Genomic DNA, 60948 nt, shown 5'->3' on the forward strand with positions numbered 1-60948 from the left:
GAGCTTCAGAATTTAGATCAGCTAGATCAGGTACAGACAGTGTCACGACACTTTGTTTTGGGGTTAAATCCCAAATCTGCTTATTGTGATGATGCCATATCACATCTGGTGTCACTGAAATGGCATACAACTAAGATCCCTTCTGAGCTTGGTTAATGGCAGGAATCTACTCATGGTTACCTCTGTAATCTCAAGCAAGAACACGTCCCATCTGTAACTCTCTAACTGAAGAGTTCCCAGGGTCCTTTTCTTGAGCGGTCTGCTTGTTAACTACCTCCCTTTGCGGATCAGATTTTAACAAATCCAGGCAAGACTGGAGGTTGTGTCCTAGGAACAAATTTTCAAGTGACTGGTTTGTTGCCACATGCACGGCGTTCTGATATCCCAGCAAGAACCACGGCCAGTGGGAGCCGCGATCGGCCAAACCTGTGGACGTGGCAGTTAAACAAACCGGCCCAGCCCACCAGGGGGCTTACCTTGGTGGGCCACATGCCAAACGTTGCCGATCCCTGATCTAGCCAATGTCTTCATCTTTACTACACCAAGGTGCCCTGTATGCAGCTCCTCCAGGACATAGGAATGATGGCACAAATTTCATCAGGCAACCTTGAATAACTGTGATTTCATTTCTCTGGGGGAAGAATGGCTTCAAGTTCTCCACTGGTTCTGTTTTCCAGCCTTTTAAGGTAGCTTCATATACCTCTGATCAGGTAATGTCTGCTCATTTATTTTTTCAGTATCGCCTGAGTAATAAGAAGTATGCCAATTTGTGCCACACTGAATGTTTCAACAGCTGCAAGTTGGTCTTCTTGTTGCATGGAACTTGTATCCAACAGTGGTAGTCATGATGACCTGTCAGCATGGCAATGTTTAGCTGTTCCATTAAATTTGACATCACAGTTGTGGGCCCCAAGTATAAAGCCCATCTCTGAACATGAGCAGCAGCCATTTCCAGAATGCCCCTTTTGGAGTTAAAAATGGACAATAAGGGTTTATGATCTGTCATGAGTGTAAACTTCCTACCATACAGATAATGTCCCAATTTCTTAACTCCCCAGATCAGACTCGAGGCTTCACTGTCTATCTGGGCATAGATGCATTCTGATGGACTTGGGGATCTGGAAGCAAAAGCAATAGGTTATTCCTAACCATCCGGCATCACATGGGAGATCATTGCTCCAGTTCCACAGGGTGATACGTCACATGTCAAGGATATTGATGGTTTCGGGTTGTAGTGAGTTAACACTCGCTCAGATCTAACTAACTGCTTGGCCTTTGTGTTGCTTCGTCCATTTCCAGCATTTGCCTTTCTGAAACAACTGATTCAGTGGATACAACATTGTTGCCAGGCTAGGCAAGAATGTCTCATAATAGTTAACAAACCCAATGAATGAATGACTCTGTGACATTTTTTCAGAGTGAGGTGCCCTCATTACAGCTTTACCTTTCTCTGGTGATATCATCTAAATAAAACCTACAGCTTGGTATTCCTTGGAGTATTTTGTCCATTGCCCTCTGCCAAGCTACAGGGGTTGATGCCACTCCAAAGACCAGCCAGATGTACTGAAGCAAGTCTTTTTCCGTGTTGATGGTGAAAAATACCCTCAACCCTTCCTCCATTTCCATTTGCAGGTAAGCCTGAGCTAAGCCCAGTTTGATGAATTTCTTCCTTCTGGCCAACAATAAGAAAATATCCTCCATGTGAGATAAGAGTTATTGCTCTGTGTGGCACACAGGATTAATGGTTACCTTAAAGTGACCACAAACCCTTACTGCACCATTGTTCTTCATGACAGAAACAATGGAAGTCACCCATTCACTCCAGTCAACTCTGGTTAGTATTCCCACACCTTCCAAACATTCCAGCTCCTTGTCAATGGCATCTCTGACAGCAAGTGATACTTGCCAAGCCTTAAAGAACTGAGAGTTCACCCCTTCTGTCAGAATGACATTGGCTTTAATGCCTTTCCAGTGCCCAGTGTTGTTGAAACACCGGCGCAGCTCTAGATAAAATTTCTTCCAGCTGCTGTTGTGAGCTAGCACTCTGTTGGACTTGAAGAACCTTAATGAATTGCCGGTCCAAGCACATGCTCTTCAGCCAACTTCATCCAAACAATGCTGGTCCTCCTGTTTTTATGATGTAGCGATCCAACTCAGACCACTGTATTGTACATTTACTGTGTACTCCTAACAGGATGATTTTTTCTCATGTGTAAGTCTTCAAAATAATGTTGGTCCTTTCCAACTTGCTGTTGTTGAAGGTTTCCAGGAATACCTTGTGTCGAATCAGAGAAAGAGCTGAACCTGTGTCCAGCTACATCTTAAGGGGTTTCCCATATACCACAGGTGTTACCCAGCTGGCTTACTTGCCTTTGTCTTCCATACAAGCCACTTCCAGGCACTCTGATAGATCTAGTTATGCACCACCCTGGAACATCAATTCAGATATGCCTTACCCTTCTGGGCCAAATGGTATCATGTACTTACATGACACCATTCACAGACTACACCTTCTTGGCCTTCAAGCTTGGCTCTGAACAGCATATATACCGAGCAAGCACAGCATGAATACCATAGTGGGCATTTGTATCTCCCTGATAAGGATCAGTCCTGATAACAAGGGAGACTCTGGGAGGTTGAAGATATACAGAGTGGTATAAATCACTGCAACTTTGCAGGTTGCCTCTTGTCACTTCATCAAACCAGAGTAGGTGTAGAGGGCAATCCCTTATGGGGCTGTGATGGTATTACCAGTGAATGAATCTCTGACCTCACAGTTGGGACAGTAACAGCTATTCCCAGTCCTTCATACTCCATTATTTCATTTTAGGTGGCACCACCATTGGTGTCAATATGGAGGCTGCTACCAAAGAAGCCTTGCTCCCATGAGTCTTTTGAATATGCCCATGTGCCATAGGGGGGCCTAAGTCCTTGTGGCCTGGTTGTGAAGGCTCACCTGACTTAGACAGGGTCAGGAAGGGACGTCTCCTCTTAGAGAGTCTAGAAGGGGATCTGCTTTTATGTTTGTGAGAGTGCCACTTACTCTCACGAGAGGGCCAAGCCAAAGGTTCCTTCCCTGTACACTTCTCCACTCTAGAGTCAGACTAGTACTAGGGGGTGGCCTCCTTGCTGACTTTGTCCAATATAAAAAAGGTGTCTCCCCAGTCTGGGACTGAATGGGATCTCATTGCCTGCTCCATAATGTGCTTCCGAAGCCAAAGTCCTCACACCTGCTTCATTCAGTTGGGAAAAGAGTGGTAGATACTACACTTAGTGGAGATATGAACTTCCCTGAGGCAGCACTGGTGGTCATCAGTGACTGAAAAGGAGTGGGGGCATGACATGCAGTTTTTAAAGCCTGGTATTCTTGGCATAATCTAAGTCCCATGCCAGGAGACCAGGAGGGTTCCCCTGCGTGCAGATTCTAACAGTAACTAACTGGGGAACTATACAGCGCTAACAATAAAAAACTGAGAATAAGATCACTTGAATATTTACAGGGGAAGAGAAGGGTCAGCTTTGAACACTGGAGGATTCCTTCTCAGGTCATGTAGCAGTAAGGAGGAACTGGATAGGCAGTCAATGTGCTCAGTCCCCTATGCTCTCAGTGCAGAACACTAGGAGTGCAGGTCTGCAGGCACAGACCAACAAACACTGCTTGCAAGAATGCTCTAGCCTCAGGTACTTGGAGTGCCTGGGTACTCCCATAGTGGAATACACATAGGGACCAGAACTCAAGAAAGAATGTGTGGTGTTATCTCCACTCTGACCCTGAGCATCTAAGCACTTTGCATTCTTCAAAGAGATGTATAACTATTAACTAATTCTTACAATGGTAAGAAGCACTATACCCATTTTACAGATGGTGAAACTCGCAGAGGTTAAACTACTTAAGCCACAAAATAAGTCAGTATCAGGGCCCGGATTAGAATTTGGGAGTTCCTGGCTCCTAGTTCCAAAGTCAGTCCAATAGACCACAGACAACCTGTAATATACAATAAGCATAAATACATGTAGAATTTTTGTTTCCAGTGGAACAGGTGTTGGAGGCAGCTTATATCCCCATTAAGGTGGATTTTGCACAATGTGTTAATCAAGAAGTCTTTTTGCAATTTGGACTTTTAACAAGGGATCACTAAAAGCTATGTGGCAACATCATGTGCTTGAATATTGCTAAAAAGGTCCTGGTCTGATTTTATCAAAGGCAGACCAAACTAAGGTGGAAAACTATGGCATTATAGGGAAAGTCACCTAGTTGTGTGTATCTGCAGTACAAGTTCCAAAGGAGTACAGAATTTTAAATAAGCAATAAAAAATTTTATTTTAAAAAGCTAAGCAAAACAATGATACTGCAAATCTTCAGGCGACATCAATCCAAAACTAGCAGGATCAAAAGAGGTTTCTACACTTCCCATTACTAGTTGGTTATGGAAGTGTTAAGCTGCCAACAGTCATCAAAAAAATGTTGCTTTAATATACTTTCAGAATTACACATGCCCCCAAAATATTGCAAAGAGAAATGACAGAACCATTCTGAGCAGCAGGCAGAGTTGTAAGATAGATATCTGAGTGGAATTCTAGTATTGCCTCATTCATGGAAGGGCAAGATAAGGTCTTAAATATTGTACTGAAATCACTGAACCCTCTGGGCTGGAGCTGAAGCAAAAGAAGTGACAAGTGAGTCATGCAAATGAATCGCGTGCATCTTTTCAGGTCATGTTGTAGATAACAATGTGGAAGACCCAGTCTTGATCATCAACATTTAAAATGTTCCGTCTTTCACTTAGTGAATGATATGGATGGTCACTCACCTTGATGACTACCTAAAGGGTATCATTACCAACAAACACCTCCTAAATGAGTCTTTCCATTGACTTCAGTGGGCCTGAATCAGGCCCTGAGGTACTAAAGTCTAATTTAATTCAAGACAGATATGTGAGTCCTTGAACAAAGCTTTAAAGAAATGCTTTCCGAGATTTAACTCCCCCATCTCTTTTTATTCAATCACAACAACGTTTGGTAGTATCGTGTCACATTATTTTTGACAGCAAAATGCTTTGGGGAAGGGCTTCTCCAGAAACAGCCCCTAAACCCATGTACGGTTAGGATTCATAATCTATTGAAAAAATCATCTTTCTCTTTGTCTCTCTCAATCTCTCATCCTTCAACTCATTTCACTCTGAAACTGCTGCAATTTAGCTCACCTTGAGAGACCAGTTTATAGTATTTGTACTCCTCACACATGTTTTACCTCCTGGATAGGGTTTTTTGATACCGGAGCATATTTTCTTAAGGCTGTTATCTCTGCTGACATTCTCTCATCCTTGGAGCATTCTCGGAGCATTCTCTCAGCAGCTGGTACTCAGTAAAAGTGACCCCCTTTGCCAGATTTAAGAGATAATAGCTGTGCAGCCAGGTATATTCTCTGTCCGTGGCCTGGAAGGGCAGACAGAGATTGCCAGAAAACTCTGGAATTCCAAGCCTTTTTTTTCTTTTTGTGCAGATGGGGAGGAAACCAGCAGGGCCAGGAAACAACTGAAGCTCTTTAGAAGCCCCACACAGAACCCTGCCCAGGTTTTCTGACATGGTCACTGTCCTACTCCTCTCAGAACCTTGATGGATAGTACTTGCCATCAGGGCCAGCTTTATGACCCGCAGGGCCTGATTGGAATACTTGGTGGCACTCCAGGGCTTCGGCAGCATTTTGGCAGCAGGGAGTCCACTCTGTGTCTTCCGCAGCACTGAAGGACCCTCCGCTGCTGAAATGCCACTGAAGACCCCCAGAGCGGACTCCCCTCCACCCAGGGCCACCCAAGGTGGAGGCAAGAGGGGCAATTTGCCCCAGGCCCTGGGCCCCGCAGGGGCCCCCACGAGAGTTTTTCGGGGCCCCTGGAGCAGGGTCCTTCACTCTCTCCGGGGCCCCCGGAAAACTCTTGCGGGGCCCGGGACCCAGGAGCTTCCTCTGCTCCCGGTCTTCGCTGGCGGGGGGGTCCTTCCGCTCCAGGGTGGAAGGACTCCCCGCCGGCGAATTACCGCTGAAGTGGGACCCGCCGCCAAGTCTTCGGTGGTAATTCGGTGGCGGGGGGCCCTTCCATTCAGGGACCCGCCACCGAAGTGCCCCGGAGACCCTCGGCGGGGATTCCCCTCCTCCCAATTACCACCAAAGACCTGGCTGCACTTCTGCCACCGAAGACCCCAGGCCCCCAAAATCCTCTGGGCGGCCCTGCCTCCACCCCCGCCAAAATGCCGCCAAAGACCCCTGGAGCAGGGCCCCCTTAGGCAAGGGCACGGGGCCCTATTCAGCGTGGGGCCCTATCACAGGGAATCAGTAGAATCACCATAAAGCCATCCCTGCTTGCCATGGAAGCAGAACATGAACAGTCTCCAAGGGAAGCTCATCCTCTTATCAAAAGTTTCTTTCCTGGATGAGACCCAATGGTCATTTTCTTGCTTGTCCTTGCTCTAACCAGGACAGGCAGTTGTTAATGTTCACAGTATCCCAGCTCTGTGCTCATTTACACACATACATTGAAATGAATGGGGAGGGGAGTCCAGAGTTAGAGCAGAATTTGATTCAAGCTGTGAACAGTATATAAGCTAACATGGCATGTGTGGAATAAAATGGTGTGTGTGTTCATAATGATGTGTGTGCGTAATTGTAATTTTTAAAATGTTGCTACTTTTGGTTGTAATTGACATCATCCTGCTGTGGGACTACTTTTCATTCCTCAGTCTCACCATCTTCAGGAGGAATTATAATTAACATGTGGTGTTTAGTGAATAACTGGAAGCCCTCTTCTCTTTAGGCCATATTCTTCAACAAAACAACAGATTTTTCCAGTTTTTCTTTGTCAACTTCTTTTTAAAATTTTTAATTAAGGTATCTTTGTTTCTCTGCTCCTTTTCTGAACTATAGTATCCAAACCAATAAAACTGTGTTCCATATCTGGCATATAGCCATAAGAATCTTGCTGGTTGGAACATGTACTTTCTCATTTCTGCTGTCCGATACCTAGTGTCATCTCACCTGGTTGGAACTTGAGAAGGAGATATATTTGATCAACAGTTCAGGCAGCACACTAGCCAGATATTTCTTGTGGCTTCAAAGGACTCTATATTTGTCACTTGTTTAACCTATCAGGACATTTAGGGAGATTTAGTTTGGACATTAGGAAAAAGTTCCTAACTGTCAGGGTAGTTAAACACTAGAATAAATTGCCTAGGGAGGTTGTGGAATCTCCATCTCTGGAGATATTTAAGAGTAGGTTAGATAAATGTCTATCAGGGATGGTCTAGACAGTATTTGGTCCTGCCATGAGGACAGGGGACTGGACTCGATGACCTCTTGAGGTCCCTTCCAGTCCTAGAGTCTATGAATCTATGACATGGGATCCTGATCCAACACCCACTGAAGTCAATGGAAAGACTCCCTTTGACTTTAATAGATCAGGCCTCAGATGAAGACCTAAAGCAGGTGAAGACCAAGATCCGAGGGGAGTTGTTGTTCTGATTAATGAAGGACTTCAGTCTTCAGGTCTGTCAATTCAGTGCCTCTCATCTGTTTAAAATTCACTTTTAATTAAAAAAGTTTGAGAGTGAGCTCAGTTATGTGACACAACATGGCTTATCACAATAATAAATCAGAGAGTTCTTAATCTAGATCACAGGATATTGTCTCATGCTACCTGCAAGAAATAATATAATTCAGATACCCTATTTTGCAACCAACATCTCTCTAGTGGCTTAGTAGCTTTCTAATGAATATCAGCTTAAAATAAGCTGCTCCCCTTAGAGATCTGCCTCTGCAAAGGCAATAGTCTCAAAGCAAACCAGATACTGGTAAGTAACTATTGTGTAATATTTATATGACAATAGTCTCTTTGCCTAAGAAATAGCCAAAATTTATATATTTCTTAGTAAAAAAAAAGCCCACACTTTTTTCTGGTAGCTTTTATAGAAATATCTCTTGATTTTTTAAATGTAGAACTGATACTCGTTCCTGATTGATTAAGTAAATGGCATAAGAGATGACAGTGAAAGTGACATCCTATAGGACAGAATTCTAAGAAGAGTAGAAAGAAGAGAGAGAGATACTTAAACTAATATTTGTGAAAAATCATAAAGGCAACTTTAAAAAAATCTATTGAAATGATACAAGGCTTTCAAAATGTGTGTTAAAATGAGTGAATAATGTGTGTATATGTGTGTGTGTGTGTGTGTGTATTTTTGGTATATGAGCATTATGTACTATATTAGAGAATCATGTTTGTTTTAAGATCCATTTGTATTATATCCGGTGGGAACTGTTAAAAACTTTCTTGCTACTACTTGATACAGTAACTGATGCTAAATCAAGCAGATGAAATGAAAATCCATTATTCTACTATACCTTTCTGACAGCTGTGCTCCAGTAATGGGAAACTTTTCCGACAACCTGCCTATATCTAGTATAATTACAATTTTTAAGCTTTAGTTTTGATATATTTGTTACTTACCTCATTATTTCCCATAAACCTAGATCATTGCATTTTATGGTATTTTAAATATTCCCCATCTGTGTTGAAAAGTTTCAAACAACACATTTTCTCATGCTCTTTCAGTACCTCTGGATTCTGTTGTTTGATTAGTGGATGCCCTGTCCTCGTTTAAATATGCTAAAATACTCACCTCTTCTGATTAGCACAGTCTGCCATGCAAAACCTTTGTGTTGTACTTTCTACTGCTTTGTACTGTATTACACTTAGATCCAAGTATGTGTCTGCTCTTTTCTATTGAACTCATTTATCTTTGGCGGTCAGCTTCACATGTACAGTCAGTGTCAAGTGCTGGAGAAAGAAGCAGGCACAGAAATGCTTCTTTTCCTTACTCTTAATTTTTGCACTGAAGAGATTGTGGATTCAATGCCTGACAATTGCCTTTCAAGTCAGGAGCAGAACCACAGATAATTAGCAGAGTTTGGATTTGAAAACACTGTGCCAGACAAAGAGTTCTTGAGAAGGCAGACTCTGGAGAACAAGAAAACCTAGAAGGAAGAAAAGTAGCATGGCCTTGTACAATGAGCTATTATTGTATACAACCAGCTCCTAGGTCAACTTCCCACAATAATGTCAAAGTATCACTGTCACCAGTGGGTGTCCAGACCAGAGGGAGTACTGAGTGGGTACTCATTGGCTTGCTCTACCAGCACATCTAGGGTGGGACAGCCGCTTCTACAAAATTTGAGTTTCCAAAAAGTTAAGGATTGGATTCTCCTCTTTTATATGTGTAACTATCAACTGAAACTGAGTTTCTCAGGTAAGTGAAAGACACAGGCTCTAGTCACCAGATACTGGTCCCCACTCCAGCTGGGCAAAGCAGCCTAAACTTGGCTTAATGAGCTGAGAATGATTCCCTGGCAAGGTGGAATCCTCCAGTGGCTGAGCACTGATGTAGCACTTCCAGCAAGGGGCTGTTCCCTGTGGAAAGGGATACAGAGTGTCTCTGTGCCCTGACAGTCCTTTGTTGATAAAATAACCCTTTGAACTTGTCATAAACAAATAAGTAAGGGTTAATAGAACAGGAGTACTTCATGTCTCTTTTGCCTGTAAAGGGTTAACAAGTCCAGTGAGCCTGGCTGTCACCTGACCAGAGGACCAATAAGGGGACAGGATACTTTCAAATCTTGAGGGAGGGATGTTTTTGTGTGTGCTGTTACTTTTTGGTGGTTGTTCTCTCTGGGGGCTCAGAGGGACCAGACATGCAACCGGGTTTCTCTCCAATCTTTCTGACACAGGCTCTTATAAGTTCAGAATAGTGAGTACTAGGTAGATAAAGCGAGTTAGGCTTATGCTTGTTTTCTTTATTTGCAAATGTGTATTTGGCTGGGAGGAGTTCAAATGTGTATTTGGCTAGAAGGAGTTCAAATTTATGTTTTGCTGAAAGGATTTAATTTGTACTTGAATACTTTGGCTGGGAGAGTATTCCCAGTGCCTATAGCTGAAAGACCTTGTACCTATTCCATTTTAAATTTACAAAGTTAATTTTTACTGTTTTTTCTTTCTTTAATTAAAAGTTTCTTGTTTAAGAACCTGATTATTTTTTTATTTTGGTGTGAGACCCCAGGGGACGGGGTCTGGATTCACCAGGGAATTGGTGGGGAGAAAGGAGGGAAGGGGGAGAGAGAGGCTAATTTCTCTCTGTGTTAGGATTACTGTCTCTCTCAGGGAGAGTCTGGGAGGGGAAGAGAGAAGGAGTTTGAATCACAGTGATCTTCCAGGGTAACCCAGGGAGGGGAAGCCTGGGAGAGGCAACGGTGACGGAAAGGGTTTACTTTCCTTGTGTTAAGATCCAGAGGGACTGGGTCTTGGGGGTCCCCGGGCAAGGTTTTGGGGGGACCAGAGTGTACCAGGCACTGGAATTTCTGGTTGGTGGCAGCGCTACAGGTTCTAAGCTGGTAATTGAGCTTAGAGGAATTCATGCTGGTACCCTATCTTTTGGACGCTAAGGTTCAGAGTGGGGAATTATACCATGACAGAACTACAGACAGCAGGTGTAAAGTGGCAGCTCTACATTGTCCCAGGAACCCAGTCACAGAAGTGTGAAGATGATAAAAATGTTTTGTCGAGCAATGCTGGGCCCAGAAAGGCTAGATCCAAGATTCTGAGCCCACATCTGTAGCCCTTTTGGGTGTGATGAAAATCCTCTGAATGTGACCTAAACTGTCAGCAGGTGAGCTGAAACAATAGGTCAGAAGACACTGAGGTGTTGTCTCTGATATGTTAAAGACAATTTAAATATCGACACTGTTAACTGTTTAGATGGAGATCATTTTTGCAAAACCAGCCAGTTACTCTGAGTTGGTGGGTGGAATTTAAGTATAATACTGCCACTTCTCCTCCTAGCAATCTGGCTTTGGCTTGGATGGGCACCATCAGAAAGGGCCCAAACAGGGTAGATCATCCTCTGAGTAGGCACATGTGTTGTATCTAGTTGTGAGCTCACTTTCATTGATATAAATCAGAAGTCCCACTGCTGAATTCAGAGGAGTGACACTATTGCAAGTGAGAGCAGAACTGGGCATTCAGGCTGAAAAAGCAGTATTAAAGTGTACCCATGTTCTGGATCTAAATGACCCCAGGCAAGTGTGTGTGTGTTTGGGGGCTTGCAATGCTTGAATCAGAGTTCATATCCATTAAAATATGGCTCAATCTCTTCAATCCCCAGGCCTCACCTCAGAAGTTCCTATGGTTGAAGGCCAAGAAACAGTGTCTCTGTGGGCTTAATGGGGAATCTAGGCTGTGTGCCTCCTCCCAGAATTTGTCTCAAAACCTTTCGAAATTAGCATGTCCCAATATTTCTGATCTCTTTCTGTTTCTTAATTTCTTCAGCCTTTCTAAGGGTCTTGGGCCACATCCTCTAGTCCATTAAGACTGTCTTGCATGGCCCCAAAGCTAGCTTATCCCACCACTTGGGTTTCCCCTTGCATAGGGGAATCTTCCAGTGGTTTAAAGCCTCTTTAAAAGACCCTATCACACACCTACTTTCAGGCTCCAATATAGGAGGTGTGGCCAGTGCATGGCCAGGGCATCCTTATACCTCAGAAATCTCCAGCTGCATCTGGGACCATGGGCAGACAGCATGAATTATAGCAGCCCTGACTCTGCTCTAACGTATGACAGCTGGATGGCCTCAGGATCCAGGGGATGCAAAGATGGTTTAAAGTCACATTTACACAGTCCTCCTGAGCTGCAGCCATGCAAAAGATCTTGGCTCTGAGGCCATCTTGCAAAGAGTTTATTTTTGTTTCATTTTTTCTGTCTCTTCCTCCCTCTTTTAAATAAAAGCAAGTAATAGTCTTAATAGGGAATCTTCTAAAGGGAATTAGCAAGAATAAAATAGTACATTCTGTTCATTCCTCTAACTAATTTATAATCTATCACAAATGTTCTGTGTACTGGGGAATTACTCTCTGACAATAACACTGAATTCTCTTGGGGATGAAAGGTGGCCTTTTAGGTGGCAACTCTAGCAGCCCAGATGCTTCCCTCTTTGATGAAGGTTGCCTTTCTGATGTACCAAAGTGCAAAAACACTTATTTCAATGTGCAAAAACAATGGAAAAAAAGAGAAGTAGAAAAGGAAACACTTTTCTCCCATTAAGAAAGTCTGATAAAAACTGCTCTTTCATCTGGCATTTGATACTCATATGCACTTTCACATTCACAGTTGGATGGAGATTTTTTTCAAGTTCCGCCCTAATTTATTTATCTTAAAATAGGCGATGTACTGTAATTTTACAATAAAGGACTCTGAATCAAAGCTTACCTTATCCAGAGGTAATTAATACAAAGATTGTTGAATTAAAGATGTGAGTCTTGACACTTTAGAAGGGGGCAAGAGACATGGTCTCAAAGGCCCAAATTATGCCTGAAACAGACCAATTAACACCATGTATCTTCTTTTATGTTAACTTCAATTAAGGTTTCTTAAAATTTTTAAAGTTATTCTCTTCTTTACAATCTCGGAATGTCAGAAATGTACATCAAAGAAAAACGATTCAGTGCGAACACCATAGGTAACACTCATTTGCACAAAAATCTGCATATTGCAAAGGAGTTCAGAACCCATTTTGCATGAATTATTGCAGGATGTGAGTCAATGAATTGAAAAGCTTAACAATAATAACCATCCAAATGAGGATAAGCTGCACCTACTTGTGTTGACATAATGAATTTCCAAAAAGTGAGTCAGAAATTGATTCCTATAATAAAGAGAAGTAAGGAAATGGTCTAAAATGGAAGGCTATGCAGCCTTGTGTGTTTTAAACCACTTTTCAAATTCACTTTGCTCATTATTAGAGAGCACGATTCAGTACTCCTGTAGTGGAAGAGTATATTCTTTTCTACTAGAAGAAATAGCAATGGATGGATTTTCACACTCTTTTCTCCTTTGATTTTGACAGTAAATCCATTCACTCCTTTTTCAGAATTGCATACAATATATTATCGGAGTAGCTTTCATTCTGCAATCATTTGAATATATCATCAGTTTGTCCTTATACAATTCCTTTTGTGAGGTATCAATCCTCTGTTTGCCACTGATTTGCTTAGCCCCAATAGCTATTTTCCTCAATCTAGGACAAGAAATATGTTCTTCAAAATGTCAACGCAAAGAGGAATTTGGCAGTAAATCGCCACGCTGACTAGCCTTAATTTTTACTGAGTTCATAAGCAGCACCAAATAAAGAGCACATATCCAAAGACTTTCAGTGCACAGCCATCTTATTCAGGACCAAATTCTGTCTTGGGATATCTGCATGTGGCTCTTGCTGACTTCAAGTCACTCCAAGTAAGAGCTAGTCAAATTATTTATTGTAAACAATGTATTCCTCTACTGTGCCCCACTCCTGCTTTGCAAATTGTCCACAAACAGAGCTAAATTTTCCAGAATTTGTACATTATTTGTTGTTGTTCAGATAATAGTTTTTATGAATATATTTGGGCCTGTGGCTTTTTTAAAAATCATCATAGTGGCCCTCAGTGTATTCACTAGTTAGAATTCAGTATCTTGGAGGCTGTGTAATTGGGCACCTCTTTCACATTGTAAGGAGAATCTGAATGAGCTCTCCCCTGACATCTAGTGGTGAACTGTGGAAAAAGATTTCAGGAGCTGATCTTATTTGCATGGACACACCCACCCTGCCTAGGTGCTCAGCATGATGGGATTGCTTCCCAAATGATCACTTGTGGCTGGAGTTGGGTCCTCAGTCTCCTTGTTATTGGGGCAGGAATAATAAAGGGTTGTTATCCTTGTTGTGTGAACTGAGGGCAGCAGAACTGTACCTGGCATTAACCAGTGGAGGAACTCACTCTGTTTAAGGGTCCTAGACACCATTTGACCCTTCCTCTCTCCATGGTATAATAAAAGAGCTAATTTAGATTCAATTGAGAGTCTTGTTACACACTGCAGAGCTGAAATCACTGATACCTAGGTCTAAGTATTAGACCTACTTTGGGACAGTGTCTATTGTAAGAGACTGCCCAGTGTGCACCAGCAGTGAGACTCCCCCACTAGCAGCTGAAATCACTGAGAGCTGTGTTAAGTGGGGGTCCTGAAGACATCTTGGCAAGTGGCCAGCCAGGCGGCTGGTGGAGATGGCCACAGCAGAGCCCTGCAGAGAGGCATGGCAATCAGCCATTGGAGCAATGAGTGAGTGCTCACGCAGTGGAGTGTGTAAGGTGCCTCCTTACCATCCCCCTATCTTGACATGGTGGGAGGTGAACTCTGCGGATGAACCTCTGAACTCTGGGGCTGCACTGGCCAAGGACAGCAACTGTGAGAGTGGTACAAAGAATGGACGGGCACGTTAAAATGACTTTTGAGTTGCTGGACTTAAGAACATGAGAGGAAAAGGACACTGCCCACCTTACATGGGGGTGGGTCTTTTGCTTATGGTTTATGTTTATGAACAATAGTTGCAGTGTTTTCCCAAATTAATGCTGAGTTACTTCCCTCCTTTTGTTAAAAGTTTTTGCTACATTCAGATTCTGTGCTTGCAAGAGGGGAAGTATTGCCTCTTAGAGGCGCCCAGAGGGTGGTGTGTAATTATCCCAGGTCACTGGGTGGGATCTCAAGCCAGTTTTGTGTTGTATTGTTGAAAAGGAATCCCTAGACACTGAACCCAGCCCTTGTTGCTGCTGGCTGCACTTGACGGAAGGGTTACAACATGATATGTTTCTGTTGGATGACTTCCCTTTATAAACAGGTGTAAGCAGAGTCAGGATAAGCTCTACCCTGACATCTGGTGGAAAGAATTTCAGAGAGTGTATTTGCATAGGCACGCCTACCCTATCCCAGACTGCCGAGCTGTGGGACTGCTTGGTGACAAATGACTCATCCTCAGTTGGGTGGTACTTGCTAGACAAGGGACATGGGTTCCAAAACCCAGTGAATTAAGAGAGGCTGGGGACAGGTATCTGTGCCTGGTGGTGCAGTCTCCTTGTGGAGCCAGAAGCACCAGTTCCATCCCCTCCTCTCTCCACTGTGGAATGTCAGAGTTGATTTTTTTTATTCCCTCAAGAATCTAAATACAGGTTACTGAGCTGAATTCACTTTGGGCTAATGGTGCACTAGCACTGGGGATCCCCCACTAAGAGCTGAGATCACTAAGACTTGAAATCTCTAAAGAGCTGAAATAATTGAGCTGAGAGCACTGAGTACTGTGCTAACTAGTGGGGGAGCCTGAAGTTATACTGTGGAACAGAGCAGCTGGTGGAGTGGAGCAGTTGCGGGGACGGCTGGAGCGGATCACGGGACAGCTGGTGGCAGCAGAGCGGCTGGCAGAGCGGAGTAGCTGTGGGACGGGTGGAGCGGCCCACAGAGCGAGCGGAGCCGAGCAGTTTGCAGAGCAGCTCATGGAGCAGAGCAGCTGGTGGAGCGGAGCAGTTCCTGAGGACGGCTGGAGGAGCAGAGTGGAGCAGCTGGTAAAGTGGAGCAGTTCGTGGAGAAGGCAGAAGCAGAACCCACGGAGAGGCAGGGCAGTTGGCCCCGGACCACGTAAGGTGCCCCTTTCTACCCAGGCTGGGGGGAGGGACCTCTACAGATAAACTCTCGAACTCTGGGGTGGCATTGACCAGAGACTTTTGGGTTGTTGGACTTTGGGGTGATTGGACTTAAAACCCTAAGGGGAAAAAGGACAGTGCCAAACATACTTGGAGGTGGGTTTTTGTTTATGGTTTGTGTTATAACCCGGTTTGTGGTGTTTCTCCAATGGGATGCCGCATTGATTCCTCCCTTTATTAAAAAGATTTTGCTACACTCAGACTCCGTGCTTGCAAGAGGGGAAGTATTGCCTCCTAGAGGCGCCCAGGGGGGTGTGGTATGTGAGTGTCCCAGGTCACTGGGTGGAGGCTCGAGCCAGTTATGCATTGTGTTACTGAAACGGAACCCCTGGATACTGAACCCGGCCCTTGTTGCTGCCAACTCAGAGGGGCAGAAGGGTTACACAGGAGGTACCTTCAGAGATCATAGGGACACTCTCTCAGGGACAGTGATCACTTTAAGGCAAGAGGGAGAGAGAAGCAGGCCTAAGAAATTTTAGAGAACAATCTTGTGCGATGACTGGGGCCTGGGTAGTCCTACCTAGTGGTCAGAGCCATGCGTCAAATTGAAGGCAGCATCAGGTACCAAGGTGAAGGTCAGAGCTGGAGAGAGAATCAGGTATCAAGTCAGGGACTGGAGCTGGAAGTAGTGTCAGGTGCCAAGCCAAAGACAACATCAGAGATAGGGTGAAGGAGCAGGGATCTGGAGTAGATATAAGCCTAGAATAGGAGGGCAGGAACCGGGAGCAGGCAGGAATGCAGGGCTCAGGAGTCAGGTAAGCAGAAGAGGGCCCTCATAGCAGCCATCCAGGGATTCCTCTAGTTGCTCAGACAACTTCCTGTTGGTACTTCCTGGTTTCCCCTCAGCCAATTGGGGGACTAGATGTTTTCCCCCAGTTGAGAGTTTGGGAGATGGTGCCCTCTGCAAGCTCACTCTTCTCTGGGACCTTTCCCCAGTTACTCAGGTGAACTGCCAGGCAGTGGTTATGGCTAGGGACCCATGGGCCTGGGTTCAAGACCCATAATCCCTCATACCTTGTTGATTTTGCTATGCCCTCCTCCCCATTCCTCTATGACTAATGCCACTTCCTGATAGCCCACCATGTCCTCCTGGCAACAATGGTGTAGAACTGGTGGCCAATACCAGTCAGCAGCTCTTCAATGTCATGTCAGTGGGCAACTATTTGGCCACAGGACCATATATATGTCCCTGTACGGATGTGGTTCCATAGAGTGGCTGCACTAAGTGCCAATCCCCACATTTCAGTTTCTGGCCCTTTTGCAGACATCTTGTGGGGCTGGATGCAGCCTCTTGATTCAATGGGTACACTATACTAGATTGCTGGGGGCGGGGGCTCCAACTACTCATAGCAGAACACTCCACCTCTGCACCACAACCCTAATCCCAGGCTGGTGAGGAGAGACCCGAGGGGGAGGGGTAAGCTAGAGAACAAGCATCCCCCATGCTCTTCTAGCAGAAGCTGCTATTGTCCCACAGACCTGGGCCCAACTCTCCTGTGAGCATTGTGGCCTTGTGCGTGACATCACAGCATCATCCAACTTTGGCCTGGCACTTTGCTCCATGTTCCAGAGCTGGAACCTAGGAAAAGTATCTCTGGCCAGGGAATTTTTCTGCTCTTCAACTTTCCCCGCATACTATGCCTTCTTTCATCCCTCACCCCTTCTGCTCATGTTGAGAGATCACCTGTATTCTCTTCCTGCCTCCTAATTCCTGTTCATGCATGGCGAGTTAATGTAGTGTAAGCAGAGTCAGGATGAGCTCTACCCTGACATCTGGTGGTGAATTATGGGAAGTGTGGAAAGAATTTCAGAAATTGTGAATTCTCAGATATTTGCATGGGCACGCCCAGCATAGCCCAATGCAGCCTGGGATGGTTATTTTGACAGCTCTGGGATCCCCAATTTCTTTGTTATTGGGGAAAGATAAATAAAGTGTTGCCACCTGATTATGTGAATGAGGAACTACGAGACTGCTTTATGACAGAGATGTCTCAATATAACTTTAGTGACACTTGCTAAACAAGGGACATGGGTTCCAAAACCCAGTGAATTGAGAGAGGTTGGGGACTGGTGTGCCTGCCTGCCTGATGGTATGGGCTGCTTTTTGAGGGCCTGGAACACCAATTGTACAGTCTCCTCTTTCTCCTGTGTAAGAGTAGAGCTAATTTTGATTCCATTAGGAGTTCATCTAGAGACTGCTGAGCTGAGTTCATTTTGGGCCAATGGTGCACCAGCCCTAGGGCTCCCCTACTAAGAGCTGAAATCACTGAGTACTGTGTTAACTAGTGGGGGAGCCTGAAGACCTATGGTTAAGCAGCTGGCAGAGCAGAGCGGTTTGCAGTATGTTGGAGCAGCCCATGAAACAGTGAGTGGAGTAAAGTGGTTTGCAGGGATGGCTGGAGGAGTGGCACAGCTGGTGAAGTGGAGCTGGTGGTTGTGAAGGCTGCAGCAGAACTTCACGGAGAGGCGGAGCAGTTGGCCCTGGCCCATGTAAGGTGCCCCTTAACACCCTGTGTGGACTTCCCCCCCCCATTTCCACCCAGACTGGGAGGGTAAAACTCTGCAGATAAACTTTTGAATTCTGGGGTGGCACTGACCAGAGACTTTCGGGTTGTTGGACTTTGGGGTGATTGGGCTTAAGACCCTAAGGGGGAAAGGACATTGCCAAATGTACTTGGAGGTGGGTTTTTGCTTATGGTTTGTGTTATAATCCTGTTTGTGGTGTTTCTCCAGTGGGATGCCACATTGTTTCCTTCCTTTATTAAAAGGATTTTGCTACACTCAGACTCCGTGCTTGCGAGAGAAGTATTGCCTCCTAGAGGCGCCGAGAGGGGTGTGGTATGTAAGTGTCCCAGGTCACTGGGTTGGGGCTCGAGCTGGTTTTGCATGGTGTTATTGAAACGGAACCCCTGGATACTGAACCCGGCCCTTGTTGCTGCCAGCTCAGAGGGGCAGAAGGGTTACAGTAGGATGATGAGCCCTTTTGACATGAATGTGCTGTTTTCCCCCAAATACTCATATCTGCATTCATGAAAGATTCTCTCCAACTATTCCTGTGGAGGAAAAAAACAATTACCCAAATGTTAATGGGAAAATAAATGTGTAACATGGACTGATTGAGCCATGAGTCAGATGCACCCAGTCTGTTCACACGTACATTTTCCCACTTTTCACCCAGCTCCATTAGTAGTTGGAGCAGCTACTACAATATTTCAAGTCAGCAGCAGCCAAACATGCATAGCCAAGAAGAAGTATTTGGATATTAATAATTTGGATTTGAAAACTGATGTGGGCAACAAAACTACTATTTTTGGTTGTACTTTTCTACAATTTATAACATTTATTATAGTAATTATAGTTGCTTCTCCTTTACAGAGCTCCAGGAGAGGTAGAGCATGACCCTGGCTCTCACTGCATTAAAAATGGCTTAATCATTCTCAACAACTACTGGTACATGTTACATTTAAGGTCACACTCAGGTTTTATATGTACCTCATTCTCTAAAAAATACCAGGAGTTTGCAAGTTCTAGTAACTTTTACACCTCTATTACCCCCTTCTTCCTAGTATGGCACAAAAGTCACTAAAACACGCAATCTAGGGCGAAAAATAAAAAAAGGAAGAAAAAAACCAAGTCAGCTAAAACTGCCAGGGCTCAAATTCCATCTGCTTTAGCTCATTTTTTGAGATGTCAGTCCTTTTCTGAAAGACCAACTGTGATAAAACTGATCTTTGATCAACAGTTCTGAAAACATTGGACTTTAGCCAGAACTCATCTGTTTCTCAGTTTGGGCTTTATTCAAAGGTCTATACTGCCATGAAACTTCTAAAGAACTGCAAATGCCAGGGGAAGGATACTAGTCCCATCAGTGTTGCAGGGCAAACCTTATTATCCTTCCAGCTGAGCTAAGCAAAGGTCTAAAATCACCACATGGGCCTCATCCCTCTAAAAAAGACATCACTCTGGCATCATAAGTCTCACACATTTGGACATTAGAATCTATTTCACTGAGAATATTTTGAGCAGCACAAAGAAGATACCCTTTAACGGTCACCTAGACAGCCACGAGCAACAGGTAAAAGAGGGTCTTAGTTTAACACCTCATCTGAAGACTCTCATGTTACCCTGCCTCTAGTTTTTCATTGCAATGACAAAACTGGGCATGAGCCTACGTCCAGATATGGAACCCCTAATCTTCTGACATAAAGGTGAGCCTTACCAATACACTGACACCTTGATGACAGCAACAGAGCCATATAAAAGGAGGAAACGTTATGTACCACTCACACACTATTGCTCTGATGGTGCTAGTAAGTAGGAATCGTACTCTCAGAGTCACCTGGAAGGAGGGAAAGCAGAAGGAAAAGGCCATGGGGCCTCCTGAAGCCACAAAAGGCAAGCAGGGGAGTCACAAGGCATGCTGGATTAGGGGAGGGACCTGCTCTTGGGTAACAGTGGATGTACTGAGACACTTGAAGCAGTAAATTCAAACCTTAGAACACAGTGAAGGCTTTGGTTTGCTGCCAATCCCTCGCAAACAGAACTGCAGAGTTCAGTCCGTGAACACCATCATGAACCAAACCTGCAGAGTTCATGCACAGCTAGTAATTAGTAATTAAGTAATAGTCTCTAAGGGAAAGTGGCGGAAGCACCATTGCTTGAGTTATTTAAACTACATTGGACAATGTAATATAGAAGGGGAAAACCCCTCTATATTAACTTTGGTTGGTTGGTAGGTTTGTTGTTTGAAGGCTGCAAGTAGTTACAAATTAATTTAGTACAACATTCTTATAATGTTAGTTTTCTTTTAAAAAAAACTAAATCTGGGGAAATTCAGTTTCCACAGCAACCTCCACTATCCCCAGTCATTCCCATTATATATGTCAATTACAACATAATGGATCTTTCATTCTGTGATGCTATAATCTGCACCTTTCCTCCCATCCTATATAAAATATAGGGAGATGTCAATCTACTACTACTGTGAGCTGGTGTATGTTATTGGGGTTTTACAATGTACATGCTAGAGACTGATCTCTGCTATGTATATGTAGAGTGGGTCCTCTGACCACTACTGGACAAATGAATGTGATACCCTGGATCTGTAATCAAAGTGAGAAGGCAGACAGGAGCACATGTATGATCAACATGTTGAATGTGTAACATGTAATCCCCTGGCCTATGTCATGAGATGGTAAGGTTGGGTCAACAGTCACTGGTCTATAAAAAGTAGTTAAGATTTCAGTCTGCGAGCAGCTATATAGATTTTTCTCCTATATAGTGGTGATCTATGGCACATATTTTGTTTGAGTTAGGGGAGCAGGAATACCAGCAGGGACATTTCACTACTGAATGGAAAATAAAAATATAGGACCTGATTCTCCACTGCCTGGTACTTTATGTAGATTCTTGCATCTAACTGAATGCAGAATGGGTATAAAAATGATACCAATTCAGAAAGGTTTGTTTTTCACGTGCTTTGCACAAGCATAAATGACTGCACAACATGCAAGGATATGGAGAATCAGACTCGGCATCTCCTACATTTTCAAGAAATCCTACAAGTAGATAAGATGCCCTGTGTTGGATAGAGTTCCCAATTTTGGTTGGACTTGAATCTTTAATTCCTGGAGACTCCAGGACAATCCTGTAGGGTTGGCAACCCTAGTGTTGGAGAACGTGTGAATTTGCTTTTTAAAGGTATTTACTTTTTTTAAGGCCACATCTGTACCTTTTCAGTTCAATCAGAATGTAGCTTCTACAAGGCACTTCATCCTTTGCTGGAATTCTAATTCTGACCTGTAACATAGTTGCAGGCACCAATATACAGTATACTGTTTGTCATTAAAGCAGATTTTTTTCTTGTCCATGATGCTTTCTTCAAATGGGGTTTATGTCCCTGTTAACATCTGCGAGAGCAGTGTGTGCGCACCTCTGAGATCTGCAAGTTTCATTCTAAATTCACCGAGAAAATGGGACATGACACCCAGCACTATGGGATATTCAATCATTTCTGACCCACTTGCGCACCTGGCTTGTCAAGACATGTGACTGTGGCCTCAATCAGCTTTTCACATTACTGCAAACTGTACTTGGAATGAGAGTTTTTTTCCATAGACTTTAGAGTGTAGGTTTAAAAACAAAACAGATGGGCACATGCATAGGATTGGGCAAACAGGTTAAGATAAATATAAGAACATTGCCATGCTCTGTTTCTCTCTCACAAACACACAGAAACAAATATTCTGAGTACAATTGATAGAAGACTTAACTTCCATCCTCTCCCTTCCATCTTTCTGGGGATCTCCCTTTCCCCTCTCTCATTTCTCTGTGGGGTTAGCTAGTCTGTGCCTCAGGCAAGTATCTCCTATAGTCGTAAAATACCGAGCACTCCAGTTTTCATATGACAATAAATAAGAATAGAAGAGTTGCTTTTGCCAGGAATATTCAAGGAGACATCTTCATTGGAAAGCGCTTACTGACTCTCTTCCCCATTCTTCTGCCTTAGGTCCTAGTTGCTTCCCACTAAACACTGGCTCTTTAACCGTTAGAAAGCTTTGGACCAGCAACAGCTCAGAATGCAGCAGACCAATCTGAAATTTCACTTTTCATGCAGTTTTTTTCCCCTTTCTGTATGAGCCATGATATTTTATTGCAGCTATTTGTAGCCACACACAGGTGGTTAGTTGTGATTAGTTTAGGGTGACCAGATGTCCTGATTTTATAGGGACAGTCCCAATTTTTGGTTCTGTTTCTTGTATAGGCTCCTATTACCCTCCCACCCCCATTCCGATTTTTCACACTTGATGTCTGGTCACTCTAGATTAGTTTCAAGCAGACGTTAAGGGAGCTGGGCCCACTCCCTTCCTGCTGTTGCTGTGTGTGGACTTCAAGCTTAAAAATTCTTCCCTTTTGTGATCTTCACTATTCCTGATAAGCTGGAAACTGCCATTTGCACCAAAGCTTTGCACACAATGCTCTAAATGGAAATGGCTTCTGCCCCATTGCAAAAGCTTGCCGGGAACTGCAAGCAGAACTGCTGATGACATGTCAGCAGCAGGCCAATTACACCCACCTACAAAAAGGAAATAAAGGAGTCACTTGGTGGAGGAGAAATATGGAGCTCTCTTTTCCTTTTTCCAAAGCAAAGACTGTATTTTACTTCCTCTCAGCCTCACATATTGGCAGAGTGCTCTCAGGAACTGTAACCAGAATTTAAGCTTAAGAATGCACAGAACTCCCTCTCCCTTTGGAGTGCATGCACATACACCACAAGACATTTTCCAAATCACAGCTGCTGAACCTGGTTTAAAATCAATACTGAGACAAACAGCAGAACACAGGCCACCGCCACCATCTGCATTAACAATTTCCCTCTTAAAGCTGAATTCGCAAGAAGGCAACTTGCAAATCAAGAGGGGATGAAGAATTGCTTAGACAAATTCTGAAATACCATTGCATATCTCCTCTGACCACTTCTATTTCAAATGACTTATTTAAAAAAAAACCCTAAGATCAGCTCAATAAAATCAACCCTACGTATAAACTATGCATTTACACTAGAGCAGAATCTGGTCCTGTTCACTTATTTGTCTGTTCACTCAATCACATGGGCCTTTAGTGAGTATTTTATATAATTCTATCTGCATAGATTCATAAGTGTGACACTGTCAGTGCTGGAGAGACAAGGTCAGTGAGGTAATATGATTTATTGGACCAACTTCTGTTGGTGAGAGAGTTGATCCAATAAAAGATATTACCTCACTCACCTTGTCTCTCTACTATCCTGGGACAGACACAGCTACAATTACATTGTTAGGGCTGTAATTATTTTTTTCCAGGGCAATATTTCAGAAGGGAAAAAAAGCATAGGACTTCAGTGGTAAAAATATCATGAATTGCAAACATCATTCTGTACTCAAAGGAATGGTTATTTTTCAATCATTAGTGATTGTGCTGTGCTGGGAGTTTTCAGCAGAGGATTTGCTATATAGGGGATGACATTTGTAAACTGAATGTGACTCAGAAAATTAAAACTTTAGCCTGGGGAAAGCAGGGTTAGGCTCCTTATGGACAACTTTAGGAAACGAAAGCTTTGATTGAAAGTTGACTAGTGTGGTCCTTTGTGTAGTCATCCCCTGTCAGAGGACCATGTAGCTCAGGCTTTAACTGAGCACCTCTCAGGTTTGTTCCACTATTTGCCACAATGCATCCACCCACTCACTCAAACCTGAAATTATAAAATGGCAGAAGTCTTGGTTTTGTGTGTGTTTGTTTGTTTGTTTTTAAATAAAATGAAAAACATGGTGACAAAAGTATAGCCTTACATCTTGTAAATTCCAGTTGGGCTGCATCATTTCCCAGCAGTGAAAGCCTTAGCCAGAAATTGTGGCTGCTAGCTGAGATTCATTTATCAAGGAGTGTTAGTCACGTAAGATCCATTTGCCTTTGAAATGATGAGCACATTTTTGGAGAGGTCTAGGACTATTAGACATATATCAATCTTTGCCGAACTAACCCAGAGTTGACTATCCCAGCTGGAGGTGGTTAGCAGTCTGCTTAAGGAGGTTATCGATATCACACTTCTGTTGTATATAGTGTGGTATGTATGGCTCTTCCACTACATTCCATTCATTACAATAAGTCTCAGCGGGATGTGCATTAACCAAGATAATACATTTCTAAAGCTGGAATTAAAAAAGAGACATTAAAGTAAACTTTGTAAACAGTGCAAGAAGTCCTCTGTAAGTCCGCTCTTATGTTAGAGTTAATTTCTACACATGTCATTAGGGAGAAGAGGAGCCAGGTCAGTTAATATAAAAAACAGCATTTCTTTTGTTTGCCAAAAAATCTACAAATTCAGACTCAACATGTTTTTTTTTTTAAAAACTATTTTCAAATCTAATAGTGACAATACCAAGAGGAGCAAGTACATAATCAACAATTGAATCAGCTGGCCTATTGTCTAAGAAATATAGGGTTGAATCCAATGGTCACTTACTCTAGGATGCTGACAGTTTTAGTTCTAACCAATTTAAAGAAATTGGCCCAATTTGCCACTTTTTTGCATCTTGTGCAGTTATTTACACCTGGGTGTAAAATCACCACAGAGTCTGAAAGACAGCATTTTATGACCATTCTGCACAGGTGTAAATGACTACCTAAGACGCAAGGCAGAGGGCAATTAGGGTCTGTAGAGAGATTCTGATATCAGCTACCTTCTGGAATCTCTACCTTCTGGAATCTCCTCTGTCTGACACTACTACAGAACTAGCTAGCAATATTTTCATCCTCACAGGTAATTCATGACTAGAACTTTGGGTTATTTTTTCCCACTGAAGTACGGTGGCCTCGATGAAATGACGCTTAACAACTACTAGTGCAGGGAATAATATGGTATTTTAATATATTGAAATGCTGACTTTGGTACTGTAGCAGTAGATTATACTGTCATCTAGTGGTAGCTAAATAAACTTGCATGCAAAAGTACTTAAGGCTTATCTAAAGCACTTAATACTGGCATCTACATGAGATTTTCTGCTGGTTGACCATCTAAAACAACTAAATAATCAAGAGCCCAAAGTATGTAATGAGTATACTACACTAGTAGAAAACATATATGTGCCTGATGAATCCCACTGACCTAAAAATTTGGAAATAAAATGTTCTCAAATATCCCCAAAACTACAGAATAGCTGCAGGATCCTGACTTGGAGGATGCATAACCCTGCCAAGTTTGTCCTACTTGCTGAATAATGAAAATGTAAAAGCTGTGGGCCTAAGTTCACAGAAAACCCAGAACCCTTGATTACAGGAGCAGTGAAGATGGAGGAAGCATATTGCATAATCTTTAGAATAGGCCATGCTGATGATATTTTTCCCAGCTTGATGGGGAGGGGGATGTGCATCTTATTAGCAGTTGGTTGACTGGAAGATCCATATAGCCCAAGATCAAGTCAGATATAGTATAAGTGAGGAGGTAATAGAGATCTACTTCCAAATGCACTTTTCTAAAATACTGATCAATCACCTTTGGGAGCATTGAACTAAAACATCAAGACATGAACTTCTTTTGTATTTTTTCCTATGGCCAAATTCTGCCCTAAGTATTACGTAGCTATAACTGTGGTTCAGGTAGAAAACATCTGCATAAGATGCACTGGGAATGAAAAAACATTATTTCTTTCTAACCTGATGCAAATTGGAGGTCTCTCAAAAAAAGTTGCTGTTAGTTTTTGAAAAGGCAGATGGCTAAATTGTTTTATGTTCTTTTCTATTCTATTCCTCATACAGTCTACTATTTTGTTTTCCTTTCTTGGACTGCTATTGTTCAAAAATTACTTCTAAGCATAAGTTAGCAAGAAAAAGACCTTTAGGTCAGATTTTTCCTAGTGTCCTAGATGTGAAAACCTGTATATCCAATTATCCATCCCCTGAGCCATCCTGTCCCCCCGTCCCCCTCCAGTGAATTGTCTTTTTATGCTTCGGATAAATTTATTTTCTGCCTTTCACTACTCATGAGTAGAGACAGCTTTCCCTAATTTATTTATACTTATATTCTTGTAATTTGCACAAATGAAATTATCTACATATAGGAAGGAATTCTCAGTAGCCTAAATACGTATTATCACAAAGAATGCATTTGTAAACGCATTAAAGAAACTTCAAAACAAAAAAGCATTTTGATTGCAGCAGGCTATTTAATATGCATACTCTTTGCTAAAATTAATCTATATTAGCTAATCATTGAAGAAATAAGAGAAACAATATCTCAGTGTGAATTAACATCACTGGCTGGATAATTCCAATTTTACATAAACCAGTTTTATAAAACAGATTGTATAAAGTCGAGTGCACGCGGCCACACTAAGCACATTAATTCGGCGGTGTGCGTCCATAGTCCGAGGCTAGTGTCGATTTCCGGAGCATTGCACTGTGGGTAGGTATTCCGTAGTTATCCCATAGTTCCCGCAGTCTCCCCCGCCCCTTAGAATTCTGAGTTGAGAGCCCAGTGGCTGACGGGCAAAAATCATTGTCATGGGTGGTTCTAGGTAAATGTCGTTAGTCATTCCTTCCTCCGGGAAAGCAACGGCAGACAATCATTTCGCGCCCTTTTTCTCTGGATTGCCCTGGCAGACGCCATAGCATGGCAACCATGGAGCCCGTTCAGCTTTTTTTTTTTTACATTCACCGTATGTGTACTGGATGCCGCGGACAGAGGCAATACTCCAGCGCTACACAGCAGCATTCATTTGCTTTTGCATGATAGCAGAGATGATTACCAGTCGTTCTGTACCGTCTGCTGCCAGTGTAATTTGGCAATGAAATGACGCTTATCTGTCCTTCTGTACTGTCTGCTGCTATCATGGGTGCCCCTGGCTGAGATCTGCCAGGGGCACAAAAGCAAAACTGGGAATGACTCCCCGAGTCAATCCCTCCTTTATGGTTTCTAAAAATAGAGTCAGTCCTGCCTAGAATATGGGGCAAATGTACTAGAGAAGCAGTGTATCAGAGAGCACAGCTGCTCCGTGTCAGATCCTGCAGAAATGATGAGCTACATGCCATTCAAGGGGGGTGCCCCTGCAACAACCCCACCTGTTGCTTCCCTCCTCCCCCAACCTTCCTGGGCTACCGTGGCAGTGTCCGCCCCATTTGTGTCATGAAGTTATAAAGAATGCAGGAATAAGAAACAGTGACTTGTTAGTGAGATAAAATGAAGGGGAGGCAGCCTCCCTGTGCTATGACAGTCCAGGCAGGACATTAAGCAGTGCGGAGGAGAGGAGCCCAGCATGCCACTGCTATGATAGTCCAGGCAAGACAGAATCTTTTCTTTACACAGGAAAGGGAGGGGGCTGATGGAGCTCAGCCCCCAGTGGCTATGATGAAGACGGTTACCAGCTGTTCTGTCCCATCTACTGGGAATGACCGGGAATCATTCCTATTTTTACCCAGGTGCCCCTGAGGCCAGCTAGGGGTATTCAGCAGTTATCAAGCATGTTGTACTGTCTGCCACCGGGGAGGGAAGAGGAGTGGATACTGCTCTTTACTGCCGCAGCATCGCATCTACCAGCAGCATTCAGTAGACATAGGGTGACATTAAAAAAAATCAAGAAACGATTTTTTTCCCTTTTCTTTCACGTGGTGGGGGGGAGGGGGTACATTGACGAGCTATTTCCTGAACCACGCCGGACAATGTGTTTGAACCTACAGGCATCGGGAGCTCAGCCAAGAATGCAAATACTTTTCGGAGACTGCTGGGGACTGTGGGATAGCTGGAGTCCTCAGTACCCCCTCCCTCCCTCCATGAGCATCCATTTGAGTCTCTGGCTTCCCGTTACGCTTGTCACGCAGCACTGTGTAGCCTGTAGATTTTTTTTTCAAATGCTTTGGCATTTCATCTTCTGTAACGGAGCTCTGATAGAACAGATTTGTTTCCCCGTACAGCGATCAGATCCAGTATCTCCCGTACGGTCCATGCTGGAGCTCTTTTTGGATTTGGGACTGCATTGCCACCCGTGCTGATCAGAGCTCCACGCTGGGCAAACAGGAAATGAAAATCAAAATTTCACGGGGCTTTTCCTGTTTACCTGGCCACTGCATCCGAGTTGAGATTGCTGTCCAGAGCGGTCACAGTAGTGCACTGTGGGATACCGCCCGGAGGCCAATACCGTCGATTTGCGGCCACACTAAGCCTAATCCGATATGGTAATACCGATTTTAGCGCTACTCCTCTCGTCGGGGAGGAGTACAGAAACCGATTTAAAGAGCCCTTTATATCAATATAAAGGGCCTTGTAGTGTGGACAGGTACAGCGTTAAATCGGTTTAACACTGCTAAAATCGGTTTAAACGCGTAGTGTAGACCAGGCCAGAGAATTACAAGCAAGAAACCACAAAATTAGGAATTAGCACGTTCTGAAGTTTTATCGTAGTTCTTTTTACATAAATTGTTTTTCTATTGGTTAGAAAGATGGCAAAGAAAAATCATACATGGAGGAATTAAATATGATTCATCTGCCTGAAGTTATGCCTCAACTGTAGTTGAGTATATAAATAAATAAGGAAGAGTAAGAAAGAGATGAGGGAGCAATTATTTTAACTTACTGCTTCTAAATCTGTATTCCCTCTTAAGACCACTTACTATTTTTTCCATTATTCTGTCCTTTAAAAGAAAGTTTGCATGTGAGAATCCCAAAGCTCTTTATAAATTGTGTGAGTATATTGCCCCCATTTTGCAGACAGGGCAACAGAGATTTCAGCCAACATTCTCCAAAAGTGATCATCAGTTCTAGGTGCCTAACTTAAGACATCTAGCCTCTGATTTTCAGTGGTGAAGCTCTCATTGAAGATAATGATGCCCGGGACCTCTGAAAATCAGGGCCCAGACATCTCAAAATGAGCACTCAAAACAGAGGCCTTCACAATTAGCAGTCACTTTTATAAATTTAGGCCGCTGTCCCTTGTCCAAGATCACACATCAATTCAATGGCAGAGTAGAGAATAAAATTCAAATCTCCTGATTCCCAATCCCTTACTTTAGCCAGCAGGCCATGTTAGCTTCATAGCCATGCCACAATCCATCAGACTGTCAATGCATTATGTCTAAACACATTGCTAAATAGATTCTAATTTCAAATACATCAAAGGAATAATTATTATATTTCCTTAGCTGTAGTCTGTTGTTCCTGCTATCCAGGCTAATAACTAGTATTGCAATCTTTGGTTGTCTTTTCGATTCAGTTCTATATGTTTACATTTGTAACAAGGTCTGGAGCTATTCTAACAAAAAAATCCAGGAGAACTACAGTTTGCTTGGGTCTTTAGCTGTAGCAAAAGAAAGAACTGAAGCCTAACCATGGTCTGTTAGGACGCGCCAGTCTTCCAGGATAGAGAGGCTCTCAAATTGTAATTAGTGAAGGTAGAAAACATAAGGCTGGTACCTAATACTTTTCAGACCCTTGAGCAGACCACAGATCTCTCTCTACCACTAGGAGGTGGAAGCTAATGGAAAGCAGTTACTGCACTTCACATGCACACTCTACTTCATTCCAAATGCTCTTGCTGATCGGAATTTGTCTCAGTTCAGCAGCCCAGTAAAGCAGCCATTTCTGGCTCCCTTTTACAAAACCAAGATGTACTTTAATCCCTCAGAATTCACAAAGAAAAGCTGTAGTTCTCCCATTGTTAGCAGCCGTCAGTAGATCACTACATCAATAATCTACTGTCAATGGATGAGCTGAGTGGTTTCAAGTGCGAGATAAATTAGAGAGAGAGGTTATTCAGATGTACCTGTCAGGGGTGCTGAGTATACCAAAATAATCTGTCCAGGACCTCATCTTCTGCTGATTTCTCTTCTTTCCCAAGGTGAACTATGGCTCTGATCCTTTTTCTGATGCTCTAACACCTTCCCTGAGTTCCTCTGCTGCAGTTTGTGCCAGCACCTTCTCTCTGCCGCTTTGTGCAAACGACACTTGCGTAGTCCTTACTCTTCATATAAAATTCTTAATTACAAATATTACATTTTTTATTATCACAATAGTGCCTATAGGCCTGAGCCAAGAGCACAATCTCATTGTGCTGGGTGCTGTGTATACATATAGTAAGAGAGCATCCCTGCTCAACAGAGTTTACAGTCAATATAGATGAAGGGGAACCAGAGGCCCAGTCAGTTGCCCAAGCTCACACAGCATGTGAATGGCAGAGCTAGGGTTAGACCTCAGCTCTCCTGAGTCCAAGTTAAGTGACCTATGCATTAGACAACAGCACCACACACTTTCGGTTGAAAGGTCAGAGTGCTGCTGTGAATACCACTGAAGCCCCATAGCAGTTGTACTCCTTCCGTTCAGATGGCAAATATCAGTCGCTCTTACCTGCCAGTGCGGTCAATTTTAGCTTTAAAAAAAAAATAAGTTGTAGAGATTTTTAACAGCTCCCCATGAAGCTCCTTAAACATTTAAAGAAAACAACTTTGCAGATTTCACATTATTAATAGAAAAAGATCCCCTAAGGAACAACAAGTGCTCATATTTTCAGGAGGTTGCCAAGAGTCAGGTGAATGAGGGAGAATTTAGACCTAGATCCCTCTGGCTCCCCTGCTGCACAATGAGATTTTATTGTTATTTGAGAAAACCCCTCTGATTTGTGAAGATTTTGCTTATTTAACCAGACATGTAGCTGAGGAACAATATCATCAGAATTCCAGCTTTATTTCTTTGCACAAAGGTAGAGATTTTGAAAGGAACACTGGGAATTTTGTCTGCTACTGCAATTATTTATTATTTTTTACTATGGCAGTACTGAAGGACCAGGGCCAGTGCAACCATTTAGGTGACCTAGGCGGTCGCCTAGGGCGCTGGCATTTGGGGGGCACCATTTTCTTCGGTAGTGATCGCGGCGGCCAGTTCTTCGGCCGTCCCAGTCACCGCCGGCATTTAGGCGGAGGGAGCTGGGGCAGGGGAGTGCAGAGAGGGCCGCCTGCAGCAAGTAAGGAGGGCGGCATGCAGGGGAACTCCCACCCCAGCTCACCCCTGGCCCATCTCCTCCCTGAGCACGTCATGGCCGTTTCACTTCTCCTGCCTCCCAGGCTTGCGGCTCCTAAGCTGATTGGCACCGCAAGCCTGGGAGGTGGGAGAAGTGAAGAAGCCACGGTGTGCTCGTGCGCGGAGCAGGGGTGAGCTGGGGTGGGGGGATGCCTTAGGGCGGAGGGTGGGGAGCTGCTGCAAGGGGGGCGCCTCAGGACAGAGGGGGGAGCTGCTGCAGGGTTGGGGGGCGCCTCGGGGTAGAGGCGAGGGCGCAGTGGGGGGAGAGGGCGCAAGGTGGAAGTTTCGCCTAGGGCACGAAACATCCTTGCACCAGCCCTGTGAAGGACCAAAACAGGATTCTGGACCCATTGCGCTTGGTGCTGTTCAAAGCACATAGTAACAGATAGTCCCAATCCCAAAGACCTTAGAATCCAAATAGACAAGCCAGACAAAGGATTATTCTCCCTGCTTTACAGATGGGGAACTGACATACAAAGAAATTAAGTGACTTGCTCAAACTTACACTGGAAGTCTGTGTCAGAGCCAGGAATTCAACCCAGATCTCCTCAGTCCCAGTCCAGTGTTTTAACCACAAATCCTCTCTGTCTCCTCCTTCCTCTCTATCTACATTATGGTGATTAACTAGATTTATCTAAATGGTAGAGTTCCATTCTAAGTGGCAATGTAAAAAAATGGATACACAAGACCAGATTTTTCTCTTTGTTATACTAATATAAATCAGGAGTGACTTCAATGAAGTCAGTGGAGTCACAGTGGCATAAAACTGGTGTGTTTGAGCATGTGATTTGGTAAATACAGAACAATCTGCAATTATACAATTTCTCTAACAAAAAAACATATCACTCTGTACAATACTGGAACATTTTTGTTATATGGAAATCACTAGCAGCACAGATAAAATAGACCCACAGATAATGACACTGATCAGAGGATCCCAGCAGACTGGATTAAAAAGAAATTCATTATGTTATGTAATTTCATAATGTATATAGTGAGTCTCAAAATGAAGTGTCTTGACTTCATCAGGAAGAGCAAAACTTGTCTTGAGCACTATTGTAGATAATGTAGGAATAAAGACCAGCTCACCTCAAGGAATGCTGGTCATCAAATTATGATGTGTAGCGTGGCTTCTTGTGTACTAGCATTAGTCTAAATTTTCCAATGTTGCATTTTTAAACTGTAAACGCTTTGGGGAAGAGACTATCGTATATTCTATTGTTGTAAATTGCCTTACACAATGGAGCCCTGATAACTCATAGGGGTCACTAGGTGCTACAGGTGCATAAATGTAAATTAATATTACCGGTCATGTCATCAAGGTTCAGGTGTAGACAACATGGTGGTTAAAATGCCAGCTGCTGATCTATATTAGCACAGATGGAGCTGGCTTTGAAAGGAATATGCAGCAATTGTCTAGGGCAGTGCTCTTCACTATTTTTGAAGTGGGGGCCACTTTGGCAAAAAACTTTCAATGTGAGAGCCATCAGCTACTAAATTAACACATTGCTTGCTACTCCTTAATGTAATGTTACAGAGCCACTCATGTAACTAAAACAAAGTCTACTTGTACAATAAAATGATACTCCTCTTATAAAATAATAACCGGGAAAATATATGAAATTAAACAAACAGGCTTCAGAATTCTGGAGGATTCTCTGCACCTTGAGGTCTTTAAATCACGATTTGAGGACTTCATTAACTCAGACATAGGTTAGGGGTTTGTTACAGGAGTGGATGGATGAGATTCTGTGCCCTGCGTTGTGCAGGAAGTCAGATTAGATGACCATAATGGTCCCTTCTGACCTTAAGTCTATGAATCTATTCATGTGTGTTTCATTAAGCACAAAGAAAAACTCATCAGTCTACTTTTCTTGAAACTTTCGGTTTTCATCTTCCAAAACACCTACCTTTCTCTTTTTTTTGGCTGGCTCTGGAACGGAGTTCAAGGCTGGGGCAGGGGTTTGGGGTGCAGGAGGAAGCATGGGGGGGCTGGCCCCAGGAGACTGCAGGTTGGGTGGTGGAAGAGAAATGCTGGTCCAGCATAGATCAGCCCGCTGTACTTACGCTACTCCTGGTCTTAATGCTGCAGAACTATTCAGAACCTGCCCACTGAAGGGAATGGCACTTACTTTGGACAGCCTCAGCTCCACGCTGCTCCTGGCAGAGGCCAACGCACCCCTGTGGCCTCTGGGGAGGCACGTGGCTCTGCGTGCTGCCTCTCTCTGCAGGCACTGCCCCCGCAACTCCCATTGGCCACAGTTCCCAGCCAATGGGAACTGCAGAGACAGTGCTTGAAGGCAAGAGCAGTACACGGATACCTCTGTTCTTCCGCGGGGCCACGGGGGCATGCTGGCTGCTTCCAGGAGTGGCGTGGGTCCGGGGCAGGCAGGGAGCTTTAGCAGCAGGCCCATTGCACTGCTGGAGATCGCTGGAGATTGTGATTGACAGGGAGCCGCACTTAGGGTTGATGGGAGCTGCCACTAGTTCATAGGCCTTGCAATGAAGAACACTGGTCTAGGGCCTGAGAACTTCCCTTCTACTTGTGAATGCAATTTGAATGTTGAAGTAGTTTCATTTAAAAAAAAACACCACCACCAGTATACGTCACTATTTATTTGCTCCGTGAATCTCTTGGAAATAAAAGTATTGGTTATGCTGGAAAGTGCAGAATTTACAGAAGATCACATCCTCTCTGGCAATGCCCCTAACCCGACAGGTAGACAAATTCCTATATGCCCAAATTGTTTATATGATCACTTTGTATTCCACAATAGGAATGCTGTGTGTGCCCAAATCATTAACAAATATGAAACAAAGACCTGTCTATGGTACTTATATGGCCCCCATCACTGTGCTATCTGAGATTTACTGTGATGTGAGATAAGGAATTTGTACTATCCCCATTTTTTTGTTTAAGATCTGGGCCTAAATGACTTGCTGAATGTCACACAGGAAGTATGTGGCAGAGCAGGAAATCAAATCCAAGTCTCCCAAATCCCAGGATTATGGCCTAAGCACTGAGCCTTCCTTTCTCTCTTATGCAGCATCAAGGTTTTAATGGAGAATGTACTGAAAACAGTTTATATATGATGCGATATTCTTGTGAGCATATGTACCATCAGCATACTGTAGTTTGCAGTTACATTGATATGGCCCTGTACCACAGTTATACCACAGAGTCTCATCATACTACTTCAATTTTTCAGAAATGAGAACTCTCCTACTGTACAAGGAAGCTATTGCTCTAAAAGCAAATGCATTTAATTAGTAGATCATGATATCTGAAGAGTGGTACTCTACCGAAACTAAACTTTTTTCTCAGGTGGACAGATCCCCTGCAGAGAGATAAAGTGACTTTCTCACTGGGTTTTTGTTCTAATAAGTTTCCAGACTTTAGCTGACCTTGTATGAAGGCTGCTTCTCAGCAAGGTGGAAACTCCTAACTAAAGATGGATCTGAGCTGTGAAGATCAGGATCTAAATTTTTCCCAGGTTCTGGAGTTTGTTCACAATTTCATTTGTAGTTCAGGGCCCAAACTGCAGAGTTTGGATCTGAACTTTCCTAATGTTACAGAGGTTCCAGTTCAGGTCTTTTTTAAGGAAAAAACACCTTTCCCAGCTTTTTTGCCATCCCAAGCGGCGAAGAAAAAAAAAGGGGAAAAAAAAGAAAAGAAAAACCCGATTGAGCTGCCGCCGAAGAAGAAGAAGGGGTGTGAAGGACTCGCTGCAGAATTGCCGCCGAATACCTGGATGTGCCACCCCAATCACGGACATTGTACCGCCCCTTTCTATTGGCCGTCCCAGGCACCTGCTTCCTTTGCTGGTGCCTGGAGCTGGCCCTGTACACAGTTCCCAGCCATAGGAGAGAGGGTCTTTCCTGCAGAATAGCTCATCAGATTATGCATTAAAAATAAATTTTCTGATAAACAGAGCCTCTCTCCTGGTTCATGACACAATCCTGAGTTCTTCTAATTTCTTCATTATTTATAAGTATTCTCCAAATAGTTTGGACAAATAATGTTCAGCCTGTGGATTTCTCATGGCTGATTCCCTTTGAATACTTGTTACTTCTTATTTAGGATGTGTGATTGTTCACTTACATCAAATTGTATTGTTTCCTCCCTTTGAGTAGATGACTAAAACTCTATATAGAGGGATAAAAAATACAAACAGCAAATAATGAATTACACTGTTTTGCATTAATAGCCTGTTCATTTGTACATATGAGGCATTTCCCAAACATGCATATTAACATAAACCTGGGAGGCTGACAAATAACAAACAGTAAATGCAAAGAGACACAATCATGGTCAACAAACAGCAGTTCTGAAGACTACTGAATATTTGCAGTATTCAAGCAGCTTTATCCTAAAGTACAAGGTATTTATCTCATACTTTAGGTAGAGGCCACAATACAGGAAAGCATCCTTATTCAAGAACAGTGCTTCAGCACCTGTTTAAGTGCTTTCCTGAATCAAGGGCAAAGACTGCAGAGTTTAGCATTCAGGAATAAGGAAATGCAAAAGATAAGGTATCATGCACTGCAGAGGGGAAGAGGAGGATAGGCATTACCAGAATACAAATAATGAACAATAGTATTATGAGTGGGATTAAATCTTGTTATAGGTTGAGTTAAAATCTCATTGAAATTGGTGGGTGTGAACATACTCTTCAATTAATTTACCTGTAAGATTAAGTTAATCACAAACCCACATCTAAGACAAATGGGTTATATGAACCCACCAGGAATTTTGAACTGTATGATCAGAGGGTTTTTGCTGATATTGTTTTGGGTAAGGAGGTGTGTGCACATGTATGCATGTGAGAGAGAGAGAGGGAAGGCAGAACTCAGAACCAAAGAAAGAGCGAGGCTTCAAGAAAGACAAGCAGCAACAGCCTGTAAACAAAGGGCTGGTCTACACTACGGGGGAAAATTGATCTTAGATACGCAACTTCAGCTACATGAATAACGTAGCTGAAGTCGAATATCTAAGATCAGATTACTCACCCGTTCTCACCGCGCGGGATCGATGTCCGCGGCTCCCCCTGTCGATTCCGCAACTCCGTTGGGGTTGGTGGAGTTCCGGAATCGATATAAGTGTGCTCAGGGATCGATATATCGCATCTAGATGAGACGCGATATATCGATCCCCGAGCAATCGATTTTAACCCGCAGATACGGCAGGTAGTCTAGACGTAGCCACAGTGTGATTTAGGGAGAAGCCTACAGGAAGGTTCTGGGTCCAAGTACTGGCCCAAAATAGAGAACAATGCACCATGCCAAAGTTATGAAAGGATCGGTGAAGTACTTATATTCAAACTGGTCTCTGTGGCTTGAATAATAATTTATATGTACCGAAGAGACATAAAGATGGTTTATGTAACATATGTAAGATGAAAGAAACCGTTGATCACCTGACATGGGAATGCAGAGAGTGTTCCCAGGAAAGGCAGGTTCTTTATGAAGAATTTAGATGCTTTAAAGTGACAGAATATACTGTGAGGGGTTTTGTGAGAGTATCGGGAAAGTGGGGTAACATTAAAAAAGCTCTATAGTGTTTCTTAAAGATATAGAACAGGTTAAGAGAGTACAGTGGCATGAATGCATGAGGAATATAGTAGGTGGCAGCCATCGATTCAGTAGGTGAGTCTGCTTCCCTGTAAAGAAGCAGAAGAAGAAGACCCAGAGAGTCAGAGCAGACTGGTTCCATCAGAGTCAGAAGTGGGAGAGCAGGAGATGACTGTTGCCAGAGACAGAAGGTGGTTCCTGGGAGAAGGCTGAAAGCAGAAAAGTAGCAAGAGGGGTTTGCTGGCTGGCATTCCCAAGCCAGAGCCAAAGGCCTGGAGAGGGCTGAAGGCAAGAGGAGAAGCAGAGGGAGATGCCTTCTGGCTCTCTGCTGGAGAGCCAGTGTCTAGGGTCAGAGAGGCCTGAAGGAAGGAGGAGGAGCTTACCTGCTGGTGTCTCCTTGCTAGACCCACAGGAAAGGGCCGGGGGCAGTGAGGGATACCCTCCAAGCAAGTATACTCCCAGTAGAGAAGCTGTGAGAGTTCTCATTGAGCAAAGCGGGATTGTACCCCAGAAAGAAGGGCAAGGGTGGCTGTTCTGGCAGAGGGATAAAAGAGGATGGAGAAGGAGCCTAGCTGCAAGGGAAGACACCGGGGTATGGTGAGAACAAGGACTACTTGCACTGGGCTGATATGGATTATGCTTTGGGACTTTGTGTGTGGACTAGAGGATACGCTTCCATGGAGTTAACAGGTACCCAAGAGAGAAAATGAGGTGAGGGGACACTTGCAGGGCTGCTCTGAGACTATGAGGGGGTGCCTGGGAGGAAGCTACTTGTTTACATTCACCAAGGTGGTTTAGTGGTTTGAGCTGATGGTGAGACATTGAAACTGCTTGAGTTATAGTCCCAGCTTTGACAAGATTTCCTCTATGGCCTTGGGCAAGTCACTCAACTTGTCTGTGCTTCAGCTTCCCCACCCACAGAACTGGATCAATAATACCTCTTTGGATTTTACCAGGACTATGTGAACATTGTCTTGTGATAAGAACAGTCATTCACCAGTATGGATTGTCTTCTACTACAGAGTTTATTTGTGACAGGGCTGTCCTGTAATGTCACTTTCATCTTATTACCAGGGAAAGTAGGGCTTTACATCTATTTTTTTAATCTCTCATGACCTACAGGAGTTTGCTTAGTGTGGAATGTATTTCTATATTACAGGTGTTCTTAAAGTGTGTTCACTACAGCATACATGTTTTTGAAGTGTTCCAGTTCTTTCAAAAGGAATTTTACGAAACTTTTGAATATGCTAAAGAAATGTCCTTATCTTCCTGGTGGGCACATGATTTTTTTCTAAGCAGGGAAGACCTACTATGTCTTCTTTTTCTTTCCCCAGTAATGATATGGGATGTATTTTACATCCAGGTCAGCAGCTTGAGTACAACAGCACAATTCATTGTCAGCAACACAATGACTCACACAGGACATTTCCTCTATTGCATGGATGGACCTCTTGTGTCCGTGACCTAATTTGTGCTACTGGGCTTTGTAGGAGTATTAACCAATCCAAACTGCCAGAGATATTTATTCACATAGCATCCTTCTTAGCCAGGTCTCCAAGCACTTTTTCTCTCCAGGCCCACTAGGTGGCACCTATTACCAGATGCAGGATTAGCTGAGGTGACATTACCTTTACTTAGGACAAACAAGTCTCCTCTGTCAAACACATTCACTAGAATGTAGCGCTCGGGGTGCTCAGGATTATTTATATGGATTGTCACTGTAACCTAATAGGAAAGTAATAGCACAGTTAAGCAACAGAGATGTTGTCTAAACTACCCAGACTTTCAGCTAGGGGTGGGGATTAGAGCTGGTTGGAAAATTTCAAACTCTGAAATCTTTTGGCCAAAAAAGGGACAAATTTTCCTACAAAATGTTTACTAAACACGTTCCTCTTTATTAACCAGCTCCAGTGGGGATTATTCTTCCACACTGCAAATTACTTGAAGCCATATTGCCCCCTACTCTAAGGGAACAGAAGCTCCTCAGTTTGTATATGCAGCGCACAGTCTCCATCATATCATCTGTTAGAAGGGTGGGGCTTGCCCATAGGCCTGCAGGTGATTGGCCCCAAACCCCAGTGAGACCCATGCTTTTAGTGGACCTGCTGGAGCCAGTGCCATGCATATAGCCACCCTGTGTTTCCTCACTGCCTATGGCCACCACATGACCTACTCCACAGGCATTCAAATATCTCAGATCAGACTCCTCTCTCATTTAGACAGTCTGCCTTGCAAATCCAGACCCAGTGAGCATCTGCATGTGAAGGACTTCCATGGAGCTAGGGAAAGGAAGAAAGATACGTGATAGAAGAAACAGCAGCCCTTCCTACCTTCCATGGCCTCTACCTCAATCTATCAGCTTTTATATATCACGTAATACTAGAGGAGGACAAATCAGTCTCTGAGAAACCAAAACAGACTTAAACCATCACCATAGCTTGACCCAAGCCATGTTTTTAAACAACCTTTTCATTATCAGATTCATTATCCATCTACTCATCTAGCTCGATACTCCTATGAGCTCTAATGATCCCTTTTGGCTTTAACATCTATGAATCATATGCACGTACACTCCAAACACAGTGGTATCTATGCACCTAACAAACATTAGTGAATTTATCTTTGCAAGGCGCTATGAGGAAGGGAAACATTATTCCCATTTCACAGAGCTGAGACACAGAGATCAAGTGACTTGTCCAAGGTCACACAGAGAGACTGTGACAATAAGGCATTGAACCCACATCTCTGCAATACCAACCCAGTGCCTTTAACTACAAAACTATCTATTAAAAACACTATCAGAGTTTCAATATTTTTCCTATAATTTCCATTGGAAACAGAAAAGGTCACAATACAATTTAATACTGAAAGCATTAGGGTGCAGATCCTCAGCTGCTTTGAAGTCAGTGAAGCTTTGACAATTAACACCAGCTGCGGATCTGCCTGCAGGGGTGTAATAAAAAAAAGGAAAAATTCAGGTTATCTGTGGAATCCACCTTCTGTTTGTAAAGAGTGCAGTGACTCCTGCGGGATAAGGTTTTACTAGCTGATTTTAGAGTTCAAGGATAGTTGTATTTACCATTCTCCAGATCCTGATTGTGTGCCGCAAACAAAGATCACATCTTCCAAATGAAAGTATTCTGAAATGTAAAGATGCATCCCTAGTGTCTGTCAGGATATTATATTTTAGATAATGCACACATACACCTATTTTTTTTTCTCAACAACACAGTAAGAATGACAGCAATGCCAGAGATCTGAATTCTCTCAACAGTAACTAAAGCATTCAGCTGTTAGAGGTCTGTATATTCTTTCCAGAAAACAAACTTGTTGATTTTTGGTCCCTAGAAATGTACAGTTTCTGTTACAAATTTTCTGAAGTTTGACAGAATAGAGTGGCCTCTATTCTCACGTCATTTAAATTTTGTTTCACACCTCCAAGCCCTGATTCAGCAAAACACTTAAGCATATGCTTAATTTTTATGGGTCTTCACCATGTGCTTCGAAGCTTTGCTGAATAGAGGTAGACTTACGCAGATGCCTAAAGCTAAGCAGATGCATAGTTCCTTACATTCTTCCAGGGAAGGAGGTAAGGAAAAGCATACACAGCCTGTATGCATATCTTTCGTATTCCTTCTGCTATTAATACTAGCTCCCAATCTCTAAAGGCCTTACTGAAACAATCAGGGCCATTTTCTACCATCCTGTCTTTTTTACAAGAATAAAATATTTTTTAGCCCATAAAAATATAATATTTAATAGTAACACCCAGAAGTTCAGCCAGTTTTGCTTCATATATACCCTGGGGCCTGACCTTTCTTTCACTGCAGGAACCCATCACATGTATTATTCTGGGAGCACATCTAGGGTTCTCAAGGATATCTGTACATCTTTTCAGCAGCGTGTTATTTTTTATTAATGCTTTGTTTTGTGAAGCAATACCCCTAATGCAGTCATTAAGGCTTAGCCTTAAGGCTGAGGATCCAGATCTCACTGAAAACGATGGCAAAACTCCCATTGGCTGGTGCATGATCAAGACCCAAATCCTGTACCTGAAGTCAGTGTGGTTAGCTTTCTGTTCAGGGATTTAATCCTGTGTTTATCTCTTCCATTTTTTATTTCTGAGGATTTTATGGCGGATTGAACCTATCCTGTCACAATCTTTTTCAATATCCCTCTAGTCATATGCTGGTAGTCTGACTTTCAGTTTCTCAGATCCAGAACCTGACAGGGTTATGTGTATTAGTCCTAGCTACTGTGTATATTACTGTGATTTACCTTGTGGGTTTTTTTAACATCATAAGGACTCCTAATTACAACCAGACATTGCCACAAAGTGTTTAGACTGATGCAATATTTTGTACTATAGCCTCCATGAAGTATATAGTTAGAGGATTTGTTAATTTGGAATATGGATCAGCCCTGACCTTCAGATATGCCACTTCTTGTCAGGCTCCACCCCTCAAAACAAAACCTTTCCTGACTGGTTGGTTACATGATTTTTCATTATTATTTTCCTCATGCCCCTGAACATTCGGGTTCTGGCTGGTTGAGAAGCAGACCTGGCAAAATAGAAGCTGAGTTATCAATCAGGACAAGACTGTGAGATGACTGGAAATAAGAAAATGCCTTGTAGAGCTAGCTTCTTTCCTGGCCAACCGTTATTACTTTAGGTCATAATTTTCCATGTTCACATTGCCTTTTATTTTCTGAAGGAACTTTTCTAGGACAAGAAGGTTTTATATATAAAGGTATGAATTAGAGCTGATGGAAAATTGCCAATATTTTTTGGTGGGAAATTTCAAAAAAGTTCTTTACTGAGGGATATCAGGGCCTTAGCCAAAATACGTAACAACCAAGTTGGGGACTTTCCCCCCTTGTCTTTCAGGAAAGAATGATAGATTATTTTGATTGTTTAGGAGCTTCACACCAGCTTGTGACACAATGTAGCAGCATTTCAGTGAATAGATCAATGTCCGGTTGTTGGTTTTGCATGTATTCTATCAGGCAACAGGTCTGTTGATTTTATTTTCTCTGTTCTCTTATTAGAGACTTTATAGAAGTAGATCTAACTTCTAATTATCATAAAGATTATGAGACACACATTGGCTTGATTTTGGCTTTTTAAAAATCACTCTCATTTTCCTTCCTTTAATTCCCTATTGTTCAACTTCTTACTTTTTGGGGGGTAGGGGGCTTTGTACTTCCGCTTCTCCCTTCATTTGGGCCATTCTAGGACTCATTGAGTCAATGAGAATTTAGCTAATGTCTTCACTGGCTCTAGAATTTGTCCTCAAGTCATTCGATAGCATGAATGACTGAACAAACCAGTTACACCTACAAGCATAGGTGTCCCAGGGAAGAAGAATTTAACAAAGGTCTCCAACTAACAATGACAGTAGACCAATGTGAAAGTAGGCACTGCAATCACAGTGTACTCTCCCACGTGAGAGGAGCTCTCATTTTGAGGTTTTATTTCCAGGGGAATTTTCTGTGTATTATGGTCAGTTTCTCAAGATGGACTCATGGCTTTGTTTAGCTTAGGTTAGCCATGTGAGACAACCACGTATATGAGTGTCTCCATTGGTGAGGATCAAACTGGCCCCTCTGCTAGTGGTGGTTAATAAAACATGGGAGTCTGTTTTTCAAATGACCATTATCATGCCATTTCATATGCAAGAAAGGGACATTCAGTAAGAGAAAAGATGCTCTCAAACACCATCTCATTTGTCCTTGAGAAAGCATTATATAGTTAGCAATACCAAGTATTAGTGATGGGCAGGTATTTAAAATTCCAACATATCTTTTCCATTATACCAAGATGAATCATTTAATTAAAAACATATCAATATAGATCAATACAGTTCAATTCTGGAACCCCATTCACATGCTGGGACTACTTGTGTGAAGAAGGGCTTGCAAGATTTGACCCTTTGGTATACATTCAGGGCCTGACCCTATTCCCATTGAAGTCAATGGCAAAACTCCCATTGACTTCAGCAGTGCTGCATGAGGCCCTTGCAGAATGAACAGGATACAATTTTATTTCCCACTGAATGCAACTAAGCTAACTAAAAAAAAGCTAACTAAATACCAAAGTCTTAGATGAAAAAGAAAATGAACACCTTTTGCAGGCTTTTTAATAACTTTTATTCCCAATAAAAAGAGCAAGGTTTGTCTGAAATTATTACCTGTTTGAACAGAAAGCACACTTTGTCCCAGGCAAGGCAATTATATCATTGTCTATGAACACAACAATGTAATATAAAGTAATAAAAAGAAAATGCAATATACAATAAGATTCAGACATTCAACTGTTTAATGAAAACACAAAAGAAAAAGAGGACAGGAAATGTGGTTTGCTTTATTGAGAAAATCCTTTTCAAATGTTTAATCAATAATAAAGTTCATATTTCCTGACTTATGACTTGATTAAAACATTCTTCTCTCCTAGAAATAATTTGTATGTGTTTTTAAGAAAATAATTAAATAGCTGTAATGAATACAGATGTGTGGACTGATAGCATCTTGGACAGACTATTCTGTGTATAAACCATTCCCCCTTTGCAATTGACTTCTTAGATAGGTACACTTCATCATTTTGTTTCAGGATCATTCTTTTCACTGGATTGTATAAATGTAAAACAAACATTTGCAAATGCATCTGGGAAAAGGAAGTCCTGCAGGATCACAAAGCTGGTAATATGGAGATGTATCACAGTTGCATCTTGCATGGTACACACATTGCTGTTGTTAACAAATTCTTTTATATTCCTGAACTATCTGAAAAGTAACAGGCAAAAAAGTACAACAAAATTCAAGCTCCATAATTTGAGCAATGGAGACTCTAGGCCAAAGATTCCCAGGCCATGATCCTAATTCATCATCCAAAGAGTGTTAAATATCCTGATTCTGTAATTTGACAGCAAACCCATATTATTATTGCAGAGACAGAACTTACTGCAGTAGCACACATGAGCCTGTCCTCATATGTTAGCTGTCACACCAACTGTAGAGAATTTTTCTGTTTTATGATTTTTCCCTCAGTTAGCCATTTTGAATTTACGGAGTCGTTGTTGTTCCTCCATATTGGGTGTCCTTCTTGTTGCCCAGTTTGGTGCCCTTTTTGGCAAAGGTGAGAAAGGTAAGGGTCATCTGACCCTCTAATCCACCTGGCAACAAGAAAATATTTAAGGCTGAGCAGCACACTCCTGAGTTGCTGTCTAAGAGGCAACCAGTGCCCATCATTGTTCCATCTGCTATCGCATTGCTCCTGCTCACCTGACAGAACATCTAGTCAGACTAGCATCCGCATACACCCACACAGGATGACGCAAAGCATCGGAACACCTGGTGGAAGAAGATGAGCCTACCTGAATGTCTACCTACCTGTTCCACCTAAAGACCCATCCTGTTGTATCCTGTGTTCTCGTCGGTCCCAGCTGTCATGGTCTCCTGTTCCAGCTCTGTTCCTGTGTCCATGTGATCCTCACCTGAGAACATGGTGATGTAGTTAATCTTTTGTTATACCTTTTATTCCACTGTGTGTACCTTTTTGGGTTCCTAGCTTAACGCCTTTGTTAGTTCAATGACTGAGTGGTTTTGTTTATTTGTTTAATAGTTTGGGGGTCCTTCTTTTAACAAATTGTTTGTGTTTGCACCTTACCTATGTGTCAGTTTTCTGTCAAGCCCCAATGACAGATGCGGGAGGGGGTTCAAACCTGTAGTTTCTTGGGGATTTCTATGCCATCTAGCCTAGCTTAAGAAAAACCCCTAACACAATGACTAAGACAACTGAGCACACTCAAAGGAGGTGATAAGTCTAATCACGCTATCCTTATTCCTTCACTTTTACACAGGAACATAGGAATTGTCAGACTGGATCAGATCCAAGGTCCATCTAGTCCAGTATCCTGTCTCCAATAGTGGCCATCACCCTCTAGAGAACAAAAACAGAAAAAAATATATGAATAATGCTATAATCTAGTGAAACAAACTGAATTAAGATGGGAAAGATCACAATGCAGGGGTATGGCCAATCCAATGCCTATGCTTACATGTGCTTGTTCTTCCTCTTGTTTAACAAATGTGGTCCTAGGTCTCGAGTTTGTTTAATTATATACTTCTGGCCATGGTTACACTTGACCCTGGCTTCATAGGAAACTAGAAATTGCCATAAAAAGCAGACCAGTTGTTATCTGGTATGCTGTCTCCAACGGTGGTTAGTATCAGGAGCCTCTGAGGAAGATGCAAAAATCCCACAATACATAGTTACAGAATAGCTGCTCCCTAGGGAACATTTCTTCAAAGCTCCCATCAATTACAGATTGGCAGATGCCCTGAAGCATGAGGGGTTTTATCTCTTATAAACAGTATTACCTACTTTGGAGTATCAGATCTGGTCGACTCCCAAGGCAGGAGTCATGTTATTGCTTTTGTTTTGTTTTGGAAAAATATTATCCCCAACTTACTGATAGGGAACTGAGATATGGGGTAGAATAAGTAACTATATCAAAGTCACATCTGAAGCCTGTGACTGAGCCATGAATGAGCCGGGTCTCCCAACTCCCAGTCCAATCCCCTACCCACTAGATCATCTTTCTCCATTCATTCTGTGATAAGACACCAGGTAGCATGTTATATTTTTCTCTGTTTACCAAGGTAATTGGTCCCAATAAAATGAAGTCTTCTATATTGGCTGATCTTCATACAGGCAAAGAGCAAGGTCTTATTTCTCCTTAGGTCCCTGCCCCTTGCCTATTGGTCATGTAAGCACACTACTCTCTGCCCTTGAACAATGTCCCAGCCACTGAATAAATGCTCCTTCAGAGCTATCTTAGAAGTAAACAGTTAACAGATTTGTGCAAAAGTAAAATTTACTTATAATTTCATTAATTTCATTTTCTAAGAGAGCAGTAAGAATGCGTTTTCAGTATGAAGCCCACTACTCAGAGACTGCTGTGAACTGACCTGGGTGCCAGGTAGGACCATAAACAGCCCAAGAATTTTGGTAGAGCAAAAGTGCCTTAGGGTCATCCACACACCTCTCAAATCCTGTGCCAAACAAATCATGGGTACACCCATGAATTGGGTCCAGTATGATTGAGGATACTTTGGATAGTCTCTTTAGGAAGAAAGTTAAATAATGATGGACAGAAGAACAGAGAGTAAGCAAGAGATGATAGATTACACAGAGTCAATCAAATACACATAGTCTACCAAGGACTGTTGAGCCAGCCAGAGTGACGACAGTTGATGATGTCACACCAGGCATTGTGTGGTGAAGTTCCCAGATCTGGCTCAATCCTGCAAGTCCATGAATCTCTGGGGTGGCCCCCTGGGTGGCACCAGGTAGGGTCAGGGCATGCACCCCTTTGATTGTTAATGGAAAGTTTGAGAACACAATGTGGTAAAGTATTTTTGTCCATCCTGATGACATGGCCGAAGAGCATGGAACACCACTTTTGAATATAATGAGTGATTGAGGAAAGGCCAGATCTTTGCAAGATTGTGACATTCTGCACAAAGTCAAACCACTTTTGACTCAGGATGTGCTGCTGACAGCACATATAGAATATCTCTAGCCACATCAATTCTGCCTATCAGCAGTTCCAAGCTTCTGACCCATATAGCAATACAGGTGGTACACAAGCTTGATAAATCCTGAACTTCATCCCAGTGCAAATATGTCTTTGCATCCATAATTACCTTGTGTGGTTACCTTTAAAAACTTACCAGTTGCCTTAAATAATATTACCTCCATGTAGGGTATACTTTATAAGATTGAAATACCCTTATTTATTTATGTATGGCAAGTTTGTAAGGGCATTCATTGTAGATGGATAGACAGACACATATGACATTAAGAATGAAATGAGAAAATGTTCCTAGTTCCATTCTGCTCACTACCCTGAAAGGAATGTTATCTTTATCTCATGCTTAAATTAGATTCACAAAAATCCAGCTATTAAACATACTCATGACATCAAGGCACAAGTGATTTCAGCACATGTATGCACATGTCATTTGAAACACTATACCCCACTACAGCATCAAGATGGATTATAAACAAAAGCACAGTCAGGCAGAAAAATAGCCTATCACATAACAAAATGCTGACAGCTCTAAATAACCCCTTTTATGGAAGATTCTTAAACTCTCTAAAAATACAGCACTGGTTTTCCCAAAGAAAGTAGGATTATTTTATTATTATTTTCATTTTTAATTCCCCCAACATGAGGTCTCAATAGTTTAGTATTAGCACAGATTCCTTTAAACAGAGTGTCATGACAACCACAGTTCCGTCTGGTATCTGCATAGCCACTCTGCTTATTACCTGTGGAAAAATGTACATACCAAATGCACAAACTTTTTTTTAAACAGATTAAATATAAATAACTAATCTGACTTGACCTAGATAACTGAATGGACTGTATCACAAGATGTGAACATAAAAAATTAAATGTAAATACAGTGACGTATTTTACTGGAGGGGAAGAAAGCTGCTAAAAATAGTGGAGGTTAAATGTGTGTGTGTGTGGGGGGGGTGCTCGTTACTTTGTTTTTGTTTAAGAACAACCATTTTAAAAAGAAATGCTTTCAAAGCTGAAAAGTATGGATCACGTATGCAAGACTTCAAGTATTCCTAGCACTTATCAAATATTTTTTTCCATGAACAGCATAGGTAAAGCATGTAAAGTATATGTATTTTTATAAATCTGACATATATCTATTCTACTGATTTATTTTTCCAATAATGCATAATTTATTTTAGATTGTCCTTTTATAACACTCAGGCTTTGAATCTGATTGAATTCTAGACTTGATACATATAATTTATATCTTTATAGAGCCATAGTTGTTATGTAATTGTATATAACTGGGCCATTGTTATGCACACCCATGCATAAGGAAATGAGGTGAAGCCAAATGGATTTCTGAGTAACTACCTGTCAATGACACAAATTCTAATTTATGTGCAGACTATCAGATTCCTAGAGCAGTCACAACTTGCCAATCTTGCTTTGCTCTATCCTGTTGGAACTGACTGATACAAACTAAAAATTTCACAGGGCACTGATATCCAATTTGCACTTGATCTACAAATACCAACAATATATCCAGCTTTACATTTTATCCTTAAAACTATGCCATACATTTCACACAATCTGAGTTTCCTAATAATTTCCCCTAGGACCACTGTATTTTTGGCAGCTAGTTTTCACAAGAGAAAATAGGATTTGAGTTTGAAAAACAATAAAGGAATGTTACTCCAAGGTTATGCTGACTCAGGTTTTATTTTATATAGGACATCTTTATTTCAGACCAATTTTAAATGCATATCTAACTTTATTGCTGTAGTACAGACAATAAAATAAGACCCAGCATTTGGGCCCTATGACCTTTATTAAGAGATTGCTTTAAGGATGAAATATTGGATTCTCTGAATCATTTCAACTTTATTTGCTGATTCATTTCAACTTGATTCAGTCTAATTCACCTCATCCTGTAATCAGTCTTATTTCACTTCCCCCACATCATTCCAATATCTCTGCAGCTTCCTCCTCACAGGACCTCTCCAAGGTTTCACTCCTCACAGTGTTGAATGTCTAAAGATATCGTTAGTCATTAGTTTTCTCCCTTTTCCTCCTTAAATTGCCTCTCCAGCCTCCTTCTTGTCTTTCCAGTTTCCCCAATAACATCCAGAGATGTACAAAACTTGATGGTTTTTGTTTCCCAGGTTCCCAGCTGTTCATGCAATCATTCTCTTTGATTTAAATCTGGGCAGGGTCACACTCCAGGAGTCTTCTTTTGAAATTTGGGTTTAACTGTGCCCCAGTCAATAGAACAAAATGAAATCAAAGAGTTTATACTGCTGAGTCAGCAAACCACAGCTTTTGATGCAAAACCACAAAGTGGGCTATGTTCATTTGAAAGGACCCTACTGTTTTGGTGAATATGGTCTAAGTTTTGAATATGTCACGAAACTCAAAACCAAATGAATTTACTTGGTTTGAGGTTTCATTGTCAGCCCTTCAGACAGCTCTAATCGCGTTAGCATCACCACTACTTTGCACCAGATTAACTACATTTTTGGAGGGGAATCTGATATGGAATCTGTTTCTTCCTAATATAGGGCCAAATGCTGCCATTCTCTAGTTAGACCATTACTGACTTCAGTGAGGTTGCACAGGTGTAATTGATGTCAGGATTTGGCCCATCAAAGTCATTGCAGTCACCGTTTTGCTGCTTGGGGGAATGAGACAGATTCATGCCTGCAGAAATACAGCAATAAAAAGGATTATAGGAAGATATAACAAAAATTGTTGTATTTTTTCCTCTATAGAATGTTGTAAATAGTCTATTGAACATTTTCTCCTGTATTTCATGATAGCACAATTAAAAAAGGAAAAGACAAGCATTGATGTAGCACATGAGAGTACCTCCCCAGGTCACCCCAATAATTTACTATTGTAGGGCACAGGGTTTGGTCTGCAGCTGTTGGAAGGGAATTCTTCTTCCTAGAGTATCTCATGACTTCAGTTTCCAACAGAAAATCCATTAACTGGATTAGAATATCAGAACTACCAGGTATGCAAAGCTTTACTAGGGAACTGTGTGTTTCCTGGTCATTTCTGGTATGTCATTCAATCTTTTTAAAATTTTAATGGAGTTTTTAAAGTGTGTGTGTATGTGTGTGTGAGAGAGAGAGAGAGAGAGAGAGAGAGAGAGAGAGAGACTATCTACAAATTCAAGGGCCAAATAATCCTCTTTAGAGGATTTAAAAAGAGTGTATAAGAAAAAAAAGAGCCTCCAAAAATCCTTAAAAACAGGAAAGAGTAAATGGCACCCAAACATCCCCTGAAATCCATGCAAACATGCAACAGATGTGATCTATGTGAGAATGGGTGTAGCATATATGGAAGAATCAAGATTTGACTAAATGCTGCAAAAGCACTTCACATCTCCTGGAAGGTACCTGACTCATTCAGAAATAAATCTGTAATGTAGACAGTGACCCATAGTCAGATATGCATAACGGAACACTGAATGACCCACCTCCCAGTTCATATGGTTTTCTCTGTGAGTATAACAGCAATTGTGACATCATTATACCAAAGGAGGCTTATATTACATTAATAATGGCTAGTCTGTCCTCCAGGCATCCAAAATCTCCCAACATCCCCAAGTTGGACCAATATCTGCTTCAGTCTCCTATGCAGAATGGCAAAGACGCAAGTTAAAGTTACTTTAACTTGTTCCCTTTACTATTTTTGTTTTAATACTGAGTTACATTTGGCTCTGATGGCACTTGGTCTTTGCTAGGTCAAGTCCACATAGAGTATATTCTACAGTTTGCTTGAGAAGTGAGCAGACCATGCACACTACATTATGCCCTCCTGTGTCCCCCAGGTTATTAAGGCAGAATCTTATACTTCTTTTTAGATAATTATTATAACTTACTCCCCATATACACACACCCCTGCTCCTTCTATGTCATATACCAGGTAGAATCTGGTGGGCTCCTGATCATTTTATATTTCCCAGATGGTGAAGCCATTAGAGTTATTCCAGTTATAACATGTCATTTTACATTCATTTCTTTATATCATTCTTTACAGAAGAGAGCTAGTTGTGCAGAACACACAACTGCAGAAACCTTCTGAATATAACCAGATTAGATGGTCCCCAGGTTTGCTCAGTTCACATTCGACTTTACTGGGGTCTCTAATATATTTGCACACATTGAATAGCACCTTTCTTCACAAATAGTCCCATTGGGAAAAAATAGCACTACTCATGGAGTAAAAGAGCTCTTCAAAGTGAATAGAGACATCAGAATCTTGCTCTCAGTGGCATGATATTTGATGCCAATGACAGCCAACAGTTAAAAATGTCCAATTCAGTATACTCAGCATGAAAGCCTACAGTGCTATCATCGTAACATGTTTGTGTTCTGGACATTGATGCCAGGTATCACACTCCCTGCTTCAGAGAACACTGCAAAGTCAGTTAGAAACTATGACATAAAAAGACCTATTTTCCTGTGTCCCTGAAAAACAATTCCATGCTTTTTCTGTTTGTTCCCTTCAGCAGAGCTTTTAATGTGCTACGGAAACAATTTAACCAAACGTACTCATTTGGAGTTCACTCGAGGAGAAAAGGAATCTTGGTGACATATTCTCTTGATATAAGGATTGAGAAAGGCAAGAACATAACACATAGTGTCTGACTTTTCCTTCTTCCTCTCTTATATCCTGTCCTGTACAGTTTTTGAACTTGCATCTATGATCCTATTCACACAGGTTTCAGTGAACTATTCCTCTGTCCTTCTCATCATCAGTGAGCCAGTAAATAATACTAATATTATTACATATGAGGAGATGATTTTCTTGCAATAAGTTGCAGAGATAAAAATATGCGATATATTAATTTACTGTGTACCTCTGACTGCCTCTCCTGCCTGCCTGCCCCCTGCCCTTCTGATCCATCTCTTTGGATTTATTCTAAGATGCCAACCCTCTGAGCATCTTTTTAAATAGTACCCATTTCTTTTTAGATCAGCTGGTCAGATGTTTCCTCCTTCTCCCCAAATATGGACTTTCTTCCCAAATTACACCTGCACAAGGCCCAGAACAGGCTAGATTTAGTACTTGGTGACTGACAGGTTTCTAAACAGCACTTCAATGTTCATCATCTTGAAATGTTGTGGAACCTGAATTGAGAGTTTTGCAAGATTGGAAGGGGGGCATTCCCAGCTTCCCAATGGAATACACAATAGTTGCTCCTAGCAGAGGAAGGGCTCAAGATACTGGATGATAGGCATGATATTTGTAAGTAGTGAAAGGCAACTCTGGGTCACTTTAGATACTTTTATGTCTGCCTTTGAGCCAGTTAGACTCCTGGGGAGGGATCACTCCCTTCTCTGATAAAACACATGCAAAAGAATTGAAGATGAGGAAAAATCGAAGAGGTCCCTTAGTGAAGTTTCACACACATTATTCCATCAGTACAGGCTACTAATAATAACAACAAAGCTTGCCACGCACAAACTCTCTGTGTCACCAAGCCCATAGTCTAGTCCACTTTATAGACTGTATTGTATGACCTATTCTCACAGATAGTTTTATTGCTGTTAGCCAAAATTAACTACATGAAACTAATTAACAACATTGGAATGGACTATTTCTTTGATCCCACCAGTTTCCTCTCTTCATATTTCACAAATATCTGTTAACTCCCTGACAGGTGAGGGTAATGTCATTTGTAAATTTCCTATTTAATAAAGCATTGGTTCTCTTTTCCATATAATATTCCTTCCAAAATATCTTCATTTACCAAGAAAATACAGATATTTTCTATTTCCTCATGAAGGGCTTTATCCTGTTCCCACTGAAGCCAATGGCAAAACTCACAGTGATTCCAAGGGTACAGGACGAGAAACTACTTTTAGATTAACTTGTAAGTACACTTGGACAAAACAGTCATACAGCAGACCCTTAAGCTTGCACCAGCAACAAAAAGCTGTACAGATTGACAAAGTTTCTCACAAATGCATCTTAGTTTAATTTTGCACTGAAATCTATTGAGAGGTTTTATGTTTTGCAGTAGTGGACTATACTTAATATTATGAGAGAGAGTCATATTGCAGGAATTTTGTAAAGTTCCCTTTTATAGTTGAGTTATGAAACAGTACAAAATGAAAAGAAAAAAATGTTTCAGTGGAGACCCTGTTTCAGTGTTGCATTTTAGGAGACAAAAAATAGCACAGACCTCTATTTGAGTGCATCCTGTTCAAAGATCTTTTCTCTGTATAATTTTGTTTTTCATTTTAGACATTCAGAACAAACCATACACCACTGTATGAGACATAGATGCCATTTTTCCAGTAGAAAAGGCTTTTATGAGTGCTTATACAAGACGGCTTTATATGTGTCTGACACATCAGCTTGCTGATTTACCATAAATGCATGATTATGCAGCCACTTCCAAAATAGCACTAAAATTCAAGGACATGGTAAATCATAGAATTACACATAGGCCTGGACTCCAAGCCAGCTGAAGCCCATTTATGTCTGAAGAAACAAAGAGAGTAATGGACTGAAATGGCAAATTATATCTGAACCCAAGTCACTCCAAACTATACAAAAGTCCATCATCTTTCTGAAATCAGGGTTCAGAAAACAAACAGCATTGCAGATTTTGAAGTAAATAAAGAACATACATAAGTCCCTGCAAGACAAAGTAGTATATGCCTCTTTATGTTCTGGGGCTAGGAGTGTTATTTGTTTGATTTCATTTTGTGGGGAGAGCTATTGAATTCCTTTCTGTATTGCATGTATAACATTGATCTACACATATATTTTATTGCCTCTCAGAGGGGTAAAACTGCTCACAAGTTTCTAACTATACTCACTTAGCTTTGTTCTTTTTGTATTTGATGTCACTTACAAACTTCTGTACAGAAAGAGCAGGTCTAGTCTATAGCCAAATGGCCAGAGATTTTAAGAAGTGCTGAAGATGTGGTTTATTATTCTAAACATCCCACACAGCCATTTCAGTTCCATAACCCACACCAGTGGTCCCCAACGCAGTGCCCGCGGGGGTGCAATGGCACCCGCCGGGGCATCTATGTGTGCTCACGTACTGGCTGGTGGACAAGCATCCACTGAAATGCGGCTGAAAAGAGGTGTCACCAAGAGGTGCCACCACTGAAATGCAACACCTCTTGATGATGCTACTTCAGCGGCATTTCGGTGCCGATGCCTCTTTACGTTGCCGCTTCTCGGTGGCATTTCGGAGGATGCTTGTCCACAGACCGTAGTCGTCGGTGGCTTGTTGTCCAGCACCTGCCACCCGGAAAAGGTTGCCACTGATCCACACGATTGCATGTGGGGTATACAGGCCATGTCCTAGGCAGGTACACAAGGGTAAGAGAAAGGACAGGGATCTTTCCCTCTCCCTCATTTTTAATATTTCAGGTTGTTTCTAGTTTTCAAAAAACTAGTGGACACCAGACAAACCCAGAGTTCTTGCAAGTTAAAAATGTAAATCCCAAATGTGACATTTTCTGCAATCTTTCCTGGTGACTTCATGGCATCAATCAACTTGCAGAATGCAAATCTACACAACCAAATTGCTGCCACTCCATGGAATGTCCTTTGCTTTAGTGGCAGATCAGAAACACTTCCAGCACATGATCTTTCCCCTCAAGCTGGCTATGTCCTGGAAGACCCTTGAGGAAACCCTGGTCTTTGTTCTGTCAGCTCTGCAGAAGGAGGTTATCTGTATAATAAATTATTTAGACAAGCAGCTTAGATTTCAGCAAATTTCCCTTGCAACTGACAATGTCAGGAGTCTGTGTAAGGGGCTGAGCCTGGTAACAGACAGATCAGAGTTCTCTTGTACCCCCTCAAAAGATAACTAATTTGGGAGGCTCTTAGAGTAAGTCTACACAGAGCTTTGGCGCCCATGAGAGCAAGACTCCCAGCTTGGGTTAACAGACTTGGGTTACCAGGACCCACAATAGCACTCTGAAAATAGCTATAAAGACAGTGTTTTGAAGTTGCAGCTCGAGTTGGAGTTTTGGCTCTGAATCTAGGGAGGAGGTGAGCTTCAAAGCCCAACTTCCAAGCTGAGTTACAACTAAAGTGCTGTCTATACAGGTATATTTAGAGCTCTAGCATGAACAAGCCTGTCCAACCAGGCTGGGAGGTTCATTCCTGCAGGCTCCAAAATGCCATACCCTTTGAGCTTCAGGATGAGGACCAGTGTTTTCATCCATGCACAGAAACTGCAAGATGGAACTACTCACTGAGCAGATCCAGTAGTGTTCTACTTTGGTGAGCCTTCTAAAGCCAATGGTGTACTGCACTGTACCTAAGGTACAAAGGGGAATTGGTACCATTGTGACGTTCATGCAGCATTGAAGGCCTCCTTATTTAGAACAACCAAATTTAGAAAATCCTCATTCATTCCCAAGAGTAAGAAGCAAGGGGCTGAAGCTTCAAGGCCTGTGTTAGTTAAATGAATAAAACTGGATCAGACGCATACAAGCTGGTGGACCTTTCATGCCCTGTTCATAGAAAAGCTCATTCAATTAGATCCATTTCAGCTTTTGGGATGAAATACGGAGAGGTTTCAACTGAGAAACTGTGCAAAGCTGGCACTTAACTACTCCTGGACATGTCCTCTAAGCACTATCAACTCAATGTTCTTTCTTCAACCGATAAAAGCCAATGGACAGTGTGGACCCCAGGCAGCAAGGAAGAGAGTTCCCCAGAGCTTCTCACTAGGCCTTCCTCTCTCCCCCCTTTCCACTATAGTCAATAATTTGTCAGGGCAGCTGTTTTTATTTACTGGGGGACCTTGTAGTATGAATGCAATCTGGTTAGCTTGATCCTTTTGCTTTTTTACACCTTCTGTGTATTTTATTTTATTTTATTTTATCTCTGGGAGATGCTACACAGATCCTATTTGTCTTGTTCTCATGTCAGCTAGGTTTCACATTTTCTTTTCATGCTCCAGTTCCCCCAATACAGGAATTCACCCTCAGCCCTCACTCAGGCAAAAATTGCACCTTTGTGGTTATGCACATTGTATGTAATGTTGTTACTAATACAAGGTAGAGTTGCAGCTCTGGAAGTCATCCAGGTTGGAAGAGAAAAGAGGGGCATGACCTGAATGGTTAGTGGGAACCACAACAGGAGATTCTTATTAGTTGTTGATCTGCCTGTCAAGTAGAGAGGGAAGAAGGAGATACCCATTTCTCCTGGTTTGATAGACCAGGGCACAAAAATAAATTATCCTTTATTTTAGTGAGTTTTTTTTCTAATATTTTTTGCGAGAGCTCATTCTCAAAAAGATTATAACATAAACCTTTCAGTAGTTATGTAAGTGTGTTTATATTTTAAAATTTCATTTTGCATTGTTTTTCATGTTGTATGATTTAATGTGAGTTCTATGCTATATGCAAATAAATCCTCTAGAACAAACCCAGAATTGTAGAATATCAGGATTGGAAGGCACCTCAGGAGATCATCTAGTTCAACCCCCTGCTCAAAGCAGGACCAATCCCCAGACAGATTTTTTCCCCAAATAGCCCTCTCAAGGATTGAGCTCACAACCCGGGGTTTAAGCAAGCCAATGCTCAAACCACTGAGCTATCCCTCCCTCCTGGCCTTCTTCAGCTTTCACTTAGCCCTCTTGCTTGAGTAAAGACATCAGAATTTGCCCAATTACTTGCTGATCCCTAATTCCTCTATACCCTTGGCTGGCCAGGCCTCCTTCTTCCATATGTGTGTTGTTTTTTTTGTTTTTTTTGAGGAGCAGGAAAAATGTCTAGGGGAGAAAGACATGCAGCCCAGATACTCCTTCACCATGAACTCCAGTGGCTTTTTTCCATGATTTAGTTCCCATCTGCACTGGGCAGTGCAGGAAAACGTAGAGGCCATAGTTTTCACAAACCAATGTGAGAGTCACATCAACACAGATGCTGATGGCTGTAAAAGCTAAGGGCCCAAATTTTGCCCTTATAATTGCAAGCAGAGCCCCCATTGAAATCAATGTGCACATCAGACCACAGAATTTAGCCCCCGACATTTACACAGATCAATCAACATATGAAAGGCAATTGTGGATGGGACACAGAGGAAAAGATAAAGTTGGGAGCAAAGTGTGCACAGGAACTTAAATTTGACTGCTTTTGGAGGGGCACGTTCTGTGCCCCCACCATGGCCCCGGGACCGGAGGAGCTCGCTCTCCCCACCGCGGCCTTGGGGCCAGAGGAGTTCTGTGTCCCTGCCGACTATTTGAGGGGCTCGTGCTCCTGCTTTCCCCCCCCTTATGCACGCCCCTGGTTGGGAGGGTATTTATAAGAGCAATGAAGTGCATTTTGTTCAAAATGATAGTTCCCATGGCTTAAAATTAGCACATAGATGCAACTTTTCTTACCCATCACATATCCAGAACTAAATTATCTGCATATATCATACATATATATACACACTGCTATTTAATATGTAGATAACAAAAAAATAAACCTTATTCTTTTAATTAGAAATGTTTGAAAAGCACAAAAGTTGGCTTTTTCCCATTTTGCTCTAATCCAATAACCTCAATGTAACTTATTCTTTATTCAGTGAAATTTCTGACTGTTTAGTTTTAAGTTTAAATCAGTTTAAAATTGATTGCTCATTTTTTGTTTATCTCTGCAATCATGGCTTTGAAGCTGTGAAAAAGAGAACTGGCTCACCATTATAAATAAGAAGTAACAAAGTCAAATATATGTTAAGATATATTCCACATAGTTTATTTGTCCTAAAGCTAATAATTTTGGAGCTACAAAAACTAAAGAGAAGGAATTTGTTATCTTTTGCCATTCTGCAGTTTTTTCGCATCAAATGACACCACTGTTGCACAGTTCCAGTGATTTTCTCCCATTCTGTTCCCGTGTATTTCTTTTGCATATTACTGAACAAAACTGTCTACAAAGTGTGCATCCCTCTATTCAGTCATAGTAGGCATGGATGGCACATGAACTGCTGGCTGGGGGAGGCTAGTCCTCAGCTCTGCACCTTCCACCCACAGCCCTGCCCCTTTTGCTCCCTCCCCCCCAACTGGAGCCCAGACCCCCCCACTGTGGACAATGGCTCCTGCCCCAGGATAGTGCCCCCAGCTCCCCCAGCCCCAGAGTGCTGGGAGGGCAGGGGGCATGGCTGCAGCCAGGGCAGTCCTTAGGATTTATGGGGCCCTACGCAGTATTATTAAACTGGTGCCCCTATGCCGGATGGCAGCCCAAGCTCACAGCCTGGTGGGGGAGGGGGAGGAGGGACTTGACAGCAAAGGATAATGAGATGCCCAGCATGGTGGCGGAGAGTCACAGTTCCCCGCAGAGACTTCCATGCACTCTCCCTCATGCAGAATGGACATGAAGAAAGTACCTAATTAAAAGCACTAAAATTTGGGAATAAAAAATGTCAGTCACAGGTTTTTTGATATGCCCTGAAGTTTGTCAGAGATTTATTTGCAAAAACTTCATAGTAAGGGTGAGTCAGCTGTCCTGCTGAATACACCATTACATATAATGGAATACATGATGCAGCTCTTCTCTGTTTTACATTTTCTTCATCAGTATTTCTAAGTTGAATTTATATTTTAAATGTACTCAAATCTTAAGCCAGCATTCCAGATTACTACATATTTAACTCATTGAAACAAAGACATTCTTTTAAATTAATCAGAGAGGTTTAGTGTGTTCATAACAATGTTCATTGCTTTTAGAAAAAGGGAACAGTAATTTACTTTGTGTGATCTCCATAACAAGAGACATGGTTATGAAATTTCACCAACTTTAAAAAAATATGTTTCCAAAGATTTTAGGTATAACAAGGATTTTGTCTTACTAAGGTACTGATTTTGCTGGAGGGTTCCTTTAAAACTAGTTTGTCAGATAGTCAGAAGTAAAGAAAGGGAACTCTTTGTCCAGCTATCTGGAAGGGAAGGACTGTTGTCCCTTTAAGGGCTCTCTTCAGTGGGGAGTGGGGGGAGAGGTGGTGAAGGGATGGACAGAAAGGACAGGAAGACTTGGAAGCACTTTTTTTTTTAACTATAGTAATTAAAATGTGTATTTTAGATAAGGGAGGTCTTTTTAAGGATTTATTTAAAAAACTATGTGTGAAGATCCACACATTTAAGGCTAAAGATGATTGTGCATCTAAAACTCTATGCAAGCATTTTTTAGAAATGTGATTTTATAATCTTCACCAGCTCACTAATGAAATATTTTTAAAGCAAATTTTAAACTAAGGTCCTGTAGACTGACATGTTCTGTGTAAATATTACATTAATGCACAACTGTTTTTGTCAGTAAAGTCAGAAACTGACAGTATAAAAATGTATTTGGGCATAAGCTTTCGTGGACATCTGATGAAATGGGTTCTAGTCCACAAAAGCTTATGCCCAAATAATTTGTTAGTCTTTGAGGTGACACAAGGACTCGTCCTTGTTTTTGCTGATACAGACTAACAGGACTACCACTCTGAAACCTGTCAGTATATACCTTGGGGTTGGCAAATGCCTGTTAAATGGCTTTATTACCCCTTGAATGTCTCTTTAACAGTTTCAATGTTGTGCTAATAGGTCTGGCAGGCTGGAGGTTTTTTCACTTTTAACTACTAGATTCCCTCCCAAGGAAGACTCACCAGGCTAGAGCAGCCATCTGTGGGAGCCTGCAGGAAGGGTCAGAACAGGGATAGGAAAACAAGAGGGTGGACACTAAGACCCAGTGGTGCCCCAAATTTTCAGGTGCCCTACGCAGCTGCCTATGTTGCCTATGCCTAAGGACGGCCCTGGCCGCAGCCTCCCCAGCGCTGGGAGCAGGGGCGGCTCTAGGCACCAGCAAAACAAGCAGGTGCTAGGGGCAGCATAATGCTGGGGCCCCAGCTCTGACCTGAGGCAGTGTCCTGGGCTGGATCCTGACTGTCCTTTGTTCTCTGACCGGGTGCAGTGGGACGGGGGGAGCGGGCTCAGCGGAGAGCATGTCCCTGCCGCTCTCCCACGGGCAGCGGCCAGCCCCCATCAGGCAGGAGCCGGTTGCGCGGCTCTGCCCAGGTTGCAGAGCGCAGGGGGTGGCGGGGAGCAGGAGACCCGGGCACACAGCCCTGTTATCACCAGCCACGGCTGCTCTGCCCCGGACCCCGATAGCTCAACCCCGCAGTCGCCCCAGCTCGCTCCGCATGAGAGTTACAGGTGGTGCCCCCGCCTGGCTGGCACTGTCCCCAGCCACACTGCAGGGTGACCGCCCAGGACTCTGGGGTGTTGCTGAGGATGCTCCAAGCCAGGATCCCCGGGGTCCGCTGCCCCTCCAGCCACAGGGGCCCTAGGCCAGTGTGGGAGCTGGGCTGCAGCCCTGCTCTCAGAGCCTCCTCCCCTCCCCATGCTGCATAGCAAGACGTGGGACCATGGGCAGGGCTGCTACAGCCATTTCAGGCTGGGGTTGGTGCCAGCAGAGCAAAGGTGATTGTGCCCTGGCTGGAAGGACAGGGCAACCCGCTCCCCACTCCCACACCCGTTGCTTGCTCCTGCCAGCACTGGGCTGCGACACCCAGCTCCGGAGGGCAGCGTCAAGCCTCCGGGCGTGCTTCGTGGGGAAGGAGAGACAAGAAGCAGAGCTGTTTGGTGTCTCCCACACAGCTCCAGGCCCCTCTGGGTATTCGGCAGCGACAGCCAGGCTGGGTAGCCCACCAGCAGCATAACTTGGTCTGACCCACATGGACCACACGAGCCCTGGGGTTGATGCTGACATCCTGCCTATGCCAAGGCCTCCCTCACAGCGACAACCCAACTCTGCCCACTGCTTGGCTGGCCCAGTGAGTAAAAGAGTACACTCCTAGGAAATTGTTTTATTTCACTAACTACAAATTCTGTGTTCATTTTTTTTATTTTAAACAGTCAAAAACAAAACAAAACATTGCAAACATGGAAAAGTCAAAAAAAGAGGGGGAAGGGGTTTTGTTGTTTTTTTTTTTTTCTTGCTTGGGGAGGGAAAAAGCCTAGAGCTGGCCCTGGCCAGGAGGGCGGGTGGCGGGGCCCCAGTCTGAGCTGACACAGAGGAAGCCACAGAATGGGAAGCAGGATGAGGGCTGGGGGTAGAGCATGGGTGGGGCCTCGCCTGGCTGTTTGGGGAGGCACAGCCTTCCCCAGCCTATGATATCTGCCACCTATGATCGTAGGCTTGGATCCATTGAAGTGAATGAGAGCTCAGGGTGCTCATCATCTCACTTGAGGCCTGATCCAAAACCTATTGCAATTAATAGCATGACTCCCATTATCTTCAGTGGGTTTTGGATTAGGCTGCACTGATTTCTGCCCATTCTCACTATGCAGTCCACTACAGTACACTTTGAGTGAAGAGTTGGAATCTGGAGAGAACATGGACACTCATAGCATCAACAAAGGAGAGACAAGAGGGAATATAGCAGGGAAATCTAATGAACATCTTAGACGGCAGTATACTAATTCAAAAAGTATGGGAAATAAATAGGAAGAATTAGAATTACTAGTGACTAATCACAATCATGACATAAAGAGCATCAGAGACTTGGTGGTATTATTCACATGACTCGAATATTGAAATATAAGAGTACAGCTTGTTTAGGAAGAACCAGCAGGGAAAATAGAGAGGAATTATTGCTGCCATTCTATGGACCATCTAAGCAGGAAAAAGAGGTGGTTCTGTTCA

The 60948-nt window shown here is 42.6% G+C and overlaps 1 long non-coding RNA gene across 1 annotated transcript; it reads right to left on the bottom strand.

The window, feature by feature from the left end:
- Positions 1–42931: 42931 nt before the first annotated feature.
- Positions 42932–59407, bottom strand: LOC127032451 (uncharacterized). The gene is made up of 3 exons (XR_007768835.1): positions 59158–59407; positions 54523–54587; positions 42932–44646 (listed from the first exon to the last, which is right to left on the bottom strand). It is a non-coding gene; the product is annotated as an uncharacterized LOC127032451 (long non-coding RNA).
- Between the last annotated feature and the right edge of the window lie 1541 nt (positions 59408–60948).

The sequence above is a fragment of the Gopherus flavomarginatus genome, chromosome 1 (assembly GCF_025201925.1).
Source record: "Gopherus flavomarginatus isolate rGopFla2 chromosome 1, rGopFla2.mat.asm, whole genome shotgun sequence".
In the NCBI taxonomy this organism is placed as follows: Eukaryota; Metazoa; Chordata; order Testudines; family Testudinidae; genus Gopherus; species Gopherus flavomarginatus.